The sequence below is a fragment of the Hemibagrus wyckioides genome, linkage group LG08, assembly GCF_019097595.1.
Source record: "Hemibagrus wyckioides isolate EC202008001 linkage group LG08, SWU_Hwy_1.0, whole genome shotgun sequence".
NCBI classification, from domain to species: domain Eukaryota; kingdom Metazoa; phylum Chordata; class Actinopteri; order Siluriformes; family Bagridae; genus Hemibagrus; species Hemibagrus wyckioides.
This window is the reverse complement of record NC_080717.1, coordinates 3371126-3443214: the sequence shown is the minus strand read 5'-3', so window position 1 is coordinate 3443214 and position 72089 is coordinate 3371126. Positions and strand designations below refer to the sequence as shown.

General features: G+C 40.4%; 1 long non-coding RNA gene across 1 annotated transcript; it reads right to left on the bottom strand.

The window, feature by feature from the left end:
• Window positions 1–27107: 27107 nt before the first annotated feature.
• LOC131357809 (uncharacterized) lies at window positions 27108–46923 on the bottom strand. Its single transcript, XR_009205322.1, has 3 exons — window positions 46750–46923; window positions 28761–28950; window positions 27108–27752 (listed from the first exon to the last, which is right to left on the bottom strand). It is a non-coding gene; the product is annotated as an uncharacterized LOC131357809 (long non-coding RNA).
• Window positions 46924–72089: the final 25166 nt, after the last annotated feature.

Sequence of the window (72089 nt, the reverse complement as noted above, 5' to 3'; positions counted from 1 at the left end):
TTTTTCTGTTTTCAGTTTTGTTATTTGTTTTTTTTTATTTGTAATTTTACTTTCGAACTTTTTTTTTTTAAATTTGTTATTTTGTTTTAATGTTTGTTATTTTGTTTTCAGTTTTGTTATTTTTTATTTGTTATTTAGATTTTTTTTTTGATTTTGTTTTTGTTGACTTGTTATTCTGTTGTCAGTTTTGTTATTTTGTTTCCAGATTATTTTGTTTTGTACTTCTTGACCACTATATTGTCCACCGATGATGTTGCTTCTCTGTCTCTGCTGTAGCAGCCGGCTCGTGCTAGAAAGAGTGGAATTTTACACGCGAAGTCAGACGAGCGGTTAAACATCCCGATGTGATTTGAGCTCCTGGAACGCAGCTGGACCAATCAGATTAGTGATCGGAACTAAGTGTTGTATAAGTGGATTGAGCTGAATTTAGATGTTCAGGTCAATAAAACCTGATGAGGTCACGGTAACAAGACAACTCTAAGGAAACTTTAAGGAAAAGAAAACCATCAGGTTTTAGAGCCAGAAGTCGTAATGAATAACGAGAGGATCGGATGGTGATCAAATTCAACAGAAAAGAAATACATACTTTTTTTTTGTTGTTGTTGTTGTTCCTCTAGACATCCCAGCCTCCAGACCTGATCCTCACACTGAGCTGGAGAAGACATGCATTAGACATACAGTAAACATGTCAGGGAAAATGGACGAAGATTATAACCGACCCTTCCTTCAGACAGCTCCGATTTGTTCACCTCACATCACCAGAATTGCTGTTTGCTCACTAGCGGGCGTTCCTGGCTCGGTTGCCATGGTTTCCATGATTTTATCAGGTATTTCTGACACTCAGTTCATTTCCCTCAGATTACACAGTAACGTTAACATTTTTTATTTTTTTTTAATTAAAATAAATGATTAATTATATTTAATTGTGTGTTTACAGAAGCACACAGTTCATTAAGTGTTTATTTGAACATTTTGGACTTTATTTGACTGGCAATTCATTTCATTCACATTAAAATGTCATTCTCAGGGTTTTTTTTTTTTTAGAAAACACAGTTGTTTTTCACTTTTATTTGCTTTTCATTTGCTTGACATTTAAATCGATTGTATCACCACATAGCTCCGCCCACTTCTCTTTCCCGTCTCTCAGATCATGAGAGGCGTTACAAGATGTTACATAAGGAATAAACCATTCAAGGGGTGTGATGTCACAGGCAAATAATCAATGATGGGTCAGTGCGACGAAGCAGAGCACATTTTACTGACCCAAAGTGGACTATTTTTCTATAAACCTCACGTTGAGAAGGTGTTTCATTTTTTGTTTTAAAACCGCAACAATTTTAGCTAACTAGCTAAATTTAAGCTAGCTTTTGGTATTAATTCTGAAAACAGTTATGAAGTGTTATGAAGTGACTTTTCCTCAAAAAAAAGATAATTATAGCAGTTTTTTTTATTTCTGGTTATTACAAAGCTCATAGACTCATCCCTGCATTTACACAATTTCTTTAATTTTCTGCTGTTTTTAGCTCCTGTAAATGAGCTGTTGCTATGGAAATGATAAGGCATTAAAAAGCCAGGACATTTGCATAAATTGGAACGAATTAAACATGCTCTTCGAGGTTTCATGGTTTAATTCTCCAGAATTTGGTTACCCAAAATTTGGTTTTGGAGCATGTTAAGTCTTTCAGCCTAGATGCAGTCTCTATCGACTGATCGATTGGTTGATCGTCCATTCTGCAACGCAACTATTAGCCTGTACTTACCAAGTAAGCACTATATAGGCACAATATTTGCTGCAAGTAAAATACCTTTCTTTCTTTCTTTCTTTCTTTCTTTCTTTCTTTCTTTCTTTCTTTCTTTCTTTCTTTATTTATTTATTTCTCCCTCCTTTTTTCATGATTTGTTATTCAGTTTACCTCCCTCAACTTCCTATTTCTAAGGTCTATTTTGTTTTAACTTATGTTTGTTTTGTTTCATACAGTTTTTCTGGGTGAGGGTATGTAGGTGATATTATTATTATTATTATTATTATTATTATTATTATTATTATTATTATTATTTCATTTCTTTTGTGATTTTATTTTCTTATTTTTTTACTTTTGTTTGTTTTTTGCTGTTGTGAAAATTCAATAAATAAATCACACAAAAATGTAATAAATTAATAAAAAATAAAAATAAATCCAAAGCGGTGATTGGTGGCTGCTCCACTGTCAGATCTGCTCTGGTTGAAAATTACTCAACTCCTTCTCAGATTCTGCTGAATGGTATAAAGAATATTAATCAGGTTTAGACAATATTGATAATTTTCAGACAGAGGAAGGTTGTTGAATATTTTGAGAGGCTAGGATGTTCATTTTGCTCAAATGTGTAAAATGTTACATTTTCCCAAGAAGGATTAAAAGAAATGTTAGATTTCATTCACTTTCACATAAAAATGACAAAAAAAGGAGAGAAAAAAGAACATTTACTGGTTTGTGGGTCAGTTTTTAGTGTTTGAGTCCAGCTGTGTGTGTGTGTGTGTGTGTGTGAGAGAGAGTGTGTTTGTGTAAACATGTGTCTGTGTGTATGCCATGGATAGAAAGCATCATTTGGATGTGTGTGTGTGTGTGTGTGTGTGAGAGAGAACGTGTGTGTGTGTGTGTGTGTGTGTAATAACGTGTGTGCCTATGCCATGGACAGAAAGTATCATTTGGATAGTCATACAGTTCACAGCGTGTGTGTGTGAGTGTGTGTGTGTGAACTTAATGTGCTTGGCAGTCCATGTATCAAACCACGACAGCTGCTGCGTGACAGAACAATCTGTAAAAAAGTGAGGCAACATGAAATGAAAAATGGAAAGGAAGTGTGTGTGTGTGTATAGAGGAAATCGAGTCTGTGTATGCCCCTTTCATGCATCAAAACTGGCCGTAATTTGGAATGATTATTTCTATCATTTGTTACTGGTTTATGACATGTATGGTGTGTGTGTGTGTGTGTGTGTGTGTGTGATTGATTACTACACTAGCAGTGCATCATTTCGTAATAAATGCTGCATGGGTTTACTTATCTCCACTTCCTGCTCTTCAAATGAAGTTCGTTCATTGCAGGAAACCACGCCATGTTTGAAGATTTTCTATGAATACAGAATTTAACCTTAAACAGAAGCATGAAGCTGAACTGAAAACTTCATCAACTTTATACACAGAACGCATCATCTGCATAGTCATAGAGTTCACTGTGTGTGTGTGTGTGAACATGTGTCTGTGTGTGTGTGTGTGTGTGTGAACATGTGTCTGTGTGTGTGTGTGTGTGTGTACATGTGTCTGTGTGTGTGAGTCTGTGTGTGTGTACATGTGTCTGTGTGTGTGTACATGTGTCTGTGTGTGTGAGTCTGTGTGTGTGTACATGTGTCTGTGTGTGTGTACATGTGTCTGTGTGTGTGAGTCTGTGTGTGTGTACATGTGTCTGTGTGTGTGAGTCTGTCTGTGTGTATGACATGGACAGAAAGCATCATCTGCATAGTCATAGAGTTCATTGTGTGTGTGTGTGTGTGTGTGTGTGAACATGTGTCTGTGTGTGTGTGTGTGTGTGTGTGTGAACATGTGTCTGTGTGTGTGTGTATGACATGGACAGAAAGCATCATCTACATAGTCATAGAGTTCACTGTGTGTGTGTGTGTGTGTGTGTGAACATGTGTCTGTGTGTGTGTGTGTGTGTGTGTGTATGACATGGACAGAAAGCATCATCTGCATAGTCATAGAGTTCACTGTGTGTGTGTGTGTGTGTGTGTGAACATGTGTCTGTGTGTGTGTGTGTGTGTGTGAACATGTGTCTGTGTGTGTGTGTGTGTGTGTGTGAACATGTGTCTGTGTGTGTGTGTGTGTGTGTGTGTGTGTGTGAACATGTGTCTGTGTGTGTGTGTGTGAACATGTGTCTGTGTGTGTGTGTGTGTGTGTGAACATGTGTCTGTGTGTGTGTGTGTGTGTGTGTGTGTGAACATGTGTCTGTGTGTGTGTGTGTGTGTGTGTGTGTGAACATGTGTCTGTGTGTGTGTGTGTATGACATGGACAGAAAGCATCATCTGCATAGTCATAGAGTTCACTGTGTGTGTGTGTGTGTGTGAACATGTGTCTGTGTGTGTGTGTGTGTGTGTGTGTGTGTGAACATGTGTCTGTGTGTGTGTGTGTATGACATGGACAGAAAGCATCATCTGCATAGTCATAGAGTTCACTGTGTGTGTGTGTGTGTGTGTGTGTGAACATGTGTCTGTGTGTGTGTGTGTGTGTGTGTGTGTGTGTGTGAACATGTGTGTGTGTGTGTGTGTGTGTGTGAACATGTGTCTGTGTGTGTGTGTGTGTGTGTGTGAACATGTGTCTGTGTGTGTGTGTGTATGACATGGACAGAAAGCATCATCTGCATAGTCATAGAGTTCACTGTGTGTGTGTGTGTGTGTGCGCATGTGTGAATGTGTGAACACGTGTGTGTGTGTATGTGTGTGTATGACATGGACAGAAAGCATCATCTGGATAGTCATATAGTTCACAGTGTGTGTGAATGGAAGTGACCTGGTCTGGACAGTGACCTGGTCTGGACAGTGACCTGGTCTGGACAGTGACCTGGTCTGCGGTATGAATGCATCTCTATTCCTCTCACAGAAGGAAAGAACTAAACAGTTGCATTTCCATCTTCATGCTAGCATTTTCTCATTTTCTTCTTTCTTCTCTCCCTCCCTTCCTCGCTCGCCTTCATCTCCAGGGAGATAGCGAGAGCTGTCGCCAAGATCTTAACCGTTTTCCTGCATTTTGGATGTGATAATAAATCAGACAGCTTTGACTCGGATTCAGAGCTACGATAAGGGACGCGGAATGTGTGTGACATGGTGGAGAATTACTACACAAAAAGAATCTGCTAAATAAATAAAGACAGTAATAAAAAGCCAAGCTCAAGATAGATGTGTGTGTGTGTGTGTGTGTGTGTATGAATGTGTGTGAACATGTGTGTGTGTGTGTGTGAATTATGTGTGTTTGTGTGTGTGTGTGTGTTACAACAAGCTGAAGCTCAGCTGATAATCACCATGTCATGACCCCGTATGGCTGAGGATTCTCTATATTTGAAGAAGATTTCATTACAAATTCCACATAAGATTTAAAATCAGAAGCTTGTATTACAAATAGAAGCTAAAAGCCCTGGATTATGGAACAGGACATCATTTTCTCATCATTCAATAAAGTCTGTATGACATCTATAGCGTGTGTCTAAAGACAACAATCCTTTAATGTTCATTAATGATAATGAACATTAAAGGATTACTAGGGAAAAAAAAATACTTGAAAAATTCTGGGATCTGGTAATAGAGGCAGATTGGACAGCATTCCCAAGCTTCCCATCCAATACAGGAACTGCTTCCCTCCTGTAGCTCAGTCATGTGCCAGGGCCTTGAAAATGGTCGGATTTCAATAACCAAGCTGCTTGAAATCAAACTTTAAAGGAGTTTCATCATTATAAGAGAGCTTCCCATGGCGCTTCTTCAAAAGGAACGTCAAACCACTCCAAAAACGGAGTTCACTTCAGATGCATCCAGAATGATGCCCCCCCACTTCCTCCTCCATCCCTCAAAAAAAAAATTGCAATGAAGTCAAACCGTGTGTGTGTGTGTATGTGTGTGTGTGTGTGTGTGTGTGCGAAAAATTCATTTGATGCCCTTTTTAAAATTCTTTAAAAGTATGAAGACGCTTTTTGCACGAGACGAACACCATTCTGACTTTAGGGAGCTAACATAGATTTGATTTTCTGCAAGGAAGATACTGTCATGAGGATATCGGGGTGGCTGTGGGTTTGTTTTCTGAGATGTTCTTTTATTTATACACACTTTTTTAGATATATTCATTTGCCCAATACACACTTTTATCCAGCGGCAAAATCCAATCCAAATTCAGACTTACGAGTTGTACAGATCTTGGGATATGACCTCACATCCTCCTGGTGGATATTTATAGCAGATTTTCTTTTGAATTGTCTTCCGATAACAAATGAGAGATTTAAGAGATACATGTTTAGATTTTTTTTCAAATAATAATGTTTAGATAAAGATTTTGTGGAATACCAAGTCCATAATTAGATGAGTAACGTAATTCAAACCCTGCTAACAAAAAAGTATACAAACAGTCTCATTGCAATTCCACCAGTGCCCACTAGGGGGCCAATGCTCTTAATGGAGACCAAAAAAAGAAATAAAAAAACAACACACTTTCAGAGACACATGCTAAAACATAAATTTAGTAACAGAGATATAGACTGACACAACACCCAGATTCGATGCATCATCATTGCCAAAAGAGTAGTTTCTTGTTTTTAAACTTGTCCCTGATCCGTTTCCAGGTTTGTTCTTCGAGGTTAATAACCGACATGGTGAAGATCTTTTAGTAAGCCCAGATGGAGTGGAAAAATAGAGGAATGTCTGCTAGTTTCAGGGCAGGGACAAGAGAAGGTCTCAGGAAATCTATTTATAACCATGTCTGTAAAACAAATGTAAGGAGGCAGAACCTTCCCAGTGCCAACTGTTCAAAAAAGAAAAAATAAGTTAAAAAAAGAGAGGTGGTGAAACATTAGCCTTCTTCAGAAAGTAGGCCAAAAGAAAATGGGCTGGAGGGGAAGCTGGAGAGCAGAGAGGACAGGAGTGAGGACCGGAGTGAGAACAGGGGTGAGGACTAGAAATGAGGGCAGGAGTGAGGTTGGGGATGAGGACATAAGTGAGGACAGAAGCGAAGACTAGAAATGAGGGCAGGAGTGAGATTAGAGGTGAGGACAGGAGTGAGGAAATGAGTGAGGACTAGAAATGAGGACAGGAGTGAGGAAAAGAAGTGAGGGCAGGAGTGAGATTAGGGGTGAGGACAGGAATGAGGACTAGAAGTGAGGGCAGGGGTATGGACAGGAGTGAGGACAGGAGTGAGTTTGAGGGTGAGGGCAGGGGTAAGAACAGGAGTGAGAACAGAAGTAAGGACAGGAGTGAGGACAGGAGTAAGGACAGGAGTGAGAACAGGAGTAAGGACAGGAGTGAGGATTAGAAGTGAGAGCACGAGTGAGGACCAGAAATGAGGGCAGGAGTGAGGACAGGAGTAAGGACAGGAGTGAGGATTAGAAGTGAGAATAGGAGTGAGAACAGGAGTGAGGACCAGAAGTGAGGGCAGGAGTAAGGACAGGAGTGAGGACAGGAGTAAGAACAGGAGTGAGGACAGGAGTGAGTTTGGGGGTGAGGGCAGGAGTAAGAACAGGAGTGAGGACAGGAATAAGGACAGGAGTGAGGACAGGAGTAAGGACAGGAGTGAGGATTAGAAGTGAGAACAGGAGTGAGGACCAGACGTGAGGGCAGAAGTGAGAAGGAGTGAGGATTAGAAGTGAGGGCAGGAGTGAAAACAGGAGTGAGAACCAGAAGTGAGGGCAGGAGTGAGAAGGAGTGAGGGTTAGAAGTGAGGGCAGGAGTGAGAAGGAGTGAGGGTTAGAAGTGAGGGCAGGAGTGAGGACCAGAAGTGAGGGCAGGAGTGAGAAGGAGTGAGAACCAGAAGTGAGGGCAGGAGTGAGAAGGAGTGAGAACCAGAAGTGAGGGCAGGAGTGAGAAGGAGTGAGGATTAGAAGTGAGGGCAGGAGTGAAAACAGGAGTGAGGACCAGGAGTGAGAAGGAGTGAGGGTTAGAAGTGAGGGCAGGAGTGAGGACCAGAAGTGAGGGCAGGAGTGAGAAGGAGTGAGGGTTAGAAGTGAGGGCAGGAGTGAGGACCAGAGGTGAGGGCAGGAGTGAGAAGGAGTGAGGATTAGAAGTAAGGGCAGGAGTGAGGACCAGAAGTGAGGGCAGGAGTGAGAAGGAGTGAGGATTAGAAGTGAGGGCAGGAGTGAAAACAGGAGTGAGAACCAGAAGTGAGGGCAGGAGTGAGGACCAGAAGTGAGGGCAGGAGTGGCAGTGGTGTATATTATGTACATATACACCACAAAACAAGAGCAGATATTAACATACATAATTCCTTCTATGCAATCGTTGCCACACTATCACTTTATGCATAAGACTGACAATCCCAGCTATTAAGTAATAGCCACATGAGAAAGAGGAAGTCAAGACGGTCTACCAGTTCGACCACCTTGGCTTGTGGTTCAGCAGCTGGGAGCTTAGCAGACCAAGCTGGATTTTTCAGCAGGGTTTTTCCTCACATGGGCTGAATCATGATATCATATTCTCAAAGTGAAGCCCACTATCGGTGCAATCAGTGTTCCAGTTCATCCCAAAGGTGTTCAGTGGGTCGACTGAGGTCAGTGCTCTTTGCAGGACACTTGAGTTCTTCTACTCCAAACTTAACACAGCTTATCTTCATGGAACTTACTTTGTTAAGAGTGGCATTGTCATGCTGGACCAGGTTTGGGCCCCATAGTTCCAGTGCAGTAAAATGATAATGCTACAGCATACAATGATAATTCTATAAATAAAAAAATATTAAATGAGGTATTCAAATACTTCCAGTTTAGACCAATCCCAGTATATGAGTATAAATTCTGATATAGATATAGAATAGTGGCATTGCATTACACCCATATCTGGCGAGGTAACTCTAGGAGGCAATGGAGTCATACAAATCAGGAAGGATCATCAAGTCTGCTAATTACTTGCGGTTTAGAAAACCCATATCTGTCATCCTGCCTCTAGCCATCACCCTAACTGCTCCTACCAAACACAAGTTGACTCCTGAGGCCATGTGGGCTATGGGAAAGTGAAGTGTTCTGTAATGGTTGTCTCTGTGAGGCCATTTAGAGAGAGCTCCATCTGTTGAGCTGAGCTCTTCAGAGACCCCGGAACGCACCCTGACATCAGGTGTATCATCCTATGGGTGGACAAATTGGCTAGAGAAAGTAGAATTGTGATGAATGTGAAGGCTTTAAAAAAAAAGAGTATGAATTCAAGCAAAACTGATCTTGTTTGATAGAATTCCTACAAGTTTTGAGTGAGATCAGGACGATATTAAAAAAGCAAGACTTCTTGATCTCTTGCAAGCTGCAAGGCCATGAAATAAATTCACACCTTGTCTCACTTTTCTTCTCAGCCAACCATCGTCTCCATCTTAAGAAGAGCTTCATGTGGGACTCTGGGCCAATAAGTACTCTGACCTTGCAGTGCCTTCTATCAGGAACTACTAATTAGCCCAGAGGGGAAGAGGGTCTAGAGTCAAGATTTCTTCTGTGCTATTGATTATATTGAGTATAGAGACAGAGAGACAATCTATCTTGGTGATGGGAACAAATCAAGTATTCTGTGATTGATTTTTAATGAGGTTAATCTTGGTCTTGTGTCCACTCTCTAGGATTTCTTCAGAATTTCTTCTTTTGTCTGTAGAGTGTGTGAGGTGAATATTGGATAAAGGGTAGGTGACCTCTAACCTCACCTCACGAGGTTAATTCTGAAAAATATACATATTCTGTATTGCTGGGAAAGCTAATTGAGTTAACATAGCTTAATGTGCTAATTATGTAGGGTGAACAAAGCTCATTTGCCGGTGAAAAAACTAGAAATTCTTAAAACCCAGAGTGTCTACTTTCATATTAACCACCAATATGGAGCGTGACTTGACAAAAACATTCAATGCTCAACATGGACACAACCGAAACAGGCACAAATTCCGTTTTTGACCTCTGTGCAAACATTTTAAGCTATTTAGCAAACAAGTACATTGCGTCAAGGCATGTGTGTTATGTAGGAAGCGTCTTTCGGGAGTCTATGAGGTTGTCCTGGTCTGAGATAACTCTCACTTAGTCCTGACATGACCATGTATATCAGTTCATTTCAGTTCCATCAAGCTGACGCAGAGTACTGCTAGTCACATGATGTGAGAGTAAAGCACTCTGACCATTTATGGAGATTTAATGCAGCAACAGAAAACATGTGAATTCTCAGCTGGCCTGAGGTTAGGGGTTATCTGACTTTCTCGCTATCTGAATCATGCTTCGGGAATCATTCTCTGATTGCCTGCTAACCTCAGGCAATAAATCCTCTGACAAATATCACTATCAAAACATCTAGTAGATACTCCCGAGTCGAAGAGTTCAGAGCGGCAAGAAATGCCTCCAGTTTATCGGTTGTTAAAAATGAATGAGATTTTTGTCACATTTCAGAATTCTTCAAGGACGTGTCCAAAATGTGTCTTATTCACTAAGAACAGTCGAAAAGGCTTTAATGGAGTATACAATTTACACATTTCTCACCAAACAGAGAAGATACATGAGCCTTTTGTCTTTATGTAGCTAGGACAACTTAATTTTTTGTCCTTAGCTCTGTATTGTCTTGTAGCTCTATTGTAACAGAGGCCAGTGGTAGGTGCTATCTCAAGAGGCGAACTAGCGACTGACGCTAGAGGCTGCAGTCTTTAGCCTCCTTGTTAGAGCCCCCGCCTCCCATGCTTGAGACCCGCTTGGAGCAGTTGCGAGTAGGACCTGGGGGGTTTACATTGGTGCTGTGACCCGGATGGGAGTGAGGTTTAGGGAGGTGAGTGTAACGGAGGCCAGTGTTAGGTGCTGTGCAGGTAAATCCTCACTCCCCTGATCTCAAGAGGTGAACTAGAGACTGACACTAAAAGCTGCAGTCTTTAACTTCCTTGTTAGAGGAGACCCAGGTTCGAGACCCACTTGGGGCGGTTGCGAGTAGAACCTGGAGGGGTTACACTATGTTGCTATGTGTTTTTTTTGTAGCACCAGGGTCCTGTGGAAACGTCTCATTTCACTGTGTACTGCGTCAGCTATATATGGTTGAAAAGCTTCTTGACTTGACTTGACTTGAGATGTGTAGAGTCTGAGGTGAAGTTTTGCGATGCTAACATAGCTAACACGTAATGTATAGCCAATACTGTATAGCTTTAGCTTTAGAAAATTGCATTTCTGATCTCTTTAATGAAAGAATGGACGCCACAGTAGAGCTACATTTTAATCGAAATTTACTTTCTCAATCTGAACATTCAGATATCATGTTAAATAGACGAAAAAAATCAACGACAAACAGATTGCTGTTAGCGCTCTGAATTGTGATTATTTTGCGATAACGACAAGACGCAGAGGAGCTTTATCGCTCTTGCGCTAAACGTCTATGAACTGCTGACAATTTTTATTTATTAAACACATCATTTATCGTTATATTAACATTTATCAGCTGTAAACAGACAGTTCCTCTCATTTTATTCCTCTTTCTATTCCCCTGTGTCTGTAAGATATTCTCGTTAGCACAATATCTCAATGACGAGTGGTCAAAGGTTTGTAGGATTTGTATGGAATTATCATTGTAAGCCTCAAACGAACTGATTAGATCTTGCAGTTGATTCGAACAGGGAGAAGGTCATAGCAAGGTCAAATGTCTTAATAGTTTTTCTCCTCATTAGCTTCCTTCCTGTTTGAAGTATTTTTTAAGGATATTCGAGACACACACTTTAATAACCAGAAGGACATCTGAGTCGGAGGCTTCGGTTCGAGTTGTTTGAAGTTAATGTGTTAAAAAAATGCGTTATGGAAGAAACCGTAAAACTCATCTGAGCTGAAATATGTCCAGCATCCGTCACTCATGTCCCTTGTGTCAGCTGTTACTATAGACACAGTAGGTATTAGAATGATGATGCACTAATATGCATGCGTGAGTCATAGCTACGGTTCTGACCAATCAGATTCAAGAATTCTTTGCTGTGGTGTATAAATATATATAAGTATATTAGCTTTTTAGCACTGGTGCGAAGCTGAAAGGAGGAAATCGTGTCCTGTTTGATGGAGTGGATGTAACTGCTAGAACAGGAAGTACAGCTCTGAACTTTTTCCTTTACAGGATGACAACATGTAGCGTCGTGTGTTAGCAGCAGATGTGGGAATGAAATATAGCAACACAAAACAAACACACAGAGGGGATACAGATGCTAGTGTGTGTGTGTGTGTGTGTGTGTGTGTGTGTGAAGGTCCATTATCAGTGTTTGTCATCCTGGGTGACAGGTATACTTTGCGTGTGTGTGTGTGTGCATGCCTGAGTGCATGCATGTGTGTGTGTGTGTGTGTGTATGTGTGTGTGTGTGTGGAGTCATTTTCCAACTTGTGAAGAGTGTGTTTTGGGACGTCCTGCTGAGCCTACCGTCTGCTTGGCTGTCAGCATGTGGTGTGTGTGTGTGTGTGTATGTGTGTGTGTGTGTATGTGTATGCGTTAGTTATAAATCAGATGTTGGACCACATGACGTGTTGTAGAGTTTGTTTCCTGTGTGGAACAGAAGCTGTGTGTCGCCGTCTGAGACTCAGAGGAGACGCTACTTTTCTTTTTTTTTCTAGAATGTTCTACATTCTACATTTATCTCAAAGTGCAGTGTGTGTGTGTGTGTGTGTGTGTGTGTGTGTGGGTGAGTGGCAAAACATCACCCCCTCCTGTTGCTTGATTTCATTATTTCATTAATTAATTAATTAACTGTGTGATTTAAAAGTGCTAAACATGTTTATTTATTTATTTATATATTTAAATCTCTCTTTCTCTCTCTCTCCCTCCTGTGTGTGTGTATGAGTGTTTCTTATTTTAATTGATGGAAATCTGCACTTATTCTTATGCTCACTGTCTTACAGTCCACTTTAATAGGAACACCTGGTCATCAAGTCATACAGATACAGCGCTAAAGCTTCAGTTCATCTTGGCATCAAACATCAGAATGTGGGAAAACCTTGATCTCCATGACTTTTATCGTGGCATGGCTGTTGATACCAGATGGGCTTTGATGGTTTGAGGATTTCAGAAACTGCTGATCTCCTGGGATTTTCACACACACCAGTCTCTAGAGTTTACACAGAATGGTGTGAAAAAAACAACCAGTGAGCGACAGCTCCGTGGGTGGAAACGGGCTTATTTATAAAAGAGGTCAGAGCAAAGCGGTCAGATCGGTTCGAGCTGCCGGGGAGGATGTATTATAACTCATATAATCACTCTTTACAACAGTAATGAACAGAAAAGAATCTTATAACATCAATCCATGAAGGTGAATGAGCTCCAACAGCAGGAGACCACATAGGGTTCCTGCCTTCATTGACATTTCTGGCATATTCTCTTGTCCAGAGTGACAATTTATCTTAGTTTATACAACTGAGCAACTGAGGGTTAAGGGCCTTGCTCAGGGGCCCAGCAGTGGCAGCTTGGTGGACCTGGGTTTCAAACTCACCCTCAATTCAACCTTCTGGTCAGTAGTCCTATGGAATAAACTCACTGTCAAAAATAATTGTACGTAATTCAGAATATTTGTGTGTAATTTTAATTTACTCGTGCGTAATTTAAAAGTATTGTATGTAATTCTGTGTTTTGTCCGAGTTGGATTCTGAAATCTACGACCACGACAGTTTACAGACACAGCGCTAGTTTTCACAACACCTCTGTTACACACACCACATGAGAAATTACGCCCATGAATGTAGTGTTAAACCACGGTCAGAAATACGTCATCAATGCCACATGCACAGGCATTACTATCCGAGGGAAGATGAATCGATTTTTTTATTGCAAAAAACACAAATACAATAAGGCAATACAAGATCATAAGAAGATCCTTAACAACAATGCACCAATCAAAATGAAAATAAAGTAAGAAAAAAAAAAGAAAACGAATGACACAGTAGGGTCTTCTAAAAGTTTAAATTTCTGCAATGAACTAAACAGTATTCTTCCAGTTTTACATTTTAACAATCTTACAGATTTACAGTAGGTCCAAAATTTCTTTTGAAAAACAGAAAACAATGACTTTGTTTTAAGGCACTTACATTTATGAATATAAAATTTGCCCAAAATGAAAATAATATTCAGTACAATATAAGTACAGTGAGGGAAAAAATTATTTGATCCCCTGCTGATTTTGCACTGACAAAGAAATGATCAGTCTGTAATTTTAATGGTAGGTTTATCTGAACAGTGAGAGACAGAATAACAACAAAAAAATCCAGAAAAACACATTTCAAAATGTTATACATTGATTTGCATTTTATTGAGTGAAATAAGTATTTGACCCCTTTGCAAAACATGACTTAGTACTTGGTGGAAAACCCTTGTTGGCAATCACAGACGTCAGACATTTCTTGTAGTTGGCCACCAGGTTTGCTCACATCTCAAGGAATTTGGGCCCACTCCTCTTTACAGATCCTCTCCAAGTCATTAAGGTTTTGTGGCTGACCCTTCAGCTCCCTCCACAGATTTTCTATGGGATTAAGGTCTGGAGACTGGCTAGGCCACTACAGGACCTTAATGTGCTTCTTTTTGAACCACTCCTTTGTTGCCTTTGCCGTGTGTTTTGGGTCATTGTCAGGCTGGAATATCCATCCACGTCCCATTTTCAATGCCCTGGCTGAGGGAAGGAGGTTCTCATCCAAGATTTAACGGTACATGGCCCCGTCCATCGTCCCTTTGATGCAGTGCAGTTGTCCTGTCACCTGGGGATGGTGTACTTGGGGTCATAGGCAGCATTCCTCCTCCTCCAAACACGGTGAGTTGAGTTGATGCCAAAGAGCTGGATTTTGGTCTCATTTGACCACAACACTTTCACCCAGTTCTCCTCTGAATCATTCAGATGTTCACTGGCAAACTTCAGATGAGCCTGTACATGTGCTTTCTTTAGCAGGGGGACCTTGCGGGCACTACCGGATTTCAGTCTTTCACGGCGTAGTGTGTTACCAGTTGTTTTCTTGGTGACTGTGGTCCCAGCTGCCTTGAGATCACTGACAAAATCCTCCAGTGTAATTCTGGGCTGATTCCTCGCCGTTCTCATGATCATTGAAATCAAATTCCATTTGGGAATAATCGCACCAACTGTTGTCACCTTCTCACCAAGCTGCTTGGCGATGGTCTTGTAGCTCAGTCCAGCCTTGTGTAGGTCTACAATCTTGTCCCTGACATCCATGGACAGCTCTTTGGTCTTGGCCATGATGGAGAGTTTGGAATCTGATTGATTGCTTCCTTCTGTGGACATTTCATACAGTTAATGAGCTGAGATTAAGATCCTACTGTAATCTCAGCTCGTTACCTGTATAAAAGACACCTGGGAGCCAGAAATCTTTCTGACTGATAGGGGATCAAATACTTATTTCACTCATTAAAATGCAAACCAATGTATAACTTTTCTGAAATGCGTTTTTCTGGATTTTTTTGTTGTTATTCTGCCTCTCACTGTTCAAATACACCTACCATTAAAATTACAGACTGATCATTTCTTTGTCAGTGGGCAAACGTACAAAATCAGCAGGGGAGCAAATAATTTTTTCCCTCACTGTATGTACATCTTCCATTAATAAACCAAAAATCATATCATGTTTAGAAAATGGAGAAGACAGCTTGATTAAAACTTTAAGTCACTCAAATGTCTCAGACCTAAAGGCTCTACTGAATGAACAGTCAAAGAATAAATGTACAGTCGTTTCAATATCAACATCACAAAAGGTACAATTATTGTGATCTATATTAAATCTATATCTAAGAAACTCTAAAGATATAGATATCATTACAAATTTTAAAGTGTTGGCTTTGGGGGTATGGGAAAGGAGAGATACATGGTTCTTAATTTAAAAAATGTAAGTCACATTATTTAGACTTGATTTGGAAATTTATCTTGGGTCAATAAAGTTCTTATTAATTTATTTGTCAGGCTACACCTAATAAAATCTTGCCCATTTATTATTAAAGAAGGTAAATGAAGAGCTTCAGTTACACTGGGCACTGTATTACTGACCAACAGTACAAAGGCCTTCAGAATACAGTTCAGTACCCTGTTATATTGCTTGTAATCACAATGAATATTAGATTTTCTACAAAAAGTACTGTGATCCCTGAGAGCTAATCTTACCTACTATAGTTAAACTATCTTTGTAATAGAGGCGCCTGTGGTTTGCGCTCTTCGTGGAATCGATTCATCTTCCCTCGGCTAGTAATGCCTGTGCATGTGGCCTTGATGACGTATTTTTGACAGTGGCTTAACACACTACATTCGTGGGCGTAATTTCTCATGTGGTGTGCGTAAGAGAGGTGTTGTGAAAACTAACTAGACCAACAACTTCTGAAACACTCAAACAGCACTGGAAGTGGAGACTCCTTTCTGAGAAGAGAAGGCTCTAAAGAAATCTTTTTAGAAGAAATCTTCTTTACTCTTCATGCTTCTTTATTATGTCTATTCTATCTATAATTTCAATTATGGAATTTTTTATGATGATTATGTTTCTTCTCTCTCTCTCTCTCTCTCTTTTCTGTAAGTTCTATAAACCCCTAAACATCACATCATGAGTTTTTAACCTAACCTGCTCCACAGTTCTGCTTTATATACAATAACATCAGTTCATAACTTAAGAGTGTGTTCTAAAGGCCACATGTAGGTCTTCTGATAAAGTGCTACCTGTTCTCTTGTATCACGGATCTGATCTGTGGAAGATGCTTTCCGTGCCCTACATGATGAGGGTTAGTGTAGCCATCTGTGTTCTTGTTCTATCAGCTGGCCTTACTGATGTGCCCACACACACACACACACACACACACACACACAGGTTGAAATGGACTCTGTAGAAATGGTCTGTTATTTTCTTATATCACAAGGGAACACTGAATATTTACACTGTGTGTGTGTGTGTGTGTGTGTGTGTGTGTGTGAGGTGCAATGCAGAGGAGAGCAGCCCATTAACGGTGACAGAGCCGACTCTCCCGTCTCTCACACTCCATTACACCTACGCTGCCTGGAGAAAGAGAGGCAGAGACACGCATTTCTCTGAATCCTTCCTTCCTTTTTTCCCTTCTGTCCTTTTGGCTTCCTTGTGCCTGACAGCCCGAGGCACCTCACACACACACACACACACACATGGGGAAGGGCAACACTATGGAGGTGTCTCCTGCTATCACTGCTATCCCTTTATTATAGAGAGAGAGAGAGAGATGAAGAGATAGAAGGGGGAAGGAATGCAATCATTTGCAATCATCATTTGGTTGTTGTGGGATTATATACACAACGACTACAGCACACAAATATAAACGTGTCAGAAAGTTTCAGGAGCATGTGGCATTTTAGAAAAATTGTGATAATGAAATCAATTATCCGGCACTCTAAAGTTTTCCAGACGACATCATTATACTGCTTAAATAAAAAAATTATGCAAAACATTTCAGGATGCAGAGATCTTTAAACCTGAACAATATAGCACAGTTTAGTTCAGTCACACAGCTCCCGGGAGCTGCTGAAGCTTAAAGTCTATCTGTAAAAAATGTTTTTAAAAATGTGCATTACTTACTTTTAATGTTAAACTAAATGTACATTTAATTATCTAGGTTCACAAAGCTTCATATTACACTTTAACCTGCCAGCCATAGTAGAGTAGGCGTGGCTACTGTACCTGTTAGTCCTAGTAAATGAGACTTGGATTTTGTACCTATAGAGAAGGAGGTGTGGCTTCTGTTTCTGTCCTAAAAAAGTAGGTATGGCTTCTGTGTCTGTCAGCTTTAGTGAAGGAGATGTGGTCTATGTGCAGTTTAATTATAACAAAGGAGGTGTTGTCTCTTTACCTGTCCTAGTAAAGGAGGTGTGGCCTCTGTACCTGTCAAAGTAAAGGCAGTATGGCCACTCTGCCTGTCAGTCCTAGTGAAGTAAAAGAGGTGTGGCCTCTGTACCTGTCCTAGTGAAAGAGGTGTGGCCTCTGTACCTGTCCTAGTGAAAGAGGCATGGCCTCTGTACCTGTACTGTGCTATATAGAATAATACACAAATATAAATGGATTCCTCACTCTTTGATCCTAACACATAGAACTTTAAAAGTTTACCCGAAAATGACACAAAGAAAGAATCTTTACTATATCAGATTGAATTATTTATTTTATTAGATCATTATCTCCACAAGCTGTCCTGACTCGTATGTGTTTCTGTGTATCCTCTCACTCCTTCTTCACTGTTCCTGAAGTCTCCAGCACTAAAACCCTGACTCACTCTACCTCGGTTGTGATCTTAGTGTGATGCTAGTGTCTCTGGGTTTCTACTGTAATGAGCAGGAGTGTAAGAGTGCAGCTTTCTCTCCCCAGCAACACATTTTATTAGGCTGTAAAGCTTCGTTGTGGTGTGTTCACACACTCTCTCGCTATTACGGCTTGTAAACACAGCAAGCTGGTGAAAGCCAGTGTGTGTGCGTGTGTGTGTTTTCACTCTCGGAATGATGGTTATGAGGCTTTTAGCTGTGAATAGCGTGGCTCCGTGCTGAGTACTCATCTGTTCTCTAAGTGCTTTCGCTCACAGAAAGACAAAGACGCTTCAGAGCTAGCCAGTTTCTACTCATTCTCGCTGGCAATTAGCGTCTGCTCTTTTCATAGAAGCCATTTGTGTGTTATGCAGCAATTTTCAACAAAAAAATATTAAAAGAGGAGGAGGTTGGAGGGATGCGAAGTTAGAAATGTACCATTCTGTTCTGAGCAGAAAGACACAATGATATTTCCTTCGTTACGTTTAATAGCACTGAAAGACCTTTGGCTTGGGGTTATCATTAATGCTTGTGCAAAGAAATCACTTTCTATATCCGTGAAAAAGTTTTACTGTAAAAATCTGCTGCATTACTTGCAAAACTGTCTGATTTGGAGGTAACAAGCTAACTCACTCAGGTTTACGCTAATGCTGTTGTTCTAACAGCTTAGTGTTTCTGCACTAACTTACTGAGAGAAGATGTTTAGTTAGCATTTAGCAATAACAGAAAGACAAAACTCCTTTCATCGTCGATATTTTCTTTATCAGTAAACTTACTTTTTGTCCGTTAATTGTTACACTCAGTGGTGTTACTTCCTCAACATTTATCTTATAGCAGCAATAAACGATCACTGTATCATGAAACTCTCTTTTATTTCTCTAGAAAACATTAATAATGTACTGGTATAGCAAAAAATATATATATTTCACAGCGATAAATTTATCTCCGTGTCAAAACACCACCTCAGCTCTGAATATTTTATTATTTTACAATAAATTTGCATATAATATTTTTTTTTAAAGGTATAATAGCAAGCACAAGGATTTGAAACAGACAAAGCTCCAGGTGAAGCTAATGAAGTGCCATAGCAACACGGTAATGAGAAGAGGAAACGCTGACTATATAAAGCACCGGGGCGAAATGCAACACAAGCTACAGAGAGTATAAGAGTTAAAACTGAGAGAGAATCAGGGTGAGGATGATGATGAGGATGATGATGGAGATATGAAGAGATTGAAAGAGCAGAAGTGACAGTGAAACAGCGAGAGAGAGACAGAGAGAGAGAGAGAGAGAGAGTGACAAGATGGTGATCAGTAACATCTAATTGCTATAATGGATCTCTCCTCTTACTCACAGACCATTTTCTCCAAACCACAGTCATGCACTTCACCACAAATATGTTAAACTGTTCGACATTAGGACACACTGGTGTGAGCTAATACACACAATGTGTTAGTTACAGACAGTCCTGTGATTTCTGTCTCACGAGCTACACAAAGAAATCTGACAATAAACCAGAAGCAGGAAGCAGAGATGGAGAGAGCAAAGGAGGTGTGGTGTTTGTACTTATCCCAGTGAAGGAGGTGTGGCCTCTGTGTCTATCCTAGTGAAGGAGGTGTAGCCTCTGTACCTGTCCTAATGAAGGAGGTGTGGCCTCTGTACCTGTTGTAGTGAAGGAGTTGTGGCCTGAGTGTTTGTCCTAGTGAAGGAGGTGTGGCCTCTGTTGAACAAATGTAATATAATACTATGATAATAATAATAATAATAATAATAAGAAGAAGAAGAAGAGCAATAATACCGGAGCGTGATTGAGCCATGACATGAGCAGAAATGTATCCAGACTCAATCCTGTGCCATGTGACCGAGTTAAGACATCCACATTTCTTCACAAAGCTAGCATAAAACACTTCAGCTCAATAATCTATTGATCTCGTATTGACCGTCTGTCCCTGTGGTATTAAAGGACAGATGTCTGTCTTCTCTCGGGACACCACTCATCCTGTCCATCCCACTCGCTCTCCCGCTGATGTCCAACCCTTTCAATCGCTCAGCTGAGCCTCGTTTCCTGAAGCCAGCAGGATGGGAAGAAAGGGAAACAGATAGAGGGAGGAGAACATGTAAAAGGATATAAAGGATATTGATCCGTCTTTAGGACAACAGATGATGGAATTTCATGGTGAAGGAGGATCGCTGGAAGCTTGGAGACGCTCCTTATGTTGAAGTGGAAGTGACATGGAACAAAGTGAATACTTTAAGGCATTTCTGTGATTGTGTATTATGATACACAGTTTGTACTCTCATATCTACAATAAATTCCATAAATTGTGTTTATTACTCCCTCATTAAAAAAAATAATTAAAAAAACCTTTATCAAATATCTACAAAAAAAAATTCCATAAATTGTATCTTAATTTATAAAAAAAAAAAGTCTGATTATTAATGAATCATTTTAAATAATTAGAACTGACAAAAAGTGACAAAAATGTATACAAAAATTTTACAATACACAAATATAATTTAAAAAATTAATAGCTCAGAAAAAAAGTATATTTTGATGAACTTCATGTCTCATTAAAAGAAATAATAAAAAAAAAAGCTTTATTATATATCTAAAAAAAAATCCATAAATTGTATTCATTACTGCCTCATTAAAAAAATAATGTAAAAAACATTGTCAAACATCTAATATTTCATAAATTGTATTTGAATTTATTTTAAAAAAAAAATCTGTAATAAAGAATGAAAAAAATATATTAATTATTAATTAATCATTTGTAAATAATTAGCACTGATGAAAATGTATAAAAAACTTTTTAGAATACACATATATAATTTTAAAAATTAATAGCTCAGAAAAAAAGTATATTTTGACGAACTCCATTGTGATATTAATATTAAATCATATCATATCGCCCAGCCTTATCTCACAGTGTGTTCATTTTTTTCATGTAAAACTTCAAAGCTAACCGGAAATCAGAGAAAAGAGGAAACAGACATGAGCATTAATGCTCTTGCTTTAGGCTCGGATTTCTCCCTCTCATGTCTGACACTCTGCTCGGATCCCTTCTACAGAGCGTTCAGTACCGTATATATATCCTCATTCCCCACACATTCCACACATTCCGCCTTCCTGGAGACCGTTAGTTATCGCAATCTCGAATTTGTTAGTGAGATGATTAAAATGCAGCCGTGATTAAAATTCAACTGGGGAGGTTTTTTTTTCTCCGTTGCTTTGCAATTTCCCAAACCATTGCACCGAAAAACAACTAAATTATATTTCCTTTTTTTTTTTTTTTTTACTTCTTCCATCAAATTAAAGCGCTCATTGCAGCCCATAAGGAGGGAAATGATTGTTTCCCTGGAGAAAAAAAACCCCTAAAAAGCAGCAAATTGGCGTCAACGCGAGCGAAAGGGCCGAGACGCCACTCTCTCACTGCTATCACTTTCTGCCACTTTACACAATTAGGGCTTTAAAGTTGAGGAGGAGTTTATGGAGGAAAAAGAAAAAGTGAAAAAAAAAAAACGGAGAAGTGACGAGAGTTGATGCTGCAGATTACAACACGCTTTCTACTTCACCCTTATCTCACACTTCTCTTCCACACCTTTTTATCACTCCATCTCTCTCTCTCTCTCTCTCTCTCTGTCACTCTTTCTCTCTCTCTCCTTCTGTCTCTTTTCCACTTTCTCTCTCTGTCTCCCTTCTCTTCCACACCTGTATCACTCCATCTCTGTCTCTCTCTCTCTCTTTGTCTCTCTCTCTCTCTCTGTCTGTCTCTGTTGCCCCTTCTTTCTGTCTCTCTCTCTTTCCCCCTCCTCCACTATCTCTGTCACTTTATCTGTCTCTCTATGTCTTCATCTCTACCACACCATTATCTCTCCATCTGTCTCTCTGTCTATTCTCCATTTCTCTCTTTATCTGTCACTTTTTCTTTCTCTCCATCTCTCTTTCTCTCTCCTTCTCTCTCTGTCACTTTATCTGTCTCTCTGTCTGTCTCCCTTCTGTCTTCTCTTCCACACCTGTATCTCTCCGTCTCTGTCTCTCTCTCATTCTCTGTCTGTTTGTCGCTCTTTCTCTCTCTCCTTCTGTCTCTTTTTCATTTTCTCTCTCTGTCTCCCTTCTCTTCCATACCTGTATCTCTTCATCTCTCTCTCTCTCTCTCTCTCTCTCTCTCTCTCTCTCTCTCTCTCTCTCACTCTCGCTCCTTCTTTCTGTCTCACTTTTTCCCTCTCCTCCTCTCTGTCACTTTATTTGTCTCTATATTACCTATGTTTCCCTTCTCTTTCACACCACTATCTCTCCATCTGTCTCTTTCTCCCTCTCTTTCCGTCTCTCTCTCTCTCTCTCTCTCTCTCTCTCTCTCTGTCTATCTCTCTTTGTCTGTCGCTCTTTCTTTCTGTCTCTGTGTCTTTCTCTCTCTCCTTCTCTCTCTCTATAACACTTTCTCTCATGCCACCCTTTTGCTTGGAGTCTGTTTTTCTGTGCCTCTCTCTCTCTCTCTCTCTCTCTCTCTCTCTCTCTCTGCTCTTCTGCTCATCTTCTCATAATTTAAGGAATAAAATGTGCTATTAGTGAGGGGGAAAAAGTCCATGAAGAATATTCCTGTAAAAGACTTGATAATTATAACAGTTGGAGTCGCTGTGATTGGAGCAGTTGAGTTGATTAGGTGATGAGGAAGATTAGGGCGAGCGGCCGCGTGTCCACACTCCTCCCCGCCATCTGCAATTAGGAGATATTTTACCTTTTCATTTTGCCCACTCCGATAGCGCCCGTGTCTCGGCTCTAATTCTAATTATACTCTCGCTGACTTCTCGACGAGGCGTCACACAGATGAGACAAGCTGTGAATAAGAGACAGGAAATAATGTATTTATGAAGGAAGGCGTATGCTGCGGTTAGCGACGGAGAGCCGTTAAACCGCGGGGGGTTTCAGTAGACGACAGAGCTGGATTCCACACGTCTGTTGATATTTAGTGCAAAATACAATGAAGCGTTGTTGAATCAGATAAAAGATCTTCGGAAATGAAGCTGTGTGTCTGTGTGCTAGGATTAGCTTTTCAGGAGAACGAATTAGCATTCAGGAGAAAGCATTGCTCATCTTCATCTCTCTCTCTCTCTCCCTCTCTCTCTCTCTCTCTCTTACTTTCTCTCTCACTGTCAATTTATCTGCCGCCCTCCTCTTCCATACCTCTATCTCTCCATCTCTCTCTCTCTCTCTCTCTCTCTTACTTTCTCTCTCACTGTCAATTTATCTGCCGCCCTCCTCTTCCATACCTCTATCTCTCCATCTCTCTCTCTCTCTCTCTCTCTCTCTCTCTCTCTCATTTTCTCTATCCATCTCTCTCTTTCTCTCTCTCTCTCTGTCACTTTATCTATCTCTTTTTCTGCCTCCCTTCTCAATCATACCTGTATCTTTGTCTCTGTCACCCTCTCTCTTTCTCTCTGTCTCACTTTCCCTCTCTACTTCTCTCTCTCTCTGTCACTTTCTCTGTCTCTCTCTCTGTTCTCTCCCCCCTGTATCTCTTGATCGCTCTCTCTCTCTCTCTCTCTCTCTCTCTCTGTCTCACTTTCCCTCTCTACTTCTCTCTCTCTCTCTGTCACTTTCTCTGTCTCTCTCTCTGTTCTCTCCCCCCTGTATCTCTTGATCGCTCTCTCTCTCTCTCTCTCTCTCTCTCTCTCTCTTAGTTTATCTGTCTCCCTTCTCTTCCGCATTTCTGTCTCTGTCAATCTCTCTCTCTCTCTTTCTCCCTCAGCCTCACTTTCTCTCTCTCCTTCTCTATCACTTTCTCTGTCTTCTCTATCTATCTCCCTTCTCTTCTCTCTGTCTCACTTTCTCTCTCCTTCTCTCCCTGTCAGTTTATCTGCCTCCCTCCTCTTCCATACCTGTATCTCTTCGTCTATTTCTCTGTCTGTTACTCCTTCTTTCTGTCTCTGTCTCTCTTTCTCTTTCTCTATCTCCTTCTCTCTCATTTTCTCTGTTTATCTGTCTTCCTCCTCTTCCACCCCTGTATCTCTCTCTCTCTCTCTCTCTGCCTCCCTCCTCTTCCATTTATGTATCAATCCATCTATCTGTCTCTTTTTCTCTGTCTACCTCTCTCTCCTTCCTCTCTCTTTATTTCTCTCTCTGTGCCTCTCTCTTTCTTTCTCTCCTCATGCTGTGAAAAAGCATTGCTCCGGAAAAAATAAAATAACCAGGACTACTTCTGCTGAATTGATAAAACTTAACTAAATTATGCTTAAACTCCTGGTTTAAAGGATTTTGTGCTCACTGTAGCCTCAGACTGTTCTTCTGTAATGGAGAGGTTTGACATGTTGTGATGCTTTTCAGCTCAACACGGTGTAAAGAGTCGTTACTTACCAAATTATTGTCGATTTCCTGAGGTCTCAGGAACAAGGCACCTAAAGTATAAAATCTCAGTAGAAATTCCCAGGAGATTTAATTCTACACCACAAATAACTAGATGTACTGTGCAGTCAGTCAAAAGTTTTTGAACCCTTGCATCGATTCTCATGTTTCATTTCAGTTCAACCACAAATATTGCCATGGCAATGAAATAAATAAATGTAAATCTGCGTCTTATTATCCTCTCGCTCTGAGATCCTAGCGCACCTCTAAACGAGTCCTTTATTAAAGACAGGAAGAGCTCGGAGGATAAATCTGGTAAGCCTATCGATTAAAGACTCATACACGGTGCTGTAATGCTGAACAATTTAAACCTGGTGTGTCTCAAAAGGTGCGTAATTAGTGTGAAAATATTCACCATTTTCCCATTAGATCATTTCTATCACTTCTCCATTCACATACAGTGCACACCTGTACACTTTATACACGTACACGTAGGTGTGTGCGGTGTTTATTTTTCCGCACTCACACCACCAGGAATTCTAATTAGAGTTCCTGACGTTGAGATTATTTCCGTTCACACTCCGAGCCAGACTCTCCCTGGACACACACACTCTTTAAAAGAGTGTCAGTGTGAATAAGGATGCACACGCATCAATCTGTGCCGAGTTGTGGCCCATGGAGACAAGAGTAGGATCACCATGAGAGTATTCGTCTCTCCAGAACACACACACACACACACACACATCCCTGTTAATTCCGCCTGAGCACCAGCTGCTTCTGTTCATCTCTAGAGGAAGGCCATCCGTCTGCTTGAGTGCAATGTGTAGGAGTTTTTACCATCCCTTCTCAGGAACCTTGAAATAATTTATACAGCTAACCCACAACACACACACACACACACACATACACACACATATATGTACACCTACAGTGTATAACAGCTTCTATAGACCTTCAGGTTAGCCTCTATTAGACTCTGCTATTGAGCTTGTGTCAATACTCTTCAGACACTTCACTATATCGGCGCTGCACTGCTGGATTCAGTGTGTGAGTGTGTGAGTGTGTGTGTGTGTGTGTGTGTGTGTGTGTGTGTGTGTGTGTGTGAGACTCTATCCTCTCTCTGCTGGAGCCGTGGCTCGGCTCTGACCCCCTGCTGCACTCTGAGCTGTGCTTAAACACTGCTAATTGTTCTCCGGGGAGAGCATCCATTGTCGTCGTGTGAAACCAGAGAGTATACCCAGCGGCTCTGGAGGCCCACTGCTGCCACTCGCTGAGGGATTTAAATAAAGTTCATTGACAAAGTTAACTAAGCCACTCGAACTAGGATGGATCATGGATCTTATTCATGCTCTTGTGCTATAAAAAAAAGTGTCTTACCTGGGACATCCTTCAGTCTTGTAGCTACAAACCTCACCGTCATTACTGAATCATTTATAAGACATTCTGAATAATTCACTTGAAGACGAATAACTGAATAACCACAGGGTAAATAGCGTGACGGTCAAAGCATCACAAAACCAAACAGGTCGATTTCCTCTGAGTTCAGTCAGATCCACTGTGATGTCCAGACCAGAGCTGATAAAACTACCCTGCTGTCAGTTACATAATTTTGATACATCAGCCATAGATTTTCCTAAAACATTGTTAGGACCAAACTGGTGCTGGACAAGCTCATGAGGTTGATGATGACTGGTGCATCTGTAGAACTTTAGCCTGACCTTCCATGCCAATTTTTATATTGTGATAGTTAGACCAGCATCTCTGTGAGCATCTCTAAAACTGCAGCTCTTGTGGGGTGTTCCCGGTCTGCAGTGGTCAGTATCTATCAAAAGTGGTCCATGGAAGGAACAGTGGTGAACCGGCGACAGGGTCATAGGAGGCCAAGGCTTACTGATGCACGTGGGGAGCGAAGGCTGGCCCGTGTGATCTGATCCAGCGTATAGCTGTATAGCGCTTTTAACAATGGGTATTGTTAGTTTTAAAAGACTAACATTTATCCCTAATGAGAAGCCTGAGGTGATGGTGGTGAGGAAAAACTCCCTGAGATGATATGAGGAAGAAACCTTGAGAGGAACCAGGCTCATAGAGGAACCTCATCCTCTTTTGGGTGACACTGGACACTAAATAAATGTAAATGTTGATGATGTCCTTTCTACAGCAGCAACCAAGAGCTCCTGAGAAACTAACAGGTCAGTGAAGTTCATTATAGACTTAATACCTTCCTGCCGAAAGATGACTGATGCAACGGCAGTTCAAAGACGGCGTGATAGTCTCCATCGGAAAACACTTCAAATGCCGTAGACTTTGTAGAATAGAGGTTAAAGTTAGTTGGCACCAACTAGAAAATGCTAGAAATGTACAACAATTCAACAAGTTTATGACTTGGTCAGTGGATCCAGAGACTATTGAGGAAACATTAGAGAGAAGCTTCATGAGGCATATTCACACCAGTAGATGGACTGGCATGTTGTGGGGAAACTGGGGAATTTGAGAAACCCATGTAGATAGAGTGAGAACATTAAACAGACATGAACCAGAGATCAGGATTGAACTGGGAGCTCTGCAGCTCCTTGTGTGTTGACCACCTTGTCACCTTTGTGGTCTGTCTGACTGGAAATAAGTGTGTTTTTACTGACAATGTGTTTTCTGAGATGGATAATAATGTTAGCATTCCAATGATTCCAATGAAATCTAATCTATAGGACAGGGAGAAGATTATGATTGTGATGGTATTTAATACATTAAGCTTTAAAAACATCATGTATTATAATGTCACAGAAAATAAAGATGGGCTGAATTAATAATGCATATCAATTTACAGACGTTTTGTTTTTTAAAACAAGAGTTAATAATGTTCAACATTATTTCATTCAATTTTATTCCATTATCACTTTAATGGTGATGGAAGGAAGATCTAAAAAAAAAAAAAGCAAAGCAAAGCAAACAGAGCCTGAAATTGATCTCGAAGGCATAGGTTGTGTAAAGCAGCACCGTATGTCGAGTGCTCTCCAGACACCGAAACATGCCAGCTAGCATAAGTTCAGGTGAAGCTGTCGTGGTGTGTTACTATATCGAAAATGTAGTCATGTGTAAAGTGGATGTGTCACCTTGAGTGTGCTACAGGTTTGATGCTGATTGCCTGCGACTGGCATCAGCACTCCATTCCAGTCCCATCTGCTTCTGAAGCCTGCCGACACTTTCTAAATCGATAAGACTGGCTAACGGCAAGGACACACACTCACTCTCCTACACACACACACACACAGACGTAAGCCTGCAACACAGTGGCGGAACACCACATGGACCTCTGTCTCAGGGGCTGCCTGTGGATGTGTTAGGTGTGAGGGTGGAGGCGACATGTCGGCGTAGAAGGTGGGTTGGTTCCTGAGGTGTTTATGAGTTTCAGCAAAGGGTCAAGGTCACAGCTTGATGTCCAGTTACTGATGAAAGAAAGAGAGAGACTCGGGGTGAGGTATGGAGATTAGTCATTGCAGAGATGTGTTATTAGACCAAAGAAGTCAGATCTATCATAGGATTTGTAGAAAGTAAGAAAACACCTTCACACCAGTAGAGAAGAGTATTGTGTAGTTGCCATGGTGCTGGGTAATATGGATGGATGGATGAAATAAATGGATGGAAATACTTCTTATTCTCTACAGAATTTCTATCAGGAACCTACCCTAAATGAGAAGGGTTCTCCTGGGAGAGGAACTAGAAACTAAAGCACTGTTACTACAAGGGTTCTTTCAGGCTTCTTCGGATACAAATGAATTGGTTCTTCTTGAACGTTCTCTAAAAAAAGAAAGATCTTCTTTTGTTTTCTAAAACAGATTGAAGAAGCCTTTTAGTGCTAGATAGAAGCACTTACAGAAAATCAGATTCTACAAGGGTTCTTCAGAGCTACTTTGCATGGAATTCTACATTTCCTACATTGTTTCTTTTCCTAATTGGAATCCTATCTGAAAGAGAAACCTTCAGTTCCCTCAGAGGTAACGTGAAGAACCGTTGCAGTATCCTTGAAAAATCTTTGCGAGAGCTATATGTAATCTGTTTGTTCTAAGAGTTTGTGCTCTAAGACGGTTTCTACAGCGGTTCTTCTAGGCTTCTTTAGATAGATATCGCTTCTACATTTCCTAAATAGGTTCTTCCTGAAACCATTTGTTGAAGGGATGTTATATCTCTTGCCTAGCGCAACAAGTGTAAGAACCTTTATGGGTGCGAAATGGAACCTTTGATGAAGAGTAAGAGCAGGTGCCATCACACTAAATTATGGATCTTTCACTTAGCTTCCATTGGTGCAACAGATGCATCTTTTATATTTCCATAAGATCAGGAACGTTTCCGGGTGCGTTAGCACTGCTCTGCTGCTATGTTTATCAGTATCAGATTGACGGTACAAACTGACATCAAGCATTTGGTTGAGAACGTAAGTACAAACAAGAAATCACCTTGTGTTGCTCTTGCTCAGATCGGAGTATTTCCCAGATGAAGAAAGGCAGACATATTGTTGCAACAGCAACTAATTAGAGGAAGAATTCATCGCACTTCTTTTTTCTTGCAGGAATCACACAGGAGATTTGCTCTACAAACAGCAGCTAGCAGAAGAGAGGATGTAGTCACACTTGTTTGAGGATGACTCTGGAGAATTAATAACAACAATAAAAAAAACTCACAGGTTCAATCATACCACTAACAATGCACATGAGGAAGACTGCACTTGAAGAACACCAACCTTTGTTATATCATGTGTGTATTTTTATGGCAAGTATTGCTTATGCGAAAGCACGCAACCTGACACATTTTATAATCTATCACTTGATCGTTAATTAGCACATGGCGTACCACGATGGTGAGCAACTCTTAAGCAACTTGTTTGTGTCAGAAGCATTGTTGTGTACTGAATTGTTGGTAATGATGTGTTTCACCTCCTACAGTCGAGAGATGCTTCTCTAGCCAGTGCACCATTAGGCTGAGCCTCTTTTTTTGCAATAACAGAACAGATGTTAGAGGCTAATTAAACAGGAGTGCACTTGTAGGATATCCACAGTGAACCGTGGGAAGAGCTTACAGAGTGCAACCTAAAGAGAGAAAGGGAAGGGGTGATGATGATGATGATGATGAGAGGAAGGGGGGGTTGTGTAGCTAAATTGCAGATTTGCACATGGTTCCTAACCAGAGCTCCATCTGTCTCAAGCCTTTGGAGATGTCCAGTATGAAGCAGTAATTGAAATGCACTCAGATCAGCTTTTCTTGGGCTTTTAAAAAGAGGACAGAGCATTAACAAGAGAGATCTCTCATCAGTCCAACTTAATCGGCAGTCTAATCATCAGTCCATCGCCAAACATTAACTTATATTTCTTTATTTTGATTGGTCAGAAGGAGTTTCTATGACACTAGTTTGGCTGCAAGGCAAATCATAGGTTTATTCGAACATGTTATCTTGTCCCCTAGTGGCCCAATGTCAGGATTCTGCTCTCTTGCTTCCATGACCCGGGTTCAATTTCTGGTCAGGGAGCTAACCCAGCCACTCAGGAAGGAGGGTTAACTTTCAGAGCCAGTCCCAAGCCTGGATAAAATGAGAAGGTGTCCAGCATAAAACCTGTCTCGAATCAAATACTGGACTAGGTGACAACACTGACATTGTAATATATTACCTTATACAAAGATTTCTGCTTGTATTTAGCATATGGAAGAAGTCTCCAGTGTCAGCTCTATTTACCACTTAAAGGTAAAGCAAAGCTTTACATTTACATTTACCAGACACCCTTATTTCATACAGCTGAGGGTTAAGGGCATTGCTCAGGGGCCCAACAGCAGGATCTTTTAATGGACCTGGGATTCAAGCTTGCAACCATCTGATCATTAGTCCAGCACTTTAACCACTGAGTTTTGACATTGTTCAGGACAAAATGCAGACAAAATGCTCTGTAACAAGCTTCAAGCCAGCTAAAAGCAAGCGATCGACTCCGACTATAAACGGATAAAAAGTAGAATGTGTATTATTTCTTCTATAATGAGCTACACCCCCTACCCATGCCGCACCTCTCCATCTCTCAGTGTTTGATTAGTGTTGTGTCACAGCACTTACTACAGTACACTGTGACTCTATTATTAATAGTTACGCTACTAAAAACTGGCTCTTTGCACACTTGGCACATTTGTAATAATGCCGTTGTCTCGTACATATTGTATTCTTCCAGCCTACTATAGCACAATTATTTCCATTGTGGTTCAATTGTCTATTTTTAGACCTCTATACATCATTGTATGTGGTTACGGTTTTCATGTTCCAGAAAAATATTTCTAAAACCTTCTGGAGAAACATGCGATTTCATCTAGGAGGTTCGGATTTCAATACAACAGCACACATTCTTTCAGTATTTATAAGTTCCAGATGTCCTAAACACAAACTCCAGGCAAAATAAACACACGGACACACAAACACACACACACACACACACACACAGAAATATATAGCCACACACAGACACACACACACACAGAGGCAGACACAGGGGTCTAACTGTACTGTTGGCCTGGAGCAATTCTCTCTTTTTAACTTTGTGAACTCTGAGAAAGTAAGTAAAACCTCATCATAATGTCAATCTGATAAGAGAAAGCGAGAAGAACGCAGAATGTCGAGATGGGATCAGGTCTCGAGGAGTCATGAGGCGATAATATGAAATATGCTTTTTTGCTGGTTGATTTTTCTGTCTGAATTTTTTTGTTTATAGCCTACGGCCTTCTTGCTAAACCTTTCTGTCAACCTAACACACACCCACGAACAGGCATAGACACACACACACACACACACACGTCAGTATGCATCTCTTTCATCATTCATTCTCCTCAGTTGTGCGGGAAGCTCCTGGCTGATTAGCTAAATATGCCTGCATTATAAATCATGCTGTGATGCTGAGGTCTTCTCCTCTTCATCTCTCCATCATTAGCCCTCCAGGAGACTTCGAAAATCACACACATACACACACACACACTTATACGCACGCACATCATTTAAATCAAATGTAAATGCTAATCCGGTTGTTGTGTCTGATGACCCTTTACGGAGCTTTGTTCAAACTGATGTATTTTTTTGTTTCATTTTATCATGATGTGATCTGATTCCTTAAATCCTGTAAGACTCCTTCGAAATGTATGTAGTGGTAGCTACAGAACCCTCAGAACACCCTGTATGGATGATATTAATAGCATCATGTCAGAACCACCGTGATGAGATTTTCCTATTACACCCACCATGGAAAAGTTCTAATATTGCTGTGTGATTTGAGATAATTAGTGTAAAACATCCTGCTTGAATCTAATATTAGACTCCATCCTGGACTAAGCATGCATATAAATAAATGATATTATTCATAGTCTAATGTCAAAATTAATGCAATTGGGCCGGCGATCCTCTATGAATTTTAATTTGAGAGCAGTCTTCAATAATTCACTAAATAACTACGGATAAGTAGACTTTTATACCGATTTGGGACAAGGGTAAGGGGATACAGAGTCTCGGTAGGCTTTATGGGGATTGGAAGCGTTTTTTGTGAATCTCTGTAGGCTGGAAGAAGATAGGAAGCTGGAAATGGACAGTGTATCTCTGTAGACCGACAGGGTATTATGAGCTTTAAAGGGGTTTGTCAGCTGGAAAGAGATAGGAACCTCTGTATACTAGCAGGGGATTTGGGTTGGAAGGAGATAGGGAACCTCTGGAGATTAGCAGGAGATTGGGGCCTGAAGAGGATAGTAAGCCTCTGTGGACTGAAGGGGTTCAGGACCTGGAAGACATGACATACTGTGTGTGTAAATGAAAAGAAAATGGGAAGTTGGAAGGGATGGAATGGAATGGGATAGACTTGGGTTTAAGGGTTGAAAAATTAAATGGAAGAACGAATAGCAGCCTTAGTAACCTATAAAGTAAGATGGAGGTGCCAGGGGCTACTGGGGCTCCGGTCATCAGTATGTTCATCTAGACTGAAATGTAATATGCATCATATATACATTAGCAGGTAATTTGGAGATCCATTAAGTTAAGAAGCCTATGTAGACTGGGAAACTTGTATGGCATAGGGATCATCTGTATCTAGAAGTTTGGATAGTGAAGGTCTGTAAACTGAAAGGTCTTGATAAGGGATAGGAGCTCATGATATCAGCCATCCGATGATCAGGGGGTAGTAGAAGAAAATAGGGAGTCAATCTGGAAGGGGATAAAGAGCAGAAAAAGAGCAGAGATCTTTTAAAATAGTGAAGTGGAAGCAGCAAAAGAGCACCTTTAGACTGGAAGTGGATTGAGAGGCGGAATAGAAATGGGAGCCATTTTAAACTGGAAGGTTTGGGAGGTACGGAATAGGGATCCCATATAAACTGGAAAGGAGATTGTAGTTGGTTGGAAAAGATGGGGGTGGTGGTATATACACATGGAAGAGGATATGACAGGAGATAGCAAATATTGAAGGAATGAGTGCTCTGGAAGATGTTAGGATGACTTTGTGGTCTGGAAGAAATGTAACAGGAATGGGGAGGATCTGTAAACTGGGTGGCACTGGAGATCTGGATGGGGATATTCAATCTCTGTAGGCTAGAAGGAGACTGCAAGGGGTTAAGCAGGTGAAGAAAGATAGAGGCCTGTGAAAGAATGCAGAACTGGAAGAAGCAATTGAATAGTAAGAGGTATTGAGAGATTTTCTGGAATAAAAAGATGGGAAGGAGTAAGGATCTTTTACAGATTGGAAAGTAATAGTGAGGGATACTGAGATTGTGGAGCCTAGAAGGACTTGGAGTAGCTGCAAGAAGTTAGGAAGCCTCTGTAGACTGGAAGGTATGGGTGACCTGGATGAGGACATATTGCTTCTGAAATATGAAAGGAACTTTAAATTAGGAAGTAGGTATTGGGTCTCTATAGACTTGACAGATATCTAATAATAATGATTGTGTGTATAGTTCATCGGCTCAGTAGGTGAAAGCTAATAGACTGAAAGGGGATAGTAATTTGGAAACTCTTTATAGATGGAAAGGTAATTTCCAGAGTAAACATCTCTAGAAAATGGAAGAATGGTATGGAGATTCTGTGGAAAGGGGCTTCCTAGTCAAGGTGTTTATTTCTCATTTGCATAATATGTCAAGAAATACAGTATGTACCCAGAAATGCTTCCAGTTTATATAGACTCAAAATCGCCTTCCATGTTTCCAGTAACAAACAGTCTACTGTGGCTGACCATTTACTTGTAGCTTGCTATCCTCTTCCAGTCCACAGAAGCTTCATATCATCCACCACACTATTACTTTTTTTCCAACTCTCTATCCATGTCCGGTCTACAGGGCCTCACTATTTCCTATAAGGTCCACTGAGTCTGGCTATCTACTTTTACCTCCTTATCACCTTGCATTCTACCTTCATTTTGATTAGCTCCTTCTAGTCTACAGAGGTTCAATATCTCCTTCCAGGTCTCCATAACCTTCTACTCTACAGAGGTTTGAGATCTCCTTATAGACCGCTATAGTGAGCTAATGATCATGACCATCTGTACACAGCTAGGGGATAAGCAGCTGGATTCTGGACACCTGGAAGGGTTTGATGAGCCAAATGGGGAGAGCTAATCTCTGTAGACTGGAAGTGGACAGCGAGGTTCTGACTGCTGTGTGATTGTGCACTGCTGTAGACTGGGGGAAATGGAAAGCAGGATGAAGCTAGGGAGATTCTGTAGACATAGAAAAGGATAGAGAGCTGGAAAGAACTGTAAGCCTCTGTAGAAGGAAAGGGAATAAGGAGCCCAAGAGGGATATGGACCTCCTGTAGGTTCTGAAGAAAGTGCTAGAAATGAATAGGGAATCTCTAAACTGGAAGAGGATGTGAAGATGAAAGGAGCTAGGGAGCCTGGGACTCAATCCAGGGAATATTTAGAATCCTTCCAAATGCATCCGTACCGATCCAAAAGTTAGATCCAAAAACATCATACCAAGACAGGAGTTTAAGAGATAAGACTTATATTAAGGATCATGACTACAATATGTTCCATATGCTATGCTAATACACCTAATTTTAGCTGTTTGGAATCTTACAAGTAGCCGAAGGTTTTTACAATAGATCGACATAAAAATCTCTACTGCTTTTTTGACAGTTTTTTCCCTACCATGTCAATGTATTTGTATTTTATCCTTCCATCATTCTAGTTCTTAAAGAATAAAGAATAAACACAAAGAGAGAACGAGTGATGGAGAGACAAAAGAAGGAAACCGTAAACATCAGTTAAGGATCTGAGGCTGGATTAAAAGTTAAAGATTAGACGGCGAAAATAGAATGATGCAAAAAAGGAAAAGGGGGTAGACAGACAACATGCAGAAATAAGGGAGGGGTGAAGGATGTAGATATCATAAAGAGACCGAAAGATGCAAAGAGAGAGAGAGGGAAGGTTGGAAGCTTTTGTATGCAGCACCAGGTCTACCAGCTGCTCTTTGGCCTCTCTAAGAAACCTGATCTGTTTGTACTGCTTTCTATCTTCTTTCTTTATTCTGTTAATCTCTTGCTTGCTTGTCAGCTTCCAGGCATAATGCTTTTACCTGGAAGCTTCAGGATACTGTGATATACGCGCCACATGGCCAAGCTAAAGAATGAGGACAAGATAGTGATACTAATACCGATAATCTTAACAAAAAAATGCTTATTGAATCCATAAGTTATTCATGGTCATGCCTATACAAATGGAAAGTGTTAATGTTTTAAGATATTTGATCAGGAGAAATAATGGATTAAGGACATAAACCCAAGAGAAAACAGGAATGTCAGAGGGAGGACTAATACAAAGACAGTAGCGACAGAAGGCAAATCGGCAGAGGATGAGTGACATTAACGCTCATTTATTTACGACTATGAATGCAATGCAATGCCATTGCCATGTCCTTACAGAATGGAGGTTCAGAGGAAATGCTCAGAAGCAGAACTTTGCAATGTAGCACATGAAAGTAGGCCAGGTTAGGAGTGTGTCTTGGGTGCACCAATGGTAGCGAGTGTGTGTCCATGTGGGTGTGTGATCCGGGATCCAGGTCTGAGTGGTCTCTAAGAGGCCATATGGCAAATCGCTCAGTCTGGGCGCAGAAGCGAGGTCATTCCGTCGGTCATCTGGAGCACCGATCCTCAGAGAGAGAGAAAGAGAGAGAGAGAGAGAGAGCTTATACAGTACTGACACACACAACCACACACACACAAAGAAGATATACAATTAACTATATACTATATATATGCATATGTGCTTGCTCTCTAGGCATAACTGCCTTCTTTCTTATTATACAGGAGTTCTGCGGAGAGAGAATCAAAGACCAAAAGAGGAAATAAATTAAATAACCAGGAAAAAAAAAGAGTGAAACAATGTTCTGTTCGAAAGAAAATAATTTTTCTATTATTCTTCATTTGAAAACTATGGCCCTGAAGCTTTAGGAATATAAATGTACCCTTATTTTTCATTCCAATAACACAACACTAGATTTAACTGAATTAAATTGAGAAACAGAGGTAGAGAGAAAAGCAGAGTGTGTGTGTGTGTGTGTGTGTGTGGGTGGGTGCTGACAGACAGAAGGCATGGCCCTTACAGCTGCTAGGCTGTTGTCTGCAAGGTGAAAGGTCAAGGGAGGAAGGTTAGCATGCAGCGTGTGCGTGTGTGTGTATAGCAGGGGTCCTGGACGGTATGCAGGAGGGTCAGTATTTCACTCAGGAAAACAAACAACGGAGACTAGAAGAGCATCTCTTTCCTCCGAGACGAGCAGGACGAGTAGGACGAGGGGTCAGATTCGAGTCGTGTATTTGGAAATACACACAGCGAACCTTTTCTCCGTAACTAAACTCACTCATCTTTACTCATCTTTGCTAAAACATGCTACTTGATCTCGGGCTTGTAATTTTTATTTATTTCTATTTTTTTTTCCCGCAAAGTACCTCACACAAAGCTGCATACATTGATATTCTCACATCCATTGTAGACTTTTTTTTTCTCTCTCTGAACTTCTATATCACTCTTGAGAGGAAAATGAAACAAAATAAAAAAAAAAAAAGTAAAAAAATCGCATTCTCTCTAAAGAACACAATGAAAAGAGGTTGAGGTTGAGGTTGAGGCAGACTGTCTAGGAAAGTGCTGTATATTTCTCTGTGGAGTAAAAGCCACGTCAGACACGGAGTTTAATGGAACGGATAGAAATTCAAGCCAAGAATCAACTTAAAAATGAATAGAAGAGAAGAGGACAAAAAATTCATAAAATACCAGAAAATCGATCTTCAAGAAGAGGCAGAGTGAAGTACAAATTGCTGTTTCTCAGTAAATAACAAAAAAGGAAAAAATAATAATAATAAAGTTTGTAAAGCCTTCAGGAGTGAAGATGTGAAATAAAAGCTACGACTTGACGCTGGAGAATCATTCCATAAAACGCTAAAGGAACATCTCCTTACAGAAAACCTCACCACAGCAACAACTCCTCACTCTGTTAATATGGAAACGATAACGTACTTACAAACCTGGATAAAGTGGTGAATGAAAATGAATGAATGAATGAATGTTTTTGTATGACCGTTGTTTTAAAAAAATATTTTTTGCATTGTTGTTAATGGAGCAGTGTAGGTGTTGTTGATGAAAATGTCTGGCCTGAAAGGAATGACAGAATATAAACATCTTTATTTTTAGAATTAATAATAATAATAATAATAATTATTATTATTATTATTATTATTATTATTAATTTTTCTGTATTTATTTATTTGATTTAATTTTTATTATTATTTTTTTTTAGTTATTATATAGATATTTTATAGTCTATGGAGGTTGTGGTGTTTTGGGTCATCCACACAGTCACATCCACAACTCTGTAGTTGTAGAAGATCAAGTGTGTTTGGAATTTTAATAAACTCTACAGTCTCCATTGTGAGAAGTATATATATATATATATATATATATATATATATATATATATATATATATATATATATATATATATATGTGTGTGTGTGTGTGTGTGTGTGTGTGTGTATAGATTGCCATAAAAATCATTCCATAGAGGACCCGCTGTTTCACTCGGAGTAACCGACAAAACTGTAATGAAATCACAAAGTTTTCACTGCAGGAACAGCTGGAAAAACCCACAGTCTCTTTATAGAGCGAACTAAACACTGAATTCTCGACTGTTTACATTTCTGCCATTCTTCAGCTCTGAGGCTCACACACACACACTGAGACACATGCTGTGTATGTTTGTGTGTGTGTGTGTCCAGAATGCTGGTTTAGTGTTAGTCACATGAATTAAAGTAACATACTGTGCAAGAAAGCTTGTTAGAAAGATGAGGCTAGAGCACAGGGTCAGTCATGATACAGGACCCCTGGCCTAGACAGGATTAAGGGCCTTGCTTAAGGGCCCAGCTTCGGCAGCTTGGTGGTGCTGAGACTTGAATCACTGACCTTCTGCTCAGCACCATGATGGGTTATACTATTACTCATACTCATCTACAGCAGCATTAACAAATCTTTCTCTCCTTCACTCCATCCAGATAAACAACTGAAGACTTTTCATTTCAACCATAAACCAGAAAAAAAATAATCAGCGTTAACTTTGGTGAGAAATTCATGGCATGTGTCGCATGTTCGCAATCTGAAGTGCAAAGTGTGTATAATTGGTGTCTCAGCAGATTGTCTTTCACAGCTGTCAAGCCGAAAGCCCCATGCAGGTCTGATCAGGTGGAAAATGGGATTTTAGCTATAATTAAATTGTAGTTAGGGATATACCGTATGTTTCATGATCCTTCTTTTGGAAAAAAAAAAGAAAAGAAAAAGGAAGCTTATAAGACCTCAGTGTTGTTGAATTCTCAACTCAGAATCCCTGTATTGACTCCATTATGGAAAATTTAGCAAAGTTTAGCCATTGAATTCAAATTCGCTAAACAATTAGCCAGAAGTGGGTTTCAGAGGATCGGCTATTAGTGGAAGGTTTACTTCAACATTTAGTCAATTTTCTAAGCAAACTTTGAAGAAAATCAGCATTCCTGGATCTGATCATATCAGAATCCTACTAAAACAGTTACTAAATAATGACCAGATTATTTAAAATGCAATATTTTATTCACTAGAAGATTAAATTTTCCTGAAATGACATTATGGTCCCAACGGTTCTGAGGTGCTTAAATATAAGGTAAAGGTAAAACATTCAGGAAAAGAGAGCAGGATAAAATAAAGAAAACACAGAAGAAGTAAATAACAGGAAGTAATTCTCAGTATGGCAAACAACAACGATGAGTAAAAACCCGCATGAAAACCTGGATTTGATATACTTAATAGATGTGAAACAGGGGCGTTAGAGTTCAATGTGCTAGAAGCAAAATCTGAGCTGGATCCAGATCAGGATGGAGCAGAAGAGACAAGAGAAAGTATAAAGCAGGGATTTGTTGTATTATCCATAAAAGGAATAGTTTGGCTGCAGATTCCAGATCATTCCAATATTGCCAAACATTTTGGGACACACCTCCAAATGATTGAGTTCAGGTGTTGTTTTTCAGGGGTTGGGCTCGGCCCCTTAGTTCAGGTGAAAGGATCTCTTAATGCTTCAGCTTCATACCAAGACATTTTGGACAATGTCATGCTCTTTGTGGAACAGTTTGGGGATGACCCCTTCCTGTTCCAACATGACTACACACCAGTGACCAAAGCAAGCTCCATAAAGACATGGATTAGGGAGTTTGGTGTGGAGGAACTTGACTGTCCTGACCTCAACCCCATAGAACACCTTTCAAAAAATTCCCATAAACACACTCCTAAACTGTTCAACTTGCTTTCCAATCAACTATCCTCTAATTTGAAGAACACTGATCCCAAAATTCTCAGATTTGTCAACTCAGTGATAACCGCCAATAAATATGAACTTTCCAGTGAATTTCCATCCAGGAATAACAGCACAATCTCAGGTTTAAAGCTGTAACAGCCATTACCCAAGACATGCTAGCTTTCTTACAGTATGTCAGCTTTTTAATTAGTCTCATTTCTATCTCAGGTCACTTTAGAGATCACCGATTACAGAGCTGACGCCAAAATGAGAATTAAATAAGAATGGCTGTTAATGACCATTGAGCTGTCAAGCAGCGACTTCTGAATTCATTATTCTCTGGAAACAATCTGGGAGGAATGTGAAAACTATGCAGCAAAACTAATAACACTATTTCTCCTTGAATTCTGGCAGTTCAGGGTCGGATCCGCAGTTTGGCTTGACTTTTCACCCGAGAGAAAACAGTGCTGGCTCCCTGAGGAGGAAGCCTGAAAGAGCCTTTGTTTGAGAGGCAGACTCACATCTGGTGTAGAGCGGGCATGGTGGTGAGTTTGTGTGTGTGTGTATGAGAGAAATACAGTGTGTGTTAGGTTGGCACAGGCTGTTCATACCAAGGCCAGCTTGGCTGCACTCCATGTCATAGAGTTTAGTGCGAAGTATGAATGAAACTCATCCCCGGAGGTGGAGAGGATCTGGCAACACTTCTGAGCAGCCAAGGGTTAATTGTTGACTCTGAGGGCAAAGGAAGACAACACACTCACACACACACACACACACACACACTTCACACTTCAAATTCTACCCTTCAAAAGGAATAGTAGCGCATGTTATTCTTCAGGGTTTTTTCGGCATTTTGCCTTTTGATTCTGTTCCCTCTTTTGACTTGTGCCAGATTAAAAGCTTAGTGTGAGTTTAAAAAAAAAAAAATCTCTCAAACTGTCTCTCTCTTTTGAATGCACACACGCACACACACACACACACACACACACACACACACTGTTGTAAAGGATTTTGACACAAGTTCTATGAAAGACATTCCTCCACTGAGCAAGAAGCGGAGATCCAAAACTTGCTAGCGTCCTTGACCTTTAAAAAATCTTACACCACAGAACAGTTCAATTCCCGAGTCTGTTCAGCAGAAACGTGTTGCGCTAATCTTCTTGTGCTTAACTGATTTTGCTAACAAATAACAACCTCACAGATACTTTAGCTAGCTATCGATCACGCTGCAGGGTTAATCTCATGATCGGACTAAACTTCTGCTATAAACAACTAGCTATGAATGGCTTGGAACTTGAACGGGGTAAGTGAGGGGTAAGTAATATTTAGCAAACTTTTCAGGAAAGAAACTATGCAAGTATTCTTTATTTAGAAGAATTTAGTGCCACTGCTATTTAAAAAAAATCCAAAACACTTCAACTGATAAACTACCAACAGAGTTGACTACAACAAACCAGATGGCACAAGATTTGAAATCCACCATAAAATATTTCAATAACAGGGCATGATTGTGAACCTCCAGGCATCTGGAGTTAGCCAGCACAGCCTAGCGCCATAATTCTTCCAACCCACTTCCTTTAAAGTGACATGTAAGATATACAAGGAGTTTGGAAGACTGAATTGGAGCACTTCAAGGTGCAGCCAGACTATTCAGCTCCAGGACTATTCAGATTCAGCTCTATTCACTGCAGGCCCACATATTTCATGGTTTACTGTAATAGGGACGAGGGAAATGAGTGGGAGAGATGAAAGGAACATGGTGGAGGGTGACTCTAGGTGTCCAGCATTGCTGCCTAACCCCAGGTGGTTGCAGCCAAATGTCTTTCTTTGTGTAGTTATTTCAAAGTCTGTGACAAATGCTTTTCAACACAAGAGCACTGCTATTTGTAATGGCAATAAGGCACAAAGAAAGAAAACTGTCCAGCAGTGAAAAAGTGAATAGACTTTGGGGTATTTGAGGATATTCTTAACACGGTATGTGGGGCTGGATGGAGAATACACTATTCAAGTACAAAGCATTCGGATCTTGTTGATTTCAACATTTGGCTCTGCAAATTATATTTTGTAATATTTTGATTCTAAATATCTGGATCAGAACTTTGAGACCCCAGGGGTGCTAGTAGGAATTTTTAGACAGATATAGGCACATTACTATCCTTGACAGATTTCCATTATTGACGGTTTCCTTAAGACCCCTGTCTTTGGTGATCTTAGAATTGCTCAACATCCTCCCACAAGTCTCTTAATGGCATTCCTGCTCTGAGCAAGGACCTTAACCTGCAGTTGCCCCAGAGGTGCTATGTAACTTGTGGAACCAGTCATCTACAAACAGTACTGGTAGCCCACTCATCCTGCTGAGTTCCTGCTTTTAGAAAACTACCAGAGTTTTAGAAAGCTACCAGAAGCACACACTTGATGATCCCAGATCCTGAAAAGCTGGAAATTACTGGCAACTTTGTGAGCAGGTCTCAGAAATGAGATAGCTGAAATCTACTGAACAGGAAACTAGTAGACAGCTGTAATCTACTGGAATTGAGCAATTACCATGTAAAAAACATGACTTGAGAAGGTTGAAGAAACTATACATCAGAAAACTACAGGATTTTAGCAGATCTTAGAATCCAAGCGGCTTGAAACTACTGGACTTGAACAGGTAACAGAAACTGCACAGTTGAAATGGCTGGACTTGAGCAGGTACCAGAAACAACACAGCAGCAACTATATGACTGGAAACTACCAGACCACCAGTACCAGACACCTTAAGCTAGAAACTATTGAAACTGAGCAAGTTCCAGAAACTACACAGCTGGAAACCTCTGAAACCAACAGGTACCAGACACCACACACCTGGAAACTACTGAAACTGAGCAGGTCCCAGACACCCTAGAGCTGGAAAGGTCTTGAAAGTTTGTTCCTGTTACACTTTTCTTTCTGGTACTAAAAGTTCTGACACTTTGTGCAGCAGAAAATGGCTTTATATGATCTCTGAGCGCATCGCTCACTAGCACATCAATGTATGTATCTTTATTAGAGTGGCTGACACATCCCACTGGGCGTAGATGCATGAGGTGGAGAGAAATTTGATCAAAAGTTGGGTGTTTTGTGAAACCCTGTCTCTGATGGCTAGAAGGCAGAATAAAGTATTATGGAGAGCAGGATGACAAATACTCTTTAACTTAGAGAGGAGGGGGGGAAAAACAGCCTGACATCTAATACGTCAGCAAGATTTGAAGACTGATGGAGCGTGTGCTGTAATGACATTATCAGTCAGGAGGAAGAAAGCGAGACCGAGTAGAAGAGCCATCAAAAGGAAGCAGATTAAGGAGCTTCCATGGACTTACCCATATTAATGTTCAACAAAAGTCAGTAATAAAGAGGAAGCAGGGGCTGGAAGGTGTGCGGCATCTCGGAGATGAAATATTTACACAAGCCGACACTGTGTTTGCTTGCTGCCACCGCTGATCATTGGCCATGTTTTATTCATGCGCTAGTGTTTATGGCGGTGAGCGGATGTCACGGTGACAGACGTCTTGAAAAAGATGGCGAGCGGCCTTTAGACGCAGATAGCCGATTAGCATTACGACTCTATATCTGGAAAAGATATGCGTGGGAGGAAAGCTGGAGAGAAGAAACCATAGCCAGGGTACGCAGGGCCGAGTGAGGTGAAGACATCAAACCCGTTGTGAACTTTAGTCTCAGCCTCTTTGATCTCCCTGACCAGCGGTGACGCCGCAGCAAATCAATGGCACTCCTGCTAACAGGTCCGCCATGACGCTAATGCCTTACACCTAATCGGCCTCGTATTTTGCTCATCGCTCATTCTCTCTATCTAATGGCGTCTCCATTGATTAAATAAACACGACTGCGTGATGAATGCCAGGCTTAAGGTGAGCTCCTCTCCTCCATGGCGTCACAGTTCGCTCTCCATCAGGCCGTGTCGAGCCGATTAGCATTGATCCGACCCGCCATCCGCGCCTAACTGCTGAGGGTTTAATATCCTCGCGAACGTATTAGCAGCAGACGATTGCAGCTCGCCTAAAATGATTACGCTTCAAATCAAATCTTTTACATGGATATATTCCTGCTTTAATTTTTCAGCTGTCTTTTCCTCTCATTCTTTACACATCCTCTACTCGTCACATGGCCCGTGGTGGTATTTCGTGAATGATAATGGAATTTACTGAGCTGCAGTGGGATGGAATAGTCATAATGTGTGTGTGTGTGTGTGTGTGTGTGTGTGTGTGCGCTGCTTTGGTGGTGTCATGTTTTTATATCTCAGTGGGGACCAAATGTCCCCAAAAGGATAGGAATATCTGACATTTTTGACGTCCAAGTGTGTGTGTGTGTGTAAGAGAAAGAGAGAGAAATGGATAAGATTAACTGAATATAACAAAGATTCCAGAGATGTGGAACATTAGCGATATCAGAAATCTGCTCATTGGAACATCAAAGGAAAGAAATTGAAATTACACGACATGCTTCCTCACACACACACACACACACACACACACACTAACACTCTCTCTTCCTGAGGCGTGTGTAAAGCAGATAGTACACGTGTATCTGAATCTGTCAGGGCCCCAGGCCAGGAACTAAGCATGTCCACGGAGAGCTTTTAAAAGCAGCATGACTGAATGTATGTGTGTGTGTGTGTGTGTCTCTCTCTCTCTCTCTCTCTCTCTCTTACCTCATCTTCTTTTTTCACTCCATCATTTTCTGGCTGTGGTACTCAGAAAGTTTGACTTCATGATGTTCGACATCTCTTGGACAATTTCTTACTTCATACTTACCTGTTTTTTCACTAACAATGTGTGTGTGTGTGTGTGTGTGTGTGCTCTGCAAGGAATTGTTGCACTTTTAAAGGTCTCCCTGTACAGGCCATTTTAAGCCGTTTTTAATGTACCATCATTAATAGAGGGATAAATGGATTTTTTTTTAAAACTCTTGAAGTACTTCTGTGCTTTTATTCAATCTCTGAATAGCGGCGGCCATGTTGCACTTCGCTAACGCTTTTTTTCCAGTTTCACAAAATACACCCAGCTTGTTGAGTATTCGGTATTTTTAGTGCTTCATGGTCTCTGATCTAAACCATTTGTGACTTCATAAATAACATCCATGAAGGATTTTTACCTCAGCTTTGAGGTAAGCTACAATCAAGACTAAGCTACGATTAGCAATGCTACTAGCTACAGTTTTCATTATGTTGTTAATATTAACAATAATAATAATAATGCAGTTTTTCCAGCTTGCTGCGTTTTATATTTAGGTGTGGTGTTCTGTGTTTCGGTGAAAATCAAAATGGCTGCCTCAGTGGAGCTCGGGTATTTAGCGTAATCACTAGCATCAGGGAGTAGGAAAGAACAAGCAATGAGGACAAGCTAGTTTTTAAAATGTTAGCATATATGGATGGCTGTGGTCCTGTTAACGTTAGTTAGCTAGACTTTTCCAGAAACTAATTAATAAACCAATTTTCTGAAGTTAATAAGCAAAATGTCGCAGGAGATTATTCTAAGGTTCAAACAGGAAGTTAGTGTGAAAATAAAGGATAAAAAGGAAGTTGTTGTTGTGTTGTGAGTGTAGCTAGCTATACTTTAGCAAAAAGCTCTTTCAGCTGGAGATTAGCTATTTTAAATCATGAGCAGCTTGTAGCATGACAAGATTATGACAAGATTAAGTAGTTTCCACAACACTTTATTTGTTTGTTTGTTTGTTTTTCAGTTTTATGTACTGAGCATGTACTTTTTATTCAGGTTATTGCAGAAATTTCTCATTTGCGAAACATTTTGCTAATTTCTTGCATGATCTTTATATCCTTATTTGCAATGTTTAACCTTTAAGTTTAATCTGGGTACTGAGTCACTCACTATTTTTTTGTTTATTTATTTTGTTTACTTTTATTTATCTTTTAGTGGTTTCCAATAAGCAGCATTCTCTCTCTCTCTCTCTCTCTCTCTCTCTATCTATCTATCTATCTCTTTCTCTCATTCATTTCTGTGTGTGTGTGTCTTTGTAGCATTCATTCTCTCTGTAGCATTCGTTTCTCTCTCTCTCTCTCTCTCTCTCTCTCTCTCTCTAGCATTAATTTCTCTCTCTCTCTCTCTCTTTGTCTGTCTATAGCATTCATCTCTCTCTCTATTTCTCCCTTTTCACTCTCTCTCTCTATTTTCCTGTAGCATTCATCTCTCTCTCTCTCTCTCTCTCTCTCCACGTTTCAAAATCCAGTGTTTTATTTGTCATGTTCTTTCTGTCGTTCTGTCACCATCTCCCCAGCCTCTGAGAGAGGAGTAACGCGGGTGAAGACTTTCTCTCTGCTCTGATCAGGTGAAGTTTCTACAGCGGTTTCACTTACACACTGTTTTACACCAGCGTGTACGTCGTGACCATCATATCAGCCTTACACACTGCATTCTGCATTATTCACGAGTACAGAAGAGCATGGGATCATCGGTGCATATAGAATTCCATCTCAACACACACACACACACACAACAAATGTATGCAATACATGGGACTAAGAGACATGTGATGTCTGAAGCTAATGTTGCTAATAAGTCATTGGAGCATATAGACACCAGATTAGCGTCATATATTTACAAATTCAGCCAGAAGTTGATTAATTTCCTAAAACAACATGCTCTATAATGTGTTTTTCATCAGCAATTAGCTAATAATTGGATATACATTTAATTAACAATCAACACATCGTACTATTTATCCGTTTTTATTTACATTTAAGGTTCATTACAAAAGTGCAAAAGTTCCACATTTCTTATGTCTCTACCTCTGTCTGTTACACCCTACTGAAACTGGAGACTCCTTCCCTACCATCCAACATTCTCATCCTTCTTCTTCTTTCTGTTTTTTTTTTTTTTTAATGAATTGTAACTATAAAAATCAGTAACATAATTCGATCATGAATATTAAAATCTTCTAGCTATTCAGAATCAAGCACTCAACAGTGCTGGGCTTTTTATTGCCACTAAAAAAAATTCCGCCAAACTTTTATAAACTTCATGGCTGGAATCCTGGTTCCTGATTCTGACTTCTGAAAGATGATAAATTCTTAATGATTAGATTATTATTAATTAATATTGTAGAATATATTGGTGGAGATAGCGAGAGAATATCTATACATGGGGGATTGTGGGTAAATTAACACTAGTGTTTCAGCTGGTCTGCTGATTCTCTCTCTCTCATTCATTCCTCTCTCTCTCTTTCTCTCTGTCTCTCTCTCTCTCGCATTCATTCATTCTCTCTCTCTTTCTGTAGCATTCATTCATTCTCTCTCTCTCTCTCTCTCTCTCATATTCATTTCTCTCTCTCTCTCTCTCTCTCTCTCTCTCTCTCTATCGCTCTCTCATTCATTCATTCATTCATTCATTCATTTCTCTCTCTCTCAGTCTCTCTGTAGCATTCATTCTCTTTCTCTTTTTCCCTAACTCTCTAACACACACACACACATCCTGCATCTGTATTAAATTCTCTCCCCTTCTCAGATGTAATGGATGTCTCCCATGTCGAGTCCAGCTGAGCTTCGGACTGCATGGATACTGAAACCATACAAAGTAAATTACCCTGTTATACACACGTGTGTGTGTGTGTGTGTGTGTGTGTGTGTGTGCGTGCGTGCATATCTGTGTGTACCTTATTTTCCCTGCTGGAGGTTTGCTGGCCCTTAAACGGTCTCCTAACCTGTTTCCATAGTTACCGTGGTCCGGATCCGTGGCCGTCCGAACGTGATCCAGCTATAGCCAAAGTATTCAGAGCCAGATCCTTTCATACAGAGAGAGAGAGAGAGAGAGACAGAGAGACAGTAGCTCTCTCTTTGCTCTCAGTAGGCTCTATCTCATTTGGGGATTTTGAAGGATTTGGCCAAAGTTAAAGCCTGTTTCAAATCCTGTGGCTAGTATTTTTTTTATACCACACACACACACACACACACACACACTTCTAGACAGAATGTGGTTTGTGATTGAAGTCCATCTGAACTCAAAAGTCATGTTTAATGATAAAAATATTCTGATTTTATTAACCATTCTCTATAAACCTGACTTGGGGGGCGGAGCTCCTTGGGGGGGGGGGCTAAGCCCAGTGTGTTATGTCATCAATTAGGTCCAACAACGCAACGTAATGCAATGCAATGCAATGTCATGTTAGCTTGAAACCGTTCTCCAAAACATTTAAGTGCTAAGCGTTCTATCTATCTGACCTCCCGAATGTTAGCGCTGAACAGATTGTGGTTGTCATGGTAATGCTCTAATCTGACAGGATTGGTTAACGCTGACTAAACCAGTGAGAATTTGCCGAGATATCGTGAGAGTGATGCTGAAATTCCACCGATGTGGACCTGAGAAAAATGAGTTTACTAGCCAGTTTGCTGGAAGGGGAATAGAGGCACATCGTGAATTTGCATATTTATGAATATTCATGTCCGCTGGCATTGTTAATGAGGGTAAAGGTGTAGAAATGTTTCTAGGACATTATAATAGGTTCTTGTTATTCAATGTATATTTTATTAATGGTTGGATATTATGCATTCACTGGAGCTCTAAAAGTTCACAAAGGGAGCATGATATTCACACACAAACCCTGTCTCACTGCACCTGTCTTACTCTCTCTTCCTGTCTTTCTATCTCTTCTTGTCTCTCTCTCTCTCTCTCTAAAGAGATCTCTCCAAAATTCAAGATACATTTATTTTCCTGTTCTTTCAAGCTCAACAATACTTACACAGATATTAAACATTATTGCCAATAACATTATTGCTAATAACATGTTAATAACAGCTTAATTAAATCAATCAAATATAATTACTGCTTACAAACATCAAGTAGCTAAAAATAACAAAGGGCAAAAAAAGAGAGAAATCAGTTAGTTCTCAAAAGTCCTGTTCTGTTTGAATTAGTTACCCAGGGGAGCGGGTCAATTATTTTGGACTCTTTTAGAGAAAAGATTAGAAACATTAGAGTAGAGAAGAGATGTTGAAGTAGAGAAGAGAGACTGGAGTAGTGAAGAGCTGAGACAAACAGTAAGAGACAAGATGTGGAGTGGATAAGAGACTCTGGAGTAGAGTAGAGAAGAGATACTGTAGTAGAGAAGAGACACTGGAGTAGAGTAGAGAAGAGACACTGGATTAGAGAAGAGACACTGGATTAGAGAAGAGACACTGGAGTAGAGTAGAGAAGAAATACTAGAGTAGAGAAGAGACACTGGATTAGAGAAGAGACACTGGAGTAGAGTAGAGAAGAGACACTGGATTAGAGAAGAGACACTGGAGTAGAGTAGAGAAGAGACACTGGATTAGAGAAGAGACACTGGAGTAGAGTAGAGAAGAGACGCTGGATTAGAGAAGAGACACTGGAGCAGAGTAGAGAAGAGACACTGGATTAGAGAAGAGACACTGGAGTAGAGTAGAGAAGAGACACTAGAGTAGAGAAGAGACACTGGAGTAGAGTAGAGAACAGACACTGAAGTAGAGAAGAGACACTGGATTAGAGAAGAGACACTGGAGTAGAGTAGAGAAGAGATACTGGATTAGAGAAGAGACACTGGAGTAGAGTAGAGAAGAGATACTGGATTAGAGAAGAGATGCTGGAGTAGAGTAGAGAAGAGACGCTGGAGTAGAGAAGAGAAGAGATACTGGATTAGAGAAAAGACACTGGAGTAGAGTAGAGAAGAGACACTGGAGTAGAGTAGAGAAGAGATACTGGATTAGAGAAGAGATGCTGGAGTAGAGTAGAGAAGAGACACTGGAGTAGAGTAGAGAAGAGATACTGGATTAGAGAAGAGATGCTGGAGTAGAGTAGAGAAGAGACACTGGAGTAGAGTAGAGAAGAGATACTGGATTAGAGAAGAGATGCTGGAGTAGAGTAGAGAAGAGATACTGGATTAGAGAAGAGATGCTGGAGTAGAGTAGAGAAGAGACACTGGAGTAGAGTAGAGAAGAGATACTGGATTAGAGAAGAGATGCTGGAGTAGAGTAGAGAAGAGACACTGGAGTAGAGTAGAGAAGAGATACTGGATTAGAGAAGAGATGCTGGAGTAGAGTAGAGAAGAGACACTGGAGTAGAGTAGAGAAGAGATACTGGATTAGAGAAGAGATGCTGGAGTAGAGTAGAGAAGAGACACTGGAGTAGAGAAGAGAAGAGATACTGGATTAGAGAAAAGACACTGGAGTAGAGTAGAGAAGAGACACTGGAGTAGAGAAGAGAAGAGATACTGGATTAGAGAAAAGACACTGGAGTAGAGTAGAGAAGAGACACTGGAGTAGAGTAGAGAAGAGACACTGGATTAGAGAAGAGACACTGGAGTAGAGTAGAGAAGAGACACTGGAGTAGAGTAGAGAAGAGACACTGGATTAGAGAAGAGACACTGGAGTAGAGTAGAGAAGAGACACTGGATTAGAGAAGAGACACTGGAGTAGAGTAGAGAAGAGACACTGGAGTAGAGTAGAGACACTGGATTAGAGAAGAGACACTGGATTAGAGAAGAGACGCTGGAGTAGAGTAGAGAAGAGATACTGGATTAGAGAAGAGACACTGGAGTAGAGTAGAGAAGAGATACTGGATTAGAGAAGAGACACTGGATTAGAGAAGAGACACTGGAGTAGAGTAGAGAAGAGATACTGGATTAGAGAAGAGACACTGGAGTAGAGTAGAGAAGAGACACTGGAGTAGAGTAGAGAAGAGACACTGGTGTAGAGTAGAGAAGAGACACTGGAGTAGAGTAGAGAAGAGATACTGGATTAGAGAAGAGACACTGGAGTAGAGTAGAGAAGAGACACTGGAGTAGAGTAGAGAAGAGATACTGGATTAGAGAAGAGACACTGGAGTAGAGTAGAGAAGAGATACTGGATTAGAGAAGAGATGCTGGAGTAGAGTAGAGAAGAGACGCTGGAGTAGAGAAGAGAAGAGATACTGGATTAGAGAAAAGACACTGGAGTAGAGTAGAGAAGAGACACTGGAGTAGAGTAGAGAAGAGATACTGGATTAGAGAAGAGATGCTGGAGTAGAGTAGAGAAGAGACACTGGAGTAGAGTAGAGAAGAGATACTGGATTAGAGAAGAGATGCTGGAGTAGAGTAGAGAAGAGACACTGGAGTAGAGTAGAGAAGAGATACTGGATTAGAGAAGAGATGCTGGAGTAGAGTAGAGAAGAGACACTGGAGTAGAGTAGAGAAGAGATACTGGATTAGAGAAGAGATGCTGGAGTAGAGTAGAGAAGAGACACTGGAGTAGAGTAGAGAAGAGATACTGGATTAGAGAAGAGATGCTGGAGTAGAGTAGAGAAGAGACACTGGAGTAGAGTAGAGAAGAGATACTGTATTAGAGAAGAGATGCTGGAGTAGAGTAGAGAAGAGACACTGGAGTAGAGTAGAGAAGAGATACTGGATTAGAGAAGAGATGCTGGAGTAGAGTAGAGAAGAGACACTGGAGTAGAGTAGAGAAGAGATACTGGAGTAGAGAAGAGATGCTGGAGTAGAGTAGAGAAGAGACACTGGAGTAGAGTAGAGAAGAGACACTGGAGTAGAGTAGAGAAGAGACACTGGAGTAGAGTAGAGAAGAGACACTGGAGTAGAGTAGAGAAGAGACACTGGAGTAGAGTAGAGAAGAGACACTGGAGTAGAGTAGAGAAGAGACACTGGTGTAGAGTAGAGAAGAGATACTGGATTAGAGAAGAGACACTGGAGTAGAGTAGAGAAGAGACACTGGATTAGAGTAGAGAAGAGATACTGGATTAGAGAAGAGACACTGGAGTAGAGTAGAGAAGAGATACTGGATTAGAGAAGAGACACTGGAGTAGAGTAGAGAAGAGACACTAGAGTAGAGTAGAGAAGAGATACTGGATTAGAGAAGAGACACTGGAGTAGAGTAGAGAAGAGACACTGGTGTAGAGTAGAGAAGAGATACTGGATTAGAGAAGAGACACTGGAGTAGAGTAGAGAAGAGACACTAGAGTAGAGTAGAGAAGAGATACTGGATTAGAGAAGAGACACTGGAGTAGAGTAGAGAAGAGACACTAGAGTAGAGTAGAGAAGAGATACTGGATTAGAGAAGAGACACTGGAGTAGAGTAGAGAAGAGACACTGGATTAGAGAAGAGACACTGGAGTAGAGTAGAGAAGAGACACTAGAGTAGAGTAGAGAAGAGATACTGGATTAGAGAAGAGACACTGGAGTAGAGAAGAGAAGAGACGCTGGAGTAGAGTAGAGAAGAGACACTGGAGTAGAGAAGAGATGCCAGAGAAGAGAAGACAGACTGTCTGCCTGTCTGTCTGTCTGTCTGTGGCTGTGTTACCTGTTCAAAGAGCACTTTATCACCTTCTATTCATTTATATGGTCTCTTCTTGGTGAGGCTTACAGTAATTATCATGAAGGCTAAAGTGCTTCCTGTCAAATGTTCCCTCCTCTCCCTCTTTCTCTATCTTTCTCTTTCTTTCTTTCTTTCTTTCTCTCTCTCTCTCTCTCTCTCTCTCTCTCTCTCTCTCTCTCTCTCTTTGTTCTTAACTGTTCCCTCAAGAGTTCTGTAAAGAGGTCAGGGATAATGTGCAGCGTTCTTGTTCACTTACTGTCTGAAACACACACTAAAACCCAGCTTCCTGAATCCAGTCTACTGCAGATGAATTCGGCCAATAATGAAATGCTGCCATGTCTAAATCATTATCACACACACACACACACACACACACACACACACACACACAAAACTTAAATGACCACAAATTTTCTGGGTTTTGGACTCTGTTCGCCACACATCTAGAAAAAGTATCTATCTATCTATCTATCTATCTATCTATCTATCTATCTATCTATCTATCTATCTATCTATCTATCTATCTATCTATCTATCTATCTATCTATCTATCTATCTATCTATCTATCTATCTATCTATCTATCTATCTATCTGTCACTGATTATTTTCCACGCACAGTATGACCCAAAGTGGTTTATCGATTTATTATGTCATAACATTTCTCTCTCTCTCTCTCTCTCTCTCTCTCTCTCTCTCTCTCTCTGACCCTTTCACCTTCTCTCACTCGTATTCCCTCTGAGAGACACGATTTATCCAGACACTGTCCATGCCAGACACAGTCACTCTGAATTATGGATGGTCTCACACTTTGGAGCAACACAGTGGCAGAAACAATAATTCCCTCACACACTTATTCCTTCCTCTAGGCCCACACACACACACACACACACACACACACACACACACACAAAGTAATATAGCAGCAGAGCCATTAACGCTTGCTGAAGTAAATCATTAGTAAATAGAAACTCGATACGTATTAAACACACAGTGTTCGTCCACCAGCTCAGCACTGACCTTGATGTTGAAAGCAGATTTAAAGTGCTGTTTATGAAGCTTTATTGCTTTCTTATCCAATAAAGTCCCTGTTCTCACACTGCGTCGATATTCCTGCGAAATCCAAACAATGAATATCGATGTGTAACGCATCAAACTGTAGACGACGCATCGCTAATTCCGAGAGAGGCTAATGCGCTGCGCATTACATTTATCTCAATATCACTTTCTCTCTTTTCTTATTAAAGGATTCATCCAGGAAATCTACAGCGCAGCCATCTGGAAAGTGCCGTGCTCAGGCTTTATTACCCAGGTTTCACTCTGAAAATTTCCTCACAGGAAAGTTTTCAACAGAGCCTGTGACATGATCCTGGTTCGAAACGTTAGATGGGCTCTTCCAGCAAGCCACATTTACAACAATTATATACATTTACAGCATTTGGTGCACTTTTGAAAGAAATGGTTCTATCTAGAACCGCTAATGGTTCTATCACTTGCTGTATACATGGAACTCTTTATATATGTTTCTTTATGTGGAACCATTTTGCAGAGTTCATTGAAAAGGAGTCAGCGTGGTTCTGTGAATCCAAGTTAAATAGTTCTTTTTTAGAATAACCTAGGGGGCAATAATAATAATAATAATAATAATTATTATTATTATTATTATTATTATTATTATTATTATTATTATTATTATTTTAAAAAAATAATTAATTAAATGTCCGAACATGCTGCATATTTTTTTAAATTTTGTATATAATAATCAATTATTAATTTAACTTATTATTATTATTATTATTATTATTATTATTATTATTATTATTATTATTATAAAAAGTAAACAAAAAATGCAGCATGTTTGGACTGCATTTATTTATTTATTTATTTTCTGTCTTTTTATCTTTCTCTCTTTATTGAAACTATTTTTTTAAAAATACCCTTCATTGAAGTGTTTCCATCATTTCATCAACTATTCAATCTTTTCTAAATGATGTCATCTTTTCAAAACATCTCACAGCATTATCTACACAGAGATAAAAGTGCAAAAAGTAATGGCACCCATTTCACTCAATACATATATTTTTTAATTTAAAGAACCGTTATAATATCGCTGTCCAAGGGTTTTGAAAAAGGTTCTACTGCTCAAGTACAGAAGCCCTGGGTACTATATAAAGAACCCACTGGACCTCTTTTTTAAAAAGTGTAGACGTTCCTATCTGGAGCAGCTTACGTATTCGTCTGAGCAGCTCAGGGTTAAAGGCCTTGATCAAGAGCCCAGCATCAGCAACACTGGAATTTGAACCCACAACCTTCCAGTCATCGTTTTAGTTGATCATCTTAACCTCTGAGCTACCATGAACAAGAAACTCAGAACAGGAAACTCATGAAAAGATACTGTGAAAAGGTGGGCGGGGCTTCCAGTGCATCATTTAATATTAAAGAGCTCCAAACACTTAAGAAACTGTCAACCATTTCAGATTGATAAGTTGATTGGCTCACCTGATTTTTTCTTTAAGGGCATTTTCGAATGACTTCGAAAATGTTAAAATCCGGAGTTCCGACACAGTACCCATAACATTTCCATGTTTTTATGCTATCCAGGTGAACCTTTCCTAATAAAATTCATTACCTGATAAAAAGAAGCCAGCTTGTTCTGGTGCTCCAACACAAAACAAGACTGCACACCAGATCGATATATAAAATAAAATGAAAAAGCTGTTAGTTATTAACCAACGCTCCAATGCTGGATTTTCGGCTTGCTGTATTCATCTGTGGTAAAATTCCGGTATTTATCATGGACACCTCCGTAAACACATGCTTCCTGAGAGACGCTGTTCTGCCATTGCTTTTTTTTCTTACAGGAAGTCAACACATTCTGAAGAAAGTGCTAACCTCTTCATACACCCACCACCTACCCCTCGAGACCTGGCCCAGTGATGTTCTCTTGGACTGTGGATCCATCACTAAAGAGAGATACAGATTTCTTGAACAGGAAGAAATTGCTCATTTGTGTGGGTATGTGTGCACTTGTGTGCAATCATGGGTGTGTATGCTACAATGTGTGTGTGTAGGTGTATTATTACAGTTGTGTTTAAGGAAGAAAAACACAAGGTAATGTTGCATTATGTGTTAATAGATGTCAGGTGTAATGTAAACCTGATGACTTGTACCTTCAAAATAAGGTTTAATGATAAAGAACGGAGCTTTGGATCATCTTTAAAGCTGTGTGGTTCACCACCAAGGGATTGTGAAAGACTCCTTAAAGGTTCTTTGCATAGTTATGGGTTCTTAGCCTACTAACAGGGCTCTAGTTTGGATCTGTTTCTGATGGAAAGCCTTTGCTAGAAGGATATATAGAGAACTATCAAGGATTTTGTTAGAAGCTAGCTTAGACCCTTTAAGTTCTATTTGCAATCCAGAGCTTAGGTTCCAATCTTTTTGAGCTTCACGTTGTCCACATGTGAGTTTCTTTCTTGGTTCTTTTGTTTCCTTTCATCTCCCACAAACATACTAGCTGATAGGTGGTGATTCCCGAGATAGATTCTTCTTGACCCTGATCGAGAACAAACCAATCCTGAAAAGAAATATGGTTTATTTCTGTCAGGAATTAACACCTCCTATGAATATTTGTATATACACCGATCAGCCATAACATTCTGAGCAGTGCCAGGTGAAGTGAATAAGACTGATGATCTCCTCATCATGGCACCTGTTAGTGGGTGGGATATATTAGGCAGCAAGTGAACATTTTGTCCTCAAAGTTGATGTGTTATAGGCAGGAAAAATGGACAAGTGTAAGGACTTGAGCAAGTTTGACAAGGGCCCAAATTATGATGGCGAGACCACTGGATCAGAGCATCTCCAAAACTGCAGCTCTTGTGGGGTGTTCCCGGTCTGCATTGGTCAGTATCTATCAAAAGTGGTCCAAGGAAGGAACAGTGGTGAAACGGCGACAGGGTCATGGGCAGTCAAGGCTCACTGATGCACGTGGGGAGTGAAGGCTGACCTGTGTGATCCGATCCAACAGACGAGCTACTGTTGCTCAAATTGCTGAAGAAGTTAATGCTGGTTCTGATAGAAAGGGGTCAGAATACACAGTGCAGGACGGGTCAGGGCTGTTTTGGCAGCAAAAGGAGGACCAACACAATATTAGGCAGGTGGTCATAATGTTATACCTGGTCAGTATAATATCATTAAACACAAAATCTAACTGCATGTGAATTCTCATGAATACGTTGGTTATTGCAAAAAGTTTGAGAACCCCTTGATTCAGAGTTCAAAAGGTTGGCATCGGGAGAAAGCCGAGGCTTTAGAGTCGAAATGATCTGGGTCAAAATGACTCCAAAACAATACAAAAGCCCACAAAAGAAGTCAGTAAACTAGGGCACAGTGATTTCACACAGCTCCCGGCCTGTTCAGGCTTCTCGTCTAGTTAACACCACGCTCATGCTGCCTTTGTTTCAGCCGGAGATATTAAACCAGAGAGGATGCTTTTGTTTCTCATTGTTCTTTCTGCAGCTCCAGTCTGCCAACACACTTTATTTGCCGCAACCTGTTTTCCTTTTGTTTGTCCTTCGTCTTGTATGCTATTCTTCGCCTCTCTTTTCTGGATAACAAATGGGAAACACTAACACACACACACACATACAAACACACACTGCTGGCACAGTTGTGAGTAATTAAGCCATGCTTTGTCTCAGGGAAAGGTTCACCACAAGACCAGATCGGCTCTTTTGTCTCGCTTTGTTGAGTTCAGCCATTCGGCTACGAAGAGGACTAAGAAGACAAAAGAGGCTTTCAGTGGCTTGGACACACTCCCAATACACACACACTTTCCTCATTGAAGAAGGAGCGGTGGAAGGAGGGGTGACATGAGGAGGTCAGTTGGACCAAAACACAGTTCATTTACTCACAGGTTATTGATGAGTTGTGGCTAATTCCTATGCTATCCATGACGAAATGTCCATATATTGTTCATTACAGGAAATCTAATCTATGCAGATGGAAAAGAAGCCTGGAAAAAATGGTAATAAAAAATAATTAATACTATTATATATTTGATTAATTAAAATTATATATATATATATATATATATATATATATATATGTGTACATTTTTAAGGCATGTTTATGCAAATAAGCCTCCGTCTAATTAAATTTGCATAGTTCCTAGAACCAATATTCTAGTCTTTTAATTATTTCACTGTGTTTCACTGTGGCCACAGTAAAATTGATGTGTCAATGTGGTCAGTAGGGAATCAGTATGTGGATGTAGTTGCTCTGGATAAGGGCGTCTGCCAAATGCCAGAGATGTAAATGTATTGAAATGTCCTTCTAATTATGGATTAGAAAAATGTTTCAAATTTCATCTAGAAACATAAAGGAGCTTGAATATACATCAACTATTCTGAGAAATATAGTTTAAAAACATGCACTGTATGTTTTGACAGAAAACAAGCTTCTCAAGGACAAGTTTTTTGTGAATGACATGGTGGTGCAGAGTGGGTGGAGCTTAAAGCCTTCTTAAAGCCTTGAAATGAAATGAACTCAATACTAATGACCTATACAGACCTTTTTTTTTTTAAAGCTTAAACATGTAAATATCCCACGCTGCAATGCCTAGAATTCAATTCAGGATGCATTCCCACCTCGTACCCAGTGTTCCTCACAACCCTGACCGGAATAAAGCAGTTCTAAAGATGAATAGATTGTGATGACCTATGATAGCATACTTTCTCACTCACCTGTTGGCCTTGTCCTTGTCTAAAACATATTACATATACCCACACAATGTCAACTTTTCTGTATACTTTTATGTAATTCTTTTCCAACAACACTCAGCTAGGAGGCGTGGCCTAAAGTTTGAAGGTGAAGTTCTATCATAGGAACATACACTACGTGGCAAAAAAAAGTTTGTGCACTCCTGAATATCACTCCCATATATTCTTTTTGAGCATCCAATTCCAGATTCCTCTTTGCTCCACTCTTCTCTAGATGGTGGATAGTGGTTCTGGGGATTTGTGGTGATTCATTCAGCTACAAGAGCATTAGTGAGATCAGACACTGATGTCAGGATGTCGAGGAGGCTCCAGTTCCAGTTCATCCCACTGACCACCTTTGGGATGAACTGGAACTAGAGCCTCCTTGACATCCTGACATCAGTGTCTGAGTCAGAGTTAGGGATCTGTTCAGGACACTGGAAATCTTCCACTTTCTCCAACCTTAACCTCGACACCATGTCTTTATAGAGCTGCTGGGGCATACAGTGACATTCTATACAATTGTGTGGTTCCAACTCTGTGGCAAAAGTTTGGAAAAGAACCACATATTGTCATGATGGTCAGGTGTCCAGATACTTTTGGCCATATCATGTACTTCCAGTTTAAATTGCAGATTTTTCTTCCATCTTTTTAAATTTAGGGAACAGACTGGGAACTGTCCCAAATCAGAGTGCCCTAGTTTATATGTTCCTATATTTAGGAATGTGTTCCAGTCTGATGCAGTCGGCCAATCGGAGTAATAAGTCACAGATGGAGAAAATCTTTTTTTTATTGTTTCATAAAACATTTATTGTACAAATGGTGTCACTGAGATGGTACCACAGTGTTAAACTGGTAGTTAGGGTTTTTTATTATTAGTTAGCCTCGTAGCTCAAGAGCAAGAGACCAAAGATGTCTAAGTGACTGAGTACATGTGATGTGAGTTGGGCATTGAATATATAACGTGTATGGCTGGAATGCTAATGTAAAATAACTTTACATATTATTGTTCTGTGAATTCAGACAAATTTGCAACCATGATAATACTTTAATTAATATTCAATTTGTTGCTCATAAACTTGAGTATTAGGATGCTGAGGTGGTAAAAACATTCCAGAGCTTAGCAAAATACAGACCATAAATGCAGCCATCTTTCACTGTGTATGTGTGTGTGTGTGTGTGCGCATGTGCGTGTGTGTGTGTAAGCTGTGACACAGTTGTCAGGGAACATGAGAGAGGGTGGCAAAGCTGCTCGCAGCATCGCTGGAGGAGCAGGGAACAACATGTCATTTTGTCTTTTCATTTATTCCCTCGCTCTTTCATTTCTCCCCTGTTCTCTTTGCCCCTGCTTGGCTGTTAGGCAGTGATTCTCAGAAAAGAAACAGCTGCTGAAAGGCCCGGACACTCTGTATGTGTGGGAGACAGAAAACAAATAATAGCCCAGAGGTAATCATTATCCTCATACACTCTAGCATCATCATCATCATTACCATCATCACTGTCATCCTCATCACCATCATCGTTATCAGAATGACTCGAAAAGTTTTTATTTGACACTTCTAGGCCCTCCTAGGCTTTTAGTATGGCCGAGCGGTCCCGGGCATGCTCGTTTTCTTGATTTCTGCAGCCAGATTAGCTTCCTTGCTTGATCAGATTCAGCCAAGAATGACTCATTTGGAAGGAATTTGGCTCAGCAGTTGCGTACACTGACACGGACGTTCTAATATTGGGAAGTGTAGAATAATAAAATTTTAGTATTTTGGGAGCAGACTACTGTACTTACCAATGCTCAGGAAACAGACACACAAGTCTAGACTAATGACTTACCTGTTTAGGCAAGCTTGAGTTGACTTCCTAGACACATCTTGGAGAAATAGAAGACCAGCAGTGATCTATTCATTGGTGATCGCTCAAGCTAGTTGATGATGGGTTAGTGTTGCTAGGTGTCTCAGGGAGTCCTCATGTCAACAGTCAACTTTTTTCTCTTTTAGCATAAGGCTGCCAAAGTGCTGACAAAAATGTGGTATAATTTGTTGCCCCTCTCCAGTTTTGTGTCCTACTTCTCTTACCTCCCAAATTAAATAATACTTATAAGTTCTTAAGCTATTACTACTTCTGGGGTCTGTGGACTACTTCACAACCTATCTATGAGGTTTGCAAAACCCCTGCCCTTGTCTGGAACCTGCTCCTACTATCCTGAGGTCTACAAGCCCCTGCTCCAATAAAGATCATGCTTGTAAAGTCTACAATCCTAATTTCCTGTCCTGATCCTTCTCAAGCCATCCTAAAGTCTCCAAACCCCACTCCAATTAAGATTCTACTCTTGTCATCCTGAGGCCTTCAAGTCCATTCCTCTATCCAGATCCTACTCCTGCCATCCAAAGGCCATCAAGTCCCTTCATCTGTCCAAATACATCTTGCTATCCTGAGGCATTCAAGCCCGTTCCTCTGTCCAGATCCTACTCCTGCCATCCTGAGGCCTTCAATCTCCTTCCTCTGTCCAGATCCATCCCCTGCCATCCTGAGGCCTTCAATCCCCTTCCTCTGTCCAGATACTACTCCTGCTATCCTGAGATATCCAAGCCCCTGGTGTCTTCAGACCCTACTCTTGTCATCATGAGGCCTTCATGTCCATTCCTCTATCTAGATCCTACTCCTGCCATCCCAAGGCCATCAAGCCCCTTCCTCTGTCCAAATATATCTTGCTATCCTGAGGCATTCAAGCCCCTTCCTCTGTCCAGATCCTACTCCTGCCATCCCAAGGCCATCAAACCCCTTCCTCTGTCCAAATACATCTTGCTACCCTGAGGTCTTCAAGCCCCTTCCCCTCTCCAGATGTGACTCCTGCCATGCTGTCTTTAAGCAAATCAGTCCAGATCCTGCTCTGGCCATCCTCATGTTTTCAAGCCCCTGCCTCTGTGCAGACCCTATTCCTTGGAAATATTTGCAGGGCAATTGTCACTGCTGAATCATTGGAGATTTTGGAATGTGATGATGCCCTGTGCCAAGGAAATGCATGGGACATTGACAATGCAAATGCATGTAAAGTGTTTGTTAGTGCACCTTGAAAACACTTGGCCAAAAATCAAATTTGAACAATTTCCCACTTAGCCCAAGTGTTTCTCATTTAATGCTTTGACTCTTTAGTTTTTCACTTGCACTATAAGTCTGTCTCACCAAATACATATTCAAAACATTTTCTGCCTTTAACTGCTGTGACATGGGTGTGGCTTCCAAAATCCTCAAGAATACCCCCCCACCCAGGTTTTTTTCAGATGAAACCCGAACTGAATATAGTGCACATCGGTTTTAACTTTCATGTTTATGCATTAGCACTTGCTAAAAACAAGCTGCAGCTCTCCAAGTCTGTTAATGACAGACTAAAAAGCCATCTGAGAAATAAATACTGTATGCCTCGTAGAATCTGTGCTGAGAATAGGCATAAAGAAAATATCAATTTTTCAAGCTGCATAACTCAAGCCGATGAATTAGAGTCACACTGGGCAGATCTCCAGGCGTACCGAGGAAGCCAAAAATAACACGCTGAAGAAAAACACACCTCACTCGCTCATATGCAAAACACACTAACGCAATGCACTAAGTGCAAGTTCGCCAACAGCAACACACACTGGGGCCAACTTTACTTTACCCACACATACATTGTGCATACACACACTACAAACCCTGCATTAAACAACCCTGTCTGCTGTACACGCCATGCACTGACCCATAAATAGAGGTTAACCACATCGAAATATACATGTAATTACCAACACACACACACATACACCCCACACACACATTTACATACATTTACACATACTCGCATACTGAAACCATTCCACCTCCGTTTGACATAGATACCATAGTCTTGCCCTGAAATAGAGGTTCGAAACACAGAAAGCACCGCATGTATGTAAAATATACAGATGACACTCACCTATACACCTTCAACCACAGTCACCACAGTCAGAGGCCTTAAACAGCAACAAGAGTAAACCCAACAACACGCACATATTTTTTACACCAACACTGTGCATATGTGAAACACAACACAACAATAGCACTTACTTTAACACCGCCAGCCACAGTCCCGACAGATGGATGCTCAAATATCACCTCAGATATTTCTCAACGGTCTTAAATACACATCGTTTCTGAATCCTTTCTGCTTCGAATGATCTCATTTAAACACTCTAAATTTAGTTTAGTGGATTGAGAATGTTACAAAGGTCTAGATCTAATCTAATCAGGCACTTATTTATGTTTACACTTAGTATTAGTGCATCTTTGTCTTTGCGTCTTTTATTTACAGGCTTAATGGTTTCTATCCTCCAAGTGTTTGCTGCCTTTAATAAAGCACTCATTTAGACTCGCATTAGGATCTGAGAATGAGCGGTTAATAAGTTCCACACAGATTTAGCTTTCGCTGTTTAATTGCTATTCTATATCGCTTTGTTGGTCTGTTGCAGTAATCATGATTAAACTGTAATAAAAAAAAGAAAGAAAGAAACTCCTGGTGTACCAAACAAAAGAAAAAGAAAACACAACCTTTCGATTCGATTTGAAGTCTAGTTCAGTGGATAACATCCACACATGATTCTCTGGTGTGTTTGCTGATGGATTATCGGAAAAGTCAGTTGTTTAATGAGGATGTTAGGCTTAACACCGCTTCCTGTGAATGTAGGTGATTATCGGCTTCCTGTACTTTCTCTAGCCTTTCCTGTGAAAATAGTATGATTCCAACTAGCTCTGTAACATTATGACTGGTTAAGGTTAAGCATAGGGGTGCTTAGCACTTTCACAGTCTTGCTTTTCTTGCCCTACATTTCAGCTCCCATAACGATGATGGTGTATCGTTTTGTTTTTCATGTTTTCATCCCTGTTGTTTATCTGGTTTATCATTTTTTAAAACCCACATCTAATTTGCACAATTTTCAATTTCCAAAAGTGTCCTTAAGCTTGCTCATTTTCATTAACACTATTTGCGAGGTCTTCCCTTTGTGGGATAATTGTACTAATTGTGTTTTAGGAACTAAATTAGGAAATTGTGTTATTTAGGAAGTTGTGAGTGAAGACTTAAGAAAAGTCAGATCACATGAACAAATTATTGGTAATTGGTAATGTTCTGCTTAACTTTTGCTGTTGCTTTGGTGGTGTGGCTGAAATTATGGCTTGGTGTAATGCGTGTGCATAGAAAATGAATGTTCATCTATCACTTTGTCGCCTAGCAGGAAGTTGAGTAACATTTCTAATGCAAGTTATGATTATTGAATTAAACCCTGAATTCCAAACCTGAAACATGTGACCAGTAATTGCTCCATCAAATTTACACACAATACACCTTGTTTTTTGTTGTCCTTTCAGCTACTTCCTATTTGGGGTCACTACAGTGGATCATTTGGTCAGCATGTTTCGATTTGGCACAGGTTTTACACCTGATGCAACCCTTCCATTTAACCCAGGCTTGGGACCGGCACTGAGAGTTAACTCTTCAGTGGCTTGGTTAGAGCTCTGCCTGAGAATCGAACCCAGGCCGTGACAGTGAGAGTGCAGGATCCTGCCGCTATAGCACCAGGACGCCATACCACACAGTACCTTAATATCCAATAACTTACATGATGTTTAATTTGTAAAGTTTATGTTGCTTGCAAACTTTTTAGCGGTAACCGCAGAGTCACCCAAATACACAACTACAGCATTAATTGGTTCAAGTAAATGAAGAGTGAATGCAATCAGTTAGCCATAAAGTTTAATTCCTTATGTGCCACACACACACACACACACACACACTTTCAACCCAAACATCTGCTTTAAATGATTCAAAGGTTTTAATGGCTAAACAGACCATTAGTGAAGGTTTATGGTTAGTTGTGTCATTGAACCTACCCCATTTTTTCCCTCTGTAGTCCATACTCTTACAAACACACCCACAAAATACACACTTACACACACACACCGACGCTGACCCGCTCTGTCCTGGGCATGCTTGCTCTAGCATGACGTATCTAAATGAGCTGAGTATATTTGAGATTCAAAGTGGACTTCAACGTCCCTCTCACGTATACACGAGGAGAAAAAACAAAACACATAAGTGTGTGTGTGTGTGTGTGTGTGTGTGCTTGTCCTGCTCCTATGTCTGATGATGTTCATGAGGTAATTGAACATTGGGGCTCAGATTGTTAAAACTGATCAAGCTTGAAATGAACAAACAGGAAAGCTTTGTGTATCAGTGCATGACATAAAATACTGGAGGTCCAATTACGGTGTCCAGAGCTTGAGTTTCTGGACTCACTGGACCTCAGTTTTGGCTTAGGCTCCAGGATCTTCTGTGGTCAAGTCAGAGGAATCAGTTGAAAGCTGGTAATCCAGAAAACATATCTCTAAATCGGTTGTCAGTCTGCAGCACTGGATCTCCATTTTGGCTTCTGGTTTTAATCCAGTCTCTTATACTTGGGGTCAGCTTTTTGATCTGCAACATAGTTCATGTCCTTCAACCTCAATATCTGCAACTTTCTTTGTGGTATGCAGCTTCTGTATCTGCAACTTGCTGTATGGTCTTCAACCTCTGGATATTCAGCTTTCTTTGGGTTGTTCAATTTTAGGATCTGCCACTTGGTTTATGGCCTTCAACATCTGGATCTGCTGTTCTCCAAATTTTTTTCAATCACCTCTGTAATTTCTCCAGTTTGGGGTAGAATCCCCCCTCGCTGACTATCCAAATTGGCTTTTTGACACCAGATCTCCAAATCTCTTGGGATACAGTCACCAGTGACTGAGTATCCAGCCAATGGATCTTCAATGAAGGCTTCAGTGAACATCTAAAACCTTTTAATCTCAGGATAGACTCCAACTGTCAGACCCCAGCCATGATATCTCTCCTACTCAGCTACCAGGACACCAGATCACCAGCTTGTCTTAGATACAGAACCTCCGTTCTGGTTCCATTCAATAGATCACTGATACTCCATCTTAGCTTATAGTGTCTAGTCACTGGATTTCTATCTGTTATCTAGTTTTATCTGTTGGCTCAATGTATATCCAGTTTGACTTATACTCTCTATTTCCTTGAACTTCACCATGCCCTAAAATCTCACATAGTTTATGATCATTTACTCCTGGATCTCCAGGTTGGATCATCATCTCAAACCGATGGATCATTCCAGGCCTTGTAGGAAAGATATCACTCTTAGTTGCCCATTGTTAAGGAAACCCTAGCCCAATGGCTAATATATTACTGGCTAAGTGCAAATAAATGCCAGGAATACTGATGTAGAAAACGAGACATTTCCAAGTTCCATGTTTCTTGCATATGATATCTGACCAATCAGCATACAGGAAAAGGGAAAAGGCCATGATGAGATGGTAGTTAGGCAGAATTTCCCCTCCTCCCTCTCACTGAGGTTTGGGTTCTTTGAAACAAACGAGCATTCATCATTCATACGATGGAATATATTCAAGACTGTACCAGATTTTTATCGGTTCTGGCTTGTGGTAGCAGGAAACATTTCCAGCATTCATGTGGTCTATATTTTTCTCCCTGGCTTGTTCTTTTCATTTCTCCCTATTTTTTTTGCTTTGTTTTCTTTTTCCTTTTTTTCTCTCCTGCAGCAAACAATAAAATTCAGCGTCTTTCCTTTTTTGCTGTGTTGAGAAACTGCCCGCCTTCAAAGAATCCAGCCTGGGTTTAATCAGCCCACACACTTCCTGGATTAAGATATACATAATTATTCAAGTCATACATATGCATGAGCTGTGCTGGATGTGTGCCGGCTGAAACATCACTCGGCTTTATTAACTACAGAAAGACAGAAGGACAAGAGAGAAAGGGAGGGATGAATAGAAGAGAAAGAAAGAAAGAAAGAAAGAAAGAAGAGAAGAGAAGAGAAGAGAAGAGAAGAGAAGAGAAGAGAAGAGAAGAGAAGAGAAGAACATTATGGCCCAGGATTTAGGCATTGCTTAGACAAGTAATTACAGGGAAGAACTATAAGTCTGGGTAAAAGAGTAGACACACTCGTCACATGTTTACGTCCTTTCCCCACCGGAGGACAAGATGAGCTACTGCAATTTGCGTGGGAAAAAAATAAATGATGGTGACAGCAATCTCAAAATGACACCACCACAAAAGTTCAAGAAGACAGGAAAAACAAATAAATGCACAAAATGTTTTTCCCCCTCCAGCATGCTTAGTAATGAAACACTTATGGAAACACAACAGATCTCATATTTCCTGATATTAGAAAATCATCACAAAAGAAACGCGCATAATTGCAGGGTAGCTAACTAGCGAGAAAACTGTTTCGTTAAGCCGACTAACAAGCTCATCAAGCTGGTTTTCTGTACTAAGTCATAATCAGAGCTCAGAAAGTAGCATAAGTTGTTGTTTGCGTTCCAACACTGGTGAAATTTACTCAACAAGTATCTCAGAAACTACAAGAACAGATTCAACAAGACAAGAGTTCCAGGAACATTTGAGTTCCTGCTTCTAGGCTTAAGGTAAGAGTTTGATTCAAACAGTATACAGTTTTCTTGACTTTATGTCAAAGAAATTATTTTGGTTGAAAGCTCTGTCTCCACCCACTTTGTGCTGCAACAACATTAGCTCAGAGTTAGTTACGAGCTTATGGCTTCTGGTCCACATTTCTCTGAGATCTATGGCACTAAAACTCAGGAATCATTTCTAAACAGTTCCTTAAATGGTTCCAGAACCTCAACAGGACCGAATCCAGATCGTTTAACCCCTTAGACACATTTTTTTCTCATTAATCTCTAATAATATTCATTAAGCTGCTTAATCAAACGATACTCAAGTACTCTAAGGTGTTAAAAGAGCAGTTTGTATGCTTTGCTATGACTACGGTCAATGGTCTATCCACCTCACTCGGACTGACCCAGTTCACATAATATTAAGGGGGTGATTTATGAAGATTTGCATAATTTAAAAAAAATAAATAATAATATAAATGACTTGTCTTTTATGCCAGTACGACAGAATTAATAACCGAGTATAATTTCATTCAAAATAAATTGCAAACTAAATAAAAAAAATCAACAGGAGCGACTTCCCAGCCAGTGTCCCATTTCTGAGCCTGAGCTTCCCTTAAAGTCAACATACAGAGAGCGCTGGCCGAGACAGGAAATGACATGTCATTAAGAAAGTGTCTGGAGTTGAGGTGCTGAAAAAGAGAGAGAGAGAGAGAGAGAGAGACAGGGAGAGACAGAGAGAGAGAGAGGGAGGACCGTGCTGGTTGGAATGGGTCGGCTGGGGATCTAATAAAAGTATGGCAGCCATAGCTAATGTGATTCCTCTTGCGTGAGTCAGTGGCATATAAATATCCAGAGAGGCCCCCCTCTCTCTCTCTCTCTCTCTCTCTCGGTCAGACACTCCGCAGGCTCCACATTCACAAATCACTAAAAGGGTCTTGCTTTGGGATTTTATGGCTATTTATTAGGCTGAAGGGCGCTCTCGTTTCCCCAGATGTAGAGGGGACCATGATGGAGTGTGTGTGTGTATATATGTATGTGTGTGTGTGTAGATTGTGTGATGTGCACACACCAGATTCCACACCAGCTTTATTGAGCCCAAATGAATAGAGAGAGTGCTTTCCTTCGAGCACAGCCTCTTGCAGGGACTCCCTTGAGCTTGCACCGAGCTCTTCACATTCTGTCAATTCTTTGTTTCGTGGAACACACACACACACACACACACATATACACACATACTCACACACACACAATCCAAGGGCACAGATCACGTTGAATTGGTAATGAGCATGTTGCCACTGGCCGTCTCCATTAATCTTAAATGATCACACTGTCCCTCATAGATGTATTGCACACACACACACACACACAAATATGTGAACACACACATCTTTGCTGAGTCTGCAGAAGCTGAGAGAGCCAGAGGTGAGAGTGTGTGTGTGGAGAAAACACACTTATTTATGTTCTCCTTGTTCATAGTTTAGCTCCGCCCACTCTGATACAGTTGTCTGTGAACTATCTATCTATCTATCTATCTATCTATCTATCTATCTATCTATCTATCTATCTATCTATCTATCTATCTATCTCACTTTCAATTGTTCAATTCTGTATATTTTGGTTTCCATTTCTCACCCCACTCTCTCTTTCCCTCTCTTCATCACATTGCCTTCATCTATCTTTTTTTCTCTTTTCAGAAACATATTTTTTCTCCTTCTGGTATTTCTCCTATTTTTTTTATAAACACACCTCTCTTTCTCTTCCTGCCTTCCTCTATATCTCCATCCATCTTTCCTTTACTCCTTCTTGTTTTGCCCTCCTTCATTTCTCGGTGTCCTCCGATCTGTCTCTCATTTCCTTTATTCCACTTCCTCTTGTTGTCTGTCCATCTTGTAGAATTAATCTCTCTTCTCTCCCCATCTCTCTCTCTCTCTCTCTCTCTCTCTCTCTGTCTCTCTTTCCCTCTGTCTCTATAATTCATTTTCCTTTGGTCTCTTTTTTCTTTCTTGACTTCTCGTCTGTTCCTGATCTCTCATCTTCCCACTTCTTCTTCTTCTCTCTCTCATTTCTTTTCTATCAGTTCTTTTTATCTTGCCATCTCTTTCCGATGTCTTTCTTTTTCATTCAGACGTTCCCATTTTTCCACAATGTTTTTCTTTCTCTCTCAGTCTTTCTTTTATTTTTCCTCTATATATTCACCTCTCTCTCTCTCTCTCTCTCTCTCTCTCTCTCTTGCTGTGTGTGTGTGTCTGGATGATATCCAGCTTGGACTCACTCAAACAGCTGCTTTCAATTTTCTCTCATTACGCTGATCCTGCAGCTCTGCTCTCCACTTCTCTCTCTACTTCTCTCCATTTTTCTCTCCTCTTCTTCCTCCTCTCCTCCTCATTTCCTCTCTTTTCTTTTTGCCCAAGAATTTTGCACTCTCACATTCTACCGTACTGTAATTAGCATCTCCATTGTAATCTCTGTCTCCTCTGATAGCCTGAGCCTCCCTCTCTCTCTCTCCCTCTCTCTCTCCACTCCTGAAATATCCTCGCCATACACCTCAATTTCTTCGTCTATTTTCTCTCCATCCACCTCCTCTGCTCTCCTCTCAGTTCTTTAACGCTGCTCAGGGTTTCAGCTTCATCGCTGTTCCCTCACTAACAGATTGTAAACAGCAGTCTTTAACGATTATTACTTGCCATGCCGTAAAAGACGATCGCAATAAATGAGACGATCTTGGGCGAATTTTAGAACATGCTGTGTGACGAAGTGTGTTCTCCGTGTCAGATTATGTGATGAAGATCCTGTAATGATGGGCCTGTGACATCATCATGGAGAAAACAGAGACTTGCATGAACTAAAACCTGAGCTTGAGGTAACAAATGTATTTGTAGTTGTTCCGAGACTTTTTAGAGGGCAGTGGTAGCTCAAGTGGTTAAGGCTCTGGGTTGAATATCGGGGTTCAAGCCCCAGCACCGCCAAGATGCCACCGCTGGGCCCCTGAGCAAGGCCCCCAACCCCCCTGCTCTGCACTATGGCATCATGGCTGACCCAACCTCCAAGGATGAAGTAGTTGGGGCAGTGGTGGTTCAAGTGGTTAAGATTTTGAGTTGTTGTTTGGAGGATCAGGATTCAAGCCCCAGCACCACCAAGCTCCACTGTTGGGCACCTGAGCAAGGCCCTCAAATCTCCCTGCGCTGCACCATGGCTGACCATGCTTTCTGACCCTAACCTCCAAGGATGAGCAAGTTGGGGCAGTGGTGGTTCAAGTGTTTAATGCTCTGGGTTGTTGATTGGAGGATCAGGGTTCAAGCCCAAGCACCACCAAGCTCCACTGTTGGGCAAGTGAGCAAGACCCCAAACTGCCCTGCTCCACTGCATCATGGCTGACCCTGTGCTCCAACCCTCCAAGGATAGGATATGTGAAGAAACAATGTATATGTGAAAAACAAAAAGGCAACTTGAAAAAAAAGTTGGTGTAGTGGTGGTTCAAGTACTCAAGGCTCTGGGTTGTTGATCGGAGGATCAGGATTCAAGCCCCAGCACCACCAAGCTCCACAACTGCGGCATGTCTGTGGATGAATAAGGAATTGCTTATGTAGTCTAGGAAGGTTATATTTTGTTAAAGGTTATAGTATATGTACACTCCAGGGCAGAAAAAATGGCCCTTATTTTCAGCAGCAGAATGATTGCAGGCCATTGAAAGTTCATGTTAATAAACCTAACATGGTTTCTTAGCAGCCTGTCTATCATCTGTTGGGAAACCATTTAAGCTCCCAGTGTTCTGAGTTCCCAGTGTGAACACTTCTTTCCAGACCTGCCTGATCCATCCAGACACTCTATCCCTAATTGGAGTCTTGTCGCTTGGTGGCGCTCACTGCTTCTGGGGATAGATCTGTGTAGACATCCCATGCCCCATGGGACTGAACCACTTGGAGACTATTACACCATCTTTGAACTGCCGTTGCATCAGTCAGCTTTCGGCAGGAAGGAATTAGTGTTAAGTCTATAATGAACTCAGAAACTACACTGACCGATTAGCTCCTCAAGAGCTCTTTGTTGCACAATTCTTCATGAATATAAACTGTTAGGAAGGACATTAGTAATATTTACATTGTCCAGTGTCACCCAAATGAGGATGAGGTTCCCTTCTGAACCTGGTTCCTCTCAAGGTTTCTTCCTCATATCATCTCAGGGAGTTTTTCCTCCACCACCGTCACCTCAGGTTTCTCATTAGGGATAAATGTTTATCCCTAGTACATAGTAACTAGAGAACATAGTAACTAGGGAACATAGTAACTAGGGAACATAGTAACTAGGGAACATAGTAACATCATTTTTCCAAGTTTCTATACTTCTATAAAGCTTTTGTACAAATAAATTGAATTGAATTAAACCTGAACAAACCACACTGTGAAAAAAGATGCTCTGCAAGTTTACTCAAGACGTCAAAAAATCTTCAGGAAAAGCTTTTCTATATTAAAAATGCATGTCTGTTAACACCAGTTTCTAATTCTACTACATTATCTGAATGATTTCTAAAGTATATTGTATGTATAATTACCATTTATAGAAGGATTGTGTAAATTTCAAACACATTCAGGCTACAACGAGGGAGAAAACATGGATGCTTTGCTTACTGTGTCCGAAACTAACAAGCTGATGTTAATGATATGAGCAGTTTATTATAATTCATAGTAAATTTACTGTCTCAAATATATGAGCAGAAATGTTGATGATGCCACCAGCTGAACTTCCTTCCAGCTAAAATTTTCTTCCAAAAACAGCATTACGTCAATGAAACCTTAGCCTTTCTAGCACTGAAATATTAATACTTTCAAATGAAAAGGTTTCGCTGACAGAAGAGTGGTTTACTGAGACGTTTGGAGATGACCTGAAAAACACCCCAGAACACAGTGGTCTGGACCGTGAATTTAAGAAAAGGCGTTTTCTCAATAATTCAGTATTCTGAATGTCAGCCATAGTTTGTTCCATAACAACGACAGAAGATATATAACTGCTAGAGAAGAACATGTACGATGAGGAATTCGCTCTGTCCCGAACCGAGAACGCTAAAGATAACTGATGACCAGGTCAAGCTTATCTTACTAGTGCGGAAATTCTGAAGTGGAAAGGATTCTCTGTAGGGTTTCATCATTCCTCATCATTGCTCTCTTTTAGACTCATAGCTATACATAAGGAGAAAGAAAGCACAAGCATTCATATTTGCGTTTGCTGACTTTCCAAAAATTCTGGTTGAATCCTGATTTGCATGGAACCATCTGGAAAGCAGTGTTATTTTCTCAGTAGGATTCAGATAGTTTCTCTTGCATTCCAGCTCAGCAGACTCTGTTGGTGTAATTCAGACTTGCCAGAAGCTGCTGGATAGAAATGCAGTTTCGTTATTTGGGCTGTTTCAGAAACTGTAGTCGAGATGTCAGCACATTCAGAAAACAGAGCACAAGCCATTGTCTCTGTCCGGTACAATCCCAATCCAGAAGCGCTGACAGAGGTCAGAACCTGAAGAACAGGACATGAAGACATAAACAAGATGAGAGAACTGAGAAAACATGAAGCTAGGCATCTGGATTTTTCTTGCTGAGTTACACTGTAAGATCTTACATTCAGAAGAAGAATGAAGAGCAGGTTCTCATAGACCTGCCAGCTGGAAGAAGGAGAACGCTCAGTTTTAGACACGTTCAGCTTCATGATACATTCTGTAAGCAACCTTCAAAATAAGATTCCAGTCCTGGAGCCTAGCACAGTTTGGTGAGTTCCTTGTTTAAAATGTGAAGATTCAAACCTCAGAGGTGATAAAGAACATTTAGTACCTTTTTGTTTCTGGCCACAAGCTTCAGAATCATGAATGATCCAATTGGGATACAAACTTTTAATCAGTTTCTCAAAACGAGCTCTTGGAGCTATATATAGAAACTGAATAAAAAATATAAAATAAAAAATAAAACCATTTTAGCGCAGGGATTAGAATTGTATTTAAAAATCAAACAAAGAAAATAGCATTAAAAAAAATAAACAGACTACCAAGTTAAAATAAATAAGTAAATAAATAAATAAATCCAAGACACCTTATTTTAGAACAGGGATTGGAATTATATTTTAAAATGTATCAAAGAAACTAGCATTAAAAAAATAAAGAGACTACCAACTTAAAATAAATTAAAAAAAAAAAAATTAATTAAAAAACAATAACCAGTATCATATCTTAGAGCAGTGATTATAAATGTCTTAAAAAATTAAAATTGGTCTTTATAAAATAAAAAAAAAAATTAAAAGAAATAAAATAGACTAACGAAGATGCTAACATTAAAGTGATGATATATTAGCTTTAGCTTACAGAGGATTACCAACTAAAGATGAACAAGTATAGGCGGTTTTCAAGAACTAGCATTACAGCAGACATGCTAGCTAGCATTATAATAAACACTCT